The following is a 72,089-nucleotide window of genomic DNA, read 5'->3' as shown; positions in this document are numbered from 1 at the left end:
CAAACCTCCAATTCAGCAACGCCCACGTGATATGTCCTATCTGTCCATCTTTCTGCCCAACAATCTGCTCCACACTCCCCTCCGACCTATCACCCTCTCCCCACCTGCATTTACCCATCACCTTCCCAGCTCTCTTCCCCCATGCCCCACCATCAACTAACCCCCAGTTTATCTTTCAGTTCCCATCCCCCCGCCCCACATTCCTGATGATGTCCTGATGGCCGAAATGCTGACTCTCCTGCTTCTCGGATGTTGCCTGACCTGCTGTGCTTTTCCAGCGCCACACTTTTCCTCTCTGATTGCCAGCTTCTGCAGCCCTCACTTGCTCCTTCACTGTCTTTTAGCTGAGGCATTTGTGGGGCCTCCCTTTATCTTACCCCTGTTCCAGACAGCTGCCCCTGAGCTTGCATATTGCCTCGTCTGTCTCAGCTAGAGAGCTCACTGACTCTTAGTTTAAATATGAATTCCCCATCTCATGACCCAATTTCAGAGGGTTTTAGTCCAGGGTGTCTAATGTGAATGTTTACTCCACCTTACATCTACCCGCCCTGTATTCCACCTTACTTCTGTACTCTGATTATCTCATTTTTGACGGCTGTTCCTTTAAATGCGAGTATCTGCTGCCAATCCGATATTGAATGTTTTTGGCAAGTACCGTCAAAATTTGCCTTCCTCCAATTTAGTACAACTTGCAAAACAATCTCATGGCCAAACGAACCACAGCACATTCACCCATCTCTTAGGTCAACAGGGGTAAATGCAAAGTGCAAATACAATTTGATTCCATTTGCATATCGCTTTGCTTCGGACCCATTTGATGACTACATTCTCGTGGATGCTTCCAGACTGTCCTCGTGGCGAGACATTTATTCAGCATCCAACAATTCAATGTGCGTATGTTTAATTAAATAAACTCTGCTCTTTTTTTAATGAGGTAAACAGGGTTTTGTGTCCAATGCTACTGTCAGAAACGGGTACTTCACCTGAAGAACTACTTTTATGTTGATCTCTCCACTGAAGCATATCCTTCCCTCATAAGATCAGCGATAATGTGCACTTTACTCAAAGGGACAACTCAGCTGACATTGTTCCCAGCGCAGCACTACAGCAGCAGCCGGCCCGAGAATCTAATTCTTTTCTCCTGTGTGAAGCTGTTTCAGTGTCAACTGTTGCTGCAGATACCAAATAATCTATCTCTGTCTATCCCTCTCTCTCGACACACACATGTACATCAATCTGTCTGTCCCGCTCTCTCTCCCCCCAACCCCGGAACACCCCCCACCACAGACAATCTCTACCAGACAGTAAGAGCTGCTCTATCTCTCGACAGATAGAGAAAAAACATCAGAATTAATTTGACATATTCTTCTGCAGATTTTTAGTCCCTGAGGGGTTTACTGTCTCTACCCCAGAGTGTCAGACACATTGCAATGTCTCTCAATCCCCTCCCAGAGAGCTGCCTGTCCTGTTGAGACATTCATGTCAGAACTTCAACTTCGTTGGATCTCAGTGAACATTGTCATGTTAACTCTAGCACAGAACAGCTTGATCATTCCTCCTTTCCTTTTAAACAGTTTAAGCATTTGTATGCTTTCTAAAGGTTAGCTGTGCAGTTTGAAAACATTAAACAATGACCCTCAGTAGCCTCGAAGAACTGGTCTGACCGTGGGGATATTTGCTGAGGTTCCCTCTGGGATTTTCCTGATGTCAGTGTGACTGCCAGCTGTAACGCACTCTCTCTCCCCCGCGCTCTTTCACTCTGTCTTTATCCTGTCTCGTCCATCCTGCCCCACACACCACACATTACTCTGACATTATAGCAAGTTTTTAAGGAAAGTTTCACATTCAGGGTTTTAATTTCCTCTTTTTGGAGTTCTGTGCGTCAGATACTTAACATGCTTGTGTCAAATCCCAAGGCCCTGTTTATTTTCACCACAGGCTTCAAGCTTGCATTAAAATGACAGAGCCACAATCAATCTCAGTTAGCCAGAGACCTTTAAAAATCGAGGGCATCCCAGAGGAAATCAAACCTCAGGCTAAAAAATAGACACAACTCACACGGGCCCCATGGGGTGCAGCCTGTCGAATAGGCCTCAGGCTGATGTCCGCCACTCCCCTCTGAAGGAAAGGTCTATGCAAGGGAAAGATTTCTTGTCCTGTCGTAGTTTCAAAATAGGAATTCCTGCAAGGGGTGGACGGATAGAGTGGGAGAGAAAATGGTTATTGGAACTGGAGAGGCGGCTTGGTTTTCAAACACATTATACAGCAAGAGGTTATTCCTTCACACAAAACATTTCTCAGCAAACCCGAGTACGATCAAATTGGGAAAAAGTTCAGGGATTTCAATTATAGACCCACCTGGCAGCATTAAAGCTATTGGTTTATTGAAACGCTCGTTGCTTCGATCGCATTGCCGCAGGCTGTCAGAGCACAGCATGATCTCACAGGCAGAAACCTGTCAGCAGCAAGATTAGTTCCATATTTCTGATGGGGGCTGCTTAAATGTTCAGTATTTGTTGCAACTACAGGCATTGACATAACTGCTACTTCACAATCTCAAATGTCTCTCCCTCCCACCCACCCTGTCTGTCTTTCTCCTGCCTCTCTCCCATTTACAAGTCTCTCTCTCACTCTCAATGTGGACATTCACACGTTATTACTCTGACATTATAACAAGTCTTTAAGAGACAGTTTGACATTTAGGATTTTACTTTCCTCTTTGGGAAGTTCTGTCATTCAGACACTCGCTGTGGGTGGGGACGTGGGAGTTAAAAGCTTTGTGTCAAATCTGAAGACCTTGGTTACTTTAACCCCAGGCTTCAAACCTGTTTTAAAATGATAGGCCCATAATCTGACAGGACCCAATTAACCAGAGGACTATTAAAAAAACTAGGGTCCAACAGATGAAACCAGTCTTTGGGAAAATAAAGGGACACAACTGAAGTGGGGCCCCACGGAGTGCGGTCTGTGGAATAGGCCTCAGGATTGTGTTCTCCTCTTGGAGGATGCCCTTTTCAATGTTCACCTTGCCCAAACTCTCTCACTCTCTCTTTGGATTTTCCAAGCGAATAATAATTTCCTGGGATAAAAGAAACGGGATCAATTAAAAGTCAGGGATTTTTTTTTTAGAGATGGCAGAGCAAGATCCCAGGGATTGTCTCTCTCACCAACATCAAACATAAAATATGTCAGCCGAAAGTTGATTTTCAGGCCAGACGTTTTTGAAAGCTTTCCAAACCTGGGAGTTGGCTGATGAGAAATCTCACTGCGTGCAAAGATGGCATGATGACAATTGATGCACAGCAAGGTCCCATATAGAGCAATGTAGCAGTAGCATAAATCATGGTTCCTTTCCACTCTGCAATGCTGGTCAAGTCTTGATTATTTGCTGTAATGCCAAAAACTAAAATTCGTGCTGTTTCACAATCTCAAATAGCTCTCATGGAGCTGCGGCTTGCTCAGGTCTTAGATCGTAGAACACAGAGAAGAAGAGAACTAAGAACAACGCAGCACAGCGACAGGCCCTTCGGCCCTCCAAGCCTGTGACAAATCATTTTGTCCTTACTTTCTACAACTGTCTTCACTTACAGGATTCCTATTCCTCTCTTCCCTTCCTAGACATGTCTTCGTCCAGGTGTTTCTTGAAAGCTGCTGTCGTGTCTGTTTCCACCACTTCCTCTGGCAGCACAATGCAGGCACTCAGCAGCCTTTCTGTGAAAAACTTGTCACTCACATATCTTTTAAACTTCTCCCTTCCTCCCTCTCTCGCACCCTGAACCTGTGGTCCCTGTACCCCTTCAACCCTGGGAAAAAAGCCTCATACTGTCCACTCTGTCCACGCCATTGACAATCTTATAAACCTCGATCAGCTCCCTCAACCTCCTGCATTCTATTGAGAACAGCCCCAGTCTATCCAACCTTTCTTCACAGCTAAACTTCCCCACACCAGACAACATCCGGGTAAACCTTTTTTGTACCATCTCCAAAGCATCCACATCCTTCTGGTGACCAGAACTGCACAGAGTATCGCAAGTGTGGCCTCATTAAAGTTCTATGATGCTCCAGCGTAACTCATCTATCCATATCCTCAATGCCCCTTCCAGTGAAGGCAAGCATGCCATAGGCATTTTTCACTCCCTTAAAAGCCTGAGCTGCCACCTTTAATGATCTGTAAACCTGCACACCCACAGCGCTCTGCAAGTTAATACTCCTAAGGGTTCTACCATTCACTATTAAATCTACACTTGACCTTTGAAAATGGATCACCTCCCTTTTGTTGGGCGGCACGATGTCACAGTAGTTAGCACTGCTGCCTGACAGCGCCAGAGACCAGGGTTCAATTCCCGCCTCAGGCGACAGACTGTGTGGAGTTTGAACGTTCTCCCCGTGCTAAATTGCCCGTCGTGTTATCTAAGGGGTAAATGTAGGGGTATGGGTGGGTTGCGCTTCGGCGGGGCGGTGTGGACTTGTTGGGCCAAATGGCCTGTTTCCACACTATATGTAATCTCAACTCCAACTGCTGTATCCTCTGACAATCTTCCTCACTATCTGAAATTCCAACAATATTTGTATAATATGCAAACCTATTAAATAACCAACCACATTTTCCTCCAAATCGACCATAAACAGCAGAGCTCCCAGCACTGATCCCTGCAGAACATCAATAATCACAAGTCTCCATTCCTTAAACCATTCATTCACTGCCCCCTCTGTCTTCCTACTACTCCAGTTCTGTATACATCTTGCCATCTCATCCCTGATAGCAAGCTTTTGTACCAGTCTGTCATGAGGAGGACTGAAATCAATATCGTCCACTTTTGTCTCACCAACCATCTTTGTCATGTCCTCAATAAACTGAATTCATCAGCCTGGGCCAGGAGAAGGCTTTTGACAGAATATCACACACACCTCCATGTGGGACCTACTCTCCAAAATTGGCTTTGGGGAGGGAGTCTGCAATTGGATCCGACTGCACCACAACAACATCGTTCGCGCAGTCTCAATCAACGGGTGGCATCTGGAAGCTTCCCCGTCAGATCCAGGTTTAGGCAGGGCTGCCCACTTTCACCGGCCTTGTTTGTGTGTTGTATAGTGCCCTTTGCTGAGTCCATCAGGATGGACGTGACCCAGACAAGAGAGACTATTCCAGCAGTAGATGCCTACTGGTCAACGCCTCCCTGTACACGGATTTTGACGCCGTTTTCTGCTGGGACCCGCTGTCAGTGCACAGACTCATGACCATCTGGGATCAGTTCCAACTGACTTTGGGAACCAAGGGAAATTGAGGCAAGAGTGAGGCCATGTTCTGTGGGAACTCGGCTGACTGATCCTTCATTCCCTAAACAGTCAGGACACATTGCCCAAAGGTGCTGGGAAAATAGCTCAGAGGGGTTGGGGTGTGCATAAAATCTAGGGATGAGTGCACGGCCAAAGTGAAGCAGACACTGGTCTTTTAGGAGTTCTACTCCCGTCCCATTTATGAGTAAAAACCTGGTTACCAGGTGTGATGCACTCTCTGTTCTTGGACATGGCGCTGATCTGGCCCATCCCCAAAACTGCACTGTTTCAGTCACCCGAGGCAACTTACACTTCATCCGGCAGCCTAAGATAGACTGTGTCTGCAGGGAGTCCAAGTACAAAACCGTAGATAAGGGGGGATGAACATACCCAACACCGCCCTCACCCTGATGGCCCCGCTTTGTGTGCGGCTGCATCAGGCTGTGTGCACAGAAATAGCAAGTGTCACTCTGTATTGATGGTTCTATCTGTCCCCGATGCTGGGAAGGATGGGACTGGCCTCGTAGCCTTGCAACGCTCCAAATAGAGTCACAGAGACATGGAGCTGTTCAGTGCAGAAATAGACCCTTCGGTCCAACTCACCATTAAGACCAAGTATCCTCAATTAATACAGTCCCATTTGCTTGCATTTCACCCATATCCCCCCTAACTCTAGCTAAGCTTCTTCGCTATCCACTGCACCACAATTTTAGTGAAATCTGCCACTAAGGTACTGTGCCTCCTATGTTCACATCCAAGTAATTTATGTAACTGAGAAAACACAGTTGGCCCAGCACCGATCCTTGTGGGACACCACTGTTTATAAGCCTCCAGAACGATCCACTAACACCCACTAAAGAGAGAGGTAGGGTGTGGGGGTCGGGGAAAGAGAAACAGAGACAGGAACAGAAAGACAGATACAAAGCCACACAAAGGTGATGGTAACAGTGTCTCAAACACGAGAGCCCCTTGTTTCTAACTGCAGGATGTGTTCTTATTATCATTCCAACGGTTGTCCTCTGGTGGGTGTGGAGAGGGGTGAAGTGTTTCGAATTGGGGAAAGTGTTCAGGAGCGTGTGAGGGCGGCTGCGTGTGAATTGGTGCAGAATCAAGCTTTGGGTTTTCGGAAGTGGTCACAACGTGGCGATGGCACAATGGATGGGGCAGGCGCCAAGCGAATGTAGTATGCGAACATACCCAACATCGCCCTCAACATGATGTCCCCCCACCCCTTTGTGTGTTGTTGCATCAAGCTGTGCATAGACCCTCGGTGCACAAACACCAAATGTCACTCCGTACTGAGGTTCTACCAGTTCCCGGTGTTGTGAAGGATGGGACTGGCCTCGTTGCCATGCAGTGCTCCAAGTAGAATCAAGGCGTCATGGAGCTGATCAGTACCCTTCGGTCCCACTCGTCTATTTAGACCAAATATCCTCAATTAGTCCAGTTCCGTTTGCTCGCATTTCCCCCATTTCCTTCCAAACGCTTCCTATTGAAATATCCATCCTCGTGCCTTTTAAATGTAACAGTACACACATCCACCACTTCCTCTGGCAGCGCATTTCATACAAACACCACCATCTGCATGAACAATTTCCCCCTTAGATCTCTCCCAAATATTTTCCCTCTCCTTAAACCTATGCCCTCCAGTTCTGGAATCCCCCACACAGGGGAAAATTCTATAGCTCTTCACCCTCTCCGTGCCCCTCTCAATCTTAAAAATTTCTGTAACTTCACCCCTCAGCCTCTGATGCTCCAGGGGAAATAGCCCCAGTCGATTCAGCCTCTCCCAATAGCTCAAACCCTCCAACACTGGCAACATCCTTATAAATCTTTTCAGAACCCTTTCAAATTTCACAGCATCGTTCCTTCATCAGGAAGACCAGAAGTGAACACAGCATTCTAAACGTGGCCTAACCAATGTCCTGTGCAGCCAAAACATGACCTTCCAACTCCTATACTCAATGTTCTGACCAAGACAGGAAAGTATACAAAATGCCTTCTTCACTATGCTGTCTACCTGCAACTCCACTATCAAGGAACTATGAACCTGCACTCCAAAGTCCCTTTGTTCAGCAACACTCCAAGGGACCATTCCATAAAGTGTACAAGCCGTGCCCTAATTTGCCTTCCCAAAATGCAGCACTTCACATTTATCTAAATTAAAATCCATCTCCCACTCCTCAGCCCAGAGGCCCATCTGATCAAGATCCTGTTGTACTCTGAGGTAAGCATCTTCGCTGTCGACTGCACGTCCAACTTTAACCATCTTCCATTTAGGAACTATGCCACTTATCTTCGCATCCAAGTCATTTATGTAACTGATTGAACACTGTGGACCCAGCACCGATCCTTGTGCGACACCACTGGTCGTAGGCCTCCAGACAGAAAAATAACCATCCACCAACACCCTCTGTCTCCTCCCTTTGAGCCAATTCTACAGTGAAATGGCTAGTTCTCCCGATATTCCACATGATCTTACTTTGCTAAACAGTTTACCATGAGGAACCTTTTCAAGTGCCTCACTGAATTCCATATAGATCATGTCCAATGCTCTTCTTTCATAGAGTCATGTAGATGTATAGCATGGAAACAGACCCTTCGGTCCAACCGTCCATGCCGACCAGATATCCCAACCTAATCTAGTCCCACCTGCTAGCACCCAACCCATATCCCTGCAAACCCTTTCTAGTCATGTACCAACCCAGATGCCTTTTAAATTCTGTAATTGTACCAGCATCCACCACTTACTCTGGACTCTCATTCCATACACACACCACCCTCTGCGAGAAAAAGTTGCCCCTTCGGTCACTTTTATACCTTCCTTCTCGCATTTCCTATCCTCTCTAGTTCTGGTCTCTCCCACCCCAGGGAAAAGACCTTGTCTATATATCCTATCCATTCTGCTCATGATTATATAAAGTTCGACAAGGTCACCCCCCAGCCTCTGACACTCCAGGGAAAACCGCCCCAGCCGATTCAGCCTCTCCCTGTAGCTCAAATCCTCCAACGCTGGCAACATCCTTGTAAATCTTTTCTGAATGCTTTCAAGTTTCCGAACATCCTTCCAATAGGAGGGAGACCAGAATTGCACATAATATTCCAAAAGCGGCCTAACCAAAGTCCTGAACAGCCGCAATATGTTCTCGTAACTCCAATACTACATGCTTTGGCCAATGAAGGAAAGCATGCCAAATGCCTTCCTATCAATCATCTTCAACAATTCTTCAAAACATCAAGTCAATGTTGACACGAATTCCCATGCACAAAACCATATTGCCTATCCCGAATCATTCCTTGCTTTTCCAAATACATGGAAATGCTTTACATCAGGATTCACTCCAACAACCGTCCCACCCCTGATGTCAGACTCACCGGTCTATAGTTCCTTGGGTTTTCCTTCCCATCTTTCCCATCCATGTTAACCAAACCCCAGTCTTCCGGCACCTCACCTGTTGCTATCGATGATATGAATATCTCAGTAACTGGCCTAGAAATTACTTCCCTAGCTTCCCACGTGCGTCCTTGTCTATGTGTGCGTATATGGGAGTGCGTGTGTGTGTGTATAGTGCAATGGTGGACATCTGTAGTGTGCCATGAACACAAGTTCCCGGTTGAGGCCCTCACTGTGGGTACTGAACTAAGCTGGCAGCCTCTGCTCGGCTCCTATTCGCTGCTGCCTGTCCCGAAGTCTGCATTGGAGGATGGTCATCCAAATGTCTGAGGTCGAATGTCCTGGACCGCTGAAGTATTCCCCATTGGGAGGGAACACTCCTGTCTGTGTAATTAAACAAACACTACTTTTTTTTAAATGAGGAAAATAGGGTTTTGTGTCCAATTCTACTGTCGGAATCGAGTACTTCATCTGAAGAAATACTTTGATACTGATCTCTCCACTGGAAGCATAACCTTCCCTCACAAAATCAGCGATAATGTGCACTTTACTCAAAGATGAAAATGTGTTGCTGGAAAAGCGCAGCAGGTCAGGCAGCATCCAGGGAACAGGAGAATCGACGTTTCGGGCATAAGCCCTTCTTCAGGAAAGCCCTTCCTGAAGAAGGGCTTATGCCCGAAACGTCGATTCTCCTGTTCCCTGGATGCTGCCTGACCTGCTGCGCTTTTCCAGCAACACATTTTCAGCTCTGACCTCCAGCATCTGCAGACCTCTCTTTCTCCACTTTGCTCAAAGACACAACCGAGCTGACATCTGTCAAGTGGACAACCTAACAGTTAAGCCTTGCCTCCCCACTGCTCCTGATAATGTGACAGTCTGTAGTTTGGTTCACTTGCATTTAAATCAAAGGTTTTAACGGTTTCATCATTTGTAAAACATTTGAGTTTCAATCATGAGCAAATGCGCAACAGGATCTGAGCATGGAATCCATGGGAAGGTAAAGATTGTTGTTAATTAAATGAAGACGAGCGTAAAGCTGATGTTGGGTGGAAGAGGTATCTTGTAGTACAGTGGTAGTGTCCCTACACATGATCCAGAGCTGTGCATTAACATCTCAGAACAGGTTGAATTTTTCAAAAAAAGTTATTTTTTAAAAGTATATATATATAAAGCAGACGTTAAGCCCTGCGCCTGGTGCTTAGGAACACTTTTGTATTCAGTAATTCAGGATTAACAAAATAATGCAGTAAGCGAAAACAATATGAAATTAAACTGGCATGAGACCTAAACAAGTGTTTGAAATAGGTTTCCAGAGACAAAGCAAAAGGTAATCAGAAAAGACAGTTATGCTCCGACAACTGGCAGAGGCAGGAAAACTTGCCATTGTGACGCTGTGGAAAACAGTGAAAAAAGATGATATTTTGGGTCTGTCTTCAGAGAGGAACATTCACTCCACTTCTCAATAATACAACAGAAGCAATGTCCTAGTGAAAATGAGCAGATCCATGAATTGGTCATTAGTGAACAGAAGTCGTACTGAAAATTAATACAATCCCAACCTTCGAAATACTCAGAATATTGGTTGCAGTGATCATGATCGTTCGCTGCCACTCTAGTACATATTTGTATTTTCTGATCAGCTTTCGCTTTATCTGTAGAAAGCTTTGTCAAACACTTTCATCTCTCTCACTGGTTTAATTTCATGTTGTTTTCTCTCTTAATTCATTTTTTTTTAGTCCTACTGTCCTGAATTTAAAAAGTTGTTCTGAATCCCCAGGCCTGGGGTTTAACATCAGCATGTTTTAAAGAAACCTGTTCATTCCCACTGAACTACATGATGCCCCTCGCACCCAACGTCAGCTTTCCGCACCGCTTCCTTTAATTAACAACAATCTTTACTTTCCCCTGTATTCAATGATGAAATCGTGTTGAGCTTTTGCTCATGATTGGAACTCAAATTTGTTACAAACGATGAAATATTTAAAATCTTTGATTTAAATGGAAGCAAACTAAACTTCAGAGTATACAGACTGACGCATTATCAGGAGCAGTGGTGAGGCAATGCTTCACTGTCAGGTTGTCCACTTGCCAGATGTCAGCTTGTTTAAGTAAATTGCACATTGCCCCCATCTTATGATGGAAGAGTAGGTTTCAGTGGAGAGTTCAATATAAAAGTATTTCTTCAGATGAAGTACTTGCTTCTGACAGTATTTATTGCATGCAATACTTTTGTAGAGTGTATTTAATTAAACACACACATTGAATTGTTGGTTGCTGAATAAATGTCTCACCGTGAGGAGAGTTTGAAAACAACCACCAGAGTATTGGCATTAAATTGGTTTGAAGCAAAGGATCTTGCAAATGTTATCAAATTGTTTTTACACTTTACATTCTATCCCTGTTAACCTGGATGGACTTGCTATGGTTTGTTTGGCCAAGAGAATGTTTTGCAAGATGTAAATGTCTGAATGAAAAGAAGGAGTGGCCCAACAGGGACAGTGACATAAATTGAGGGCTGAAGGGCAGACTCTTTAACTGGTTCAGAGAAGAGGTGATTCAGGTTGGTGAATCTTTTTTATGCCTCTCTCTGTTTGTCTTCATTTGGTTCAGTCTCTCTCTCTCCCTCTGTAACTCACTGTCTCCCACTTTCTCATCTCAGTGTCTCTCTTCTTCTGTCTCTTTCTCTCTCCCTGATTCTCCCTCTATCGCACTCGCTCTTTTTCTCTTCCACTGTCTGTGTCATTATTCTTTTCTTTCTCACTGTCTTGTCTCCCTCAACAACTCTCTCGCTCAATAACTCTCCCTGATCCTTTTTCTTGCTCGTTCCCTCCACTCATGTCCATCTCTCTCACACACACACCCTCCTTGTGTCTGTGTGTGTCTCCTCTGTTTCTGAATTCCTGTCTCTCTGACTTTTTCTCTCTCTGTCCTTTACAGTGTCTTTGTATCTCGTCTCACTCTCTCAAACTGGCACTCTCTCACTCTCGATCTCTCTCTGTCCATCTTTCTCAATCTTTCCCTATGTCTCTCTTACAGTCTCTCTCTCTTTCGTTCTTTCTGTCTCTATCTCTCTCTCTCTCTCTCTGTCACTGTCTCTCCCTCTCTCTCTTTCTGTCACAGTACCTCTCCCTCTCTCGGTCTAACCGACGCACACTCTCATTCTGCCTGTCTTTCTTTCTCCCCCCCCCCCCACTGTATCTCTCTCTCCCACTATCTCTCTCTGTCTCCCACTTTCTCTCTTTCTGTGCATCTCACTGTATCTGACAACCCCCTCTATAACACTGTCTTGCTTTCTCAGTCACAGTATCTCTCTTTCACAGACATGTTGCCTCTCTTTCTCTCACTGACTTTTTCTGTTCCACTTTCTTGCTCCCTCATGTCTTTCTCTCTATCTCTATCTCTCCTCGTGCATCTCGCTGTTTCTATTATGTCTCTGACTTGCTCTTTCTCTCACTCTCTATCTCTTTCGATCGCTGTCCTTCATGGTCTCTTTCTCTCTCCCTGTCACGCGCACACACATTCTCTGTCACTCTGTCTTTCATTCTCTGTAACTCTCCCTTTCTCTCTCAATGTCTCCTCTATTCCTGTTTCCTATTGTCTGTCTCATTCTCCTTCTATCCCAGTCTCCTTTCTTTATACATCTCCCTACCTCTCTCACTGTCTTTCCCTCTCATTATTTCTGTCTCAGCACCTCTGTCCCTTTGAGCCTTCCTCTCCAACTGTCTCCCACTCTCTCTCTTTCAGTGTATCTCACTGTTTTCCTCACTCCCCCGCAGTGTCTCTTGTTCACACACAGTCACTTTCTTTCTCACTGACTGTTTATTTTCCTCTTTTTGATCTTCCCCCCTCCATGTCTCTGTCTCCATCGATCTCTCTCTCTTTGTGTATCTCTCTGTTTCTACTGTCTCTGACTCTCCCTCATTCACTGTCTGTCCGTTTCCTTCACAGTGTTTTTCTCTCGCACCATCTCTCTGTCACTTTCGATCTCTCACTGCCGTTCTCTCTCTGTCCTTCTTTCTTGTTCTTCCCCGTGTATGTCTCTCTGTCTCCCTGCTGCCTCACTCTCCATCTCTTTGTCGTTCTTTCCCTCTCTGCCTCTCACTCTCTGTCGTTTTCTCTCTGTCACTGTCACCTCTGTCTGTCCTCCTTTCTCACTCTATCCCACTCTGCACGTCTGATTGTCTCTCTCTGTCTCTTACTCTCTGTGTTACTCCTTGCCTCTGTCTCTCCATCTCTCTCTCTCACACACCCACAAACCGTCTTTGTGTCTCATTTTCTGTGCGTCTCCTTCTCTCACTGTTTCTCTATGCGTCTGTTTTTCTCTCTCACACTGTTTTTTGTCAGCTTGTCTCTCTCTGTCTGAAACATGTAGTTGAAGTCAGAACGGTATATGTACAAATATCAGATTTCACAAGGTAATGATTGGACTAGGTTCCCTACAGTGTGGAAACAAGCACTTCGGCCCAACAAGTCCACACCGACACTCTGAAGAGTAACACACCCACATACGTTTCCTACATTTACTCTGACTAATGCATCTAACACGATGGGCAATTTAGTATGGCCAATTCACATTACCTGCATATCTTTGAATTGTGAGAGGAAACCGGAGCACCCGGAGGAACGTGCAAACTCCACACAGACAGTCGCCCGAGGCTCGAATGGAACTTGGGTCCCTGGCGCTGAGGCAGCAGTGCTAACCACTGAAACACTGTGCCGCCCCCGGTCCTGCTTTATCCGATGAATTCTAATTCTTCAATAACAATATTATTTGAATGGATGGTAAATGATATTTTCCAGCTATACTGTGGGTTGGTTGGTACATACCTGCGTGATCCATACCAACATCACACAGGTCAAGGAACAACAGCTCAGTGCTAGTGTAATGGAGCCTGAAATTTGTTCATTCTTATGTATCATTGAGGGGGTGATTATCTGATAATTGTATTCCAGGAGGCATAAACCTAAGCTTGATTTGCAGTTTGGAAGTATCTGTGCTCAGAGACAGTACGGTGGCTGCAGGGGAGTGCAGTTTTCGAACCTCCGAGTTCGCAGTGGAAAAACCTCACCTTTCACACGCTGATGTATTCACTGGCTAGAACAACCACCATTATCCATCCCTAACTGTCTTTGAAATGAATATGGTGAACCGCGAATCACTGGCAGCAACTGTGGGAAGCAACCAGATTTAATGCTTTGAGTCTGTTTCCCCTTCATCACAACTGATAGCAGCAGAGAATAAGGAGTATTTAGAGTGTGGTGTGGGGGAAGGTTATAGTTGAGCGGATAGGTGGAGAAGGAGCAGAGAGAAAGAGAGAGAGAGAGAGAGCTGTGTGTGATAACATGCGCCTTGAAGAGGGATTGGTTCTGTTTTGTTTCTCTTCAAAGAGATGTGTTCTCAAGAAGAAGCAGAGTACGTAACTTTTTTTTTGTTATGGGTCTCGGCCAGAACCCCTCAAAATGTTTTAAGAAGGTAGCCGAGACTCTAACTTCTTCCTATTTTAAAGGCAGATGTAAAGTGGATATTCCCGGTTTAATGCAATTGGTCAAACCATGCGGCTTTAAGTAGATCAGAAGTTAATTAAACACTACAATTGAAACACGAACTAAAGAAAGCGAAATTTAAAATAAACTAACTATGGAATACATTAACAGACCCGATACAGTAACTACTAATATGTAACTGTTCCAATACAACCTTGATTGTTTTCCGTGTTTTCTAACTGTGGGGTAAGATTGAAGTGTCTTTTGCTTAAATGCGAGTAGATTGACCAATCGAACCACATCTGCAATGCAACACCAAACACTCAGGTTAGGGTCTAGGCTATGTCCTTGATAGTTTTTAGAGCGTTTGGACTGTTCCGTAATATATGAAATGGGCGGGCAGATCAGAAGCTGAATATGTGATAATAAAAGCTAAGAATAGGAGAGAATGGGCGATGAGAGAAAGGGTGACGTTCCCATCAGCGCTGCTCCACCTTCCGATATGATCCTGGCTGACCCTTTATCACAAAGTCCCATACCTGTTTTTTTTTTTTCGCAGACCCACTGACACTTTTAGATTCTGGAAATCTACATGTTTCTTTCTTTAAAAAAAAATACACAATGAATTTGCCTCCAGAGCCCTTTGTGGAGAACGTCTCCAGATGGTCACCATTGCCTGAGTGAAGACATTTCTCAGCATCCCAGTCGGAAATGGTGTCCCGTCTGTATCCTGAGACCCTGGCCCCTTTCTGTGGACTCCCAGGCCAGAGGAAACATCATCATTGCATCCTGAGTCCTTTAATAACTCGATACACATCAGCGAGGCATTTCACCTTCATGCATTATCCAGGCGGGCATAAATCTACCAAGTTAGAAAACCACCCAACCCAACAGAACGATCCTTCCTGCAGCTAATCGCAGCACCACCCGCCCCATCTCTAACATTGACACAACGCCTCCCTGTGAGGCAACTGACCCCCTGAAGTCAAAATCCTAAACCCTCAATAACCACCAAATGCTGCAAGCTTTTCTCGTCATTTTCAGACTGACTTTCGACCCTTGACACTCTTTACTCTCAACCATCCCCATCGATCTCTAACCCATCAGCGATCCAATTCCTCAAACCCAGCTTCCACCTGACGTGCCTTTCTAGCCCCGCATCATATGCCACCAGAACACTTCACGCACACATTGTATATACCCCTGCTCTCTGTGTCTCTGAAAATACGAGGAAGCAGAAAAGGTGAGACAGAACGGGGCATGATTCAGACTTCCACCACAGTCTTGTACAGTGATAATAAGCTCTGATTGAAAATATATTCTGCAGAATGATTGATTCAGAGATCTGTGCCTGAAATGAAGAGCTTCTTCAGGACATACGAATTAAAGTTATTGCCATTTCAGTCAAGTTTTGGTTTAACAGATTGTACTTTGGAATTAAAAGCACAACTTCTAAATTTGAGGACAGCTTCGAAGTATGCAACAGTAAATTATGTGAACTTTTTAAACAAAATGTGGAAAATGGACAAACAATTATCAAATTAAGTTCAATACACATAATTCTGTGATTGCATGTTTTGTTGCATGGCATGGAGATCCAGCCCTTTTCAGTTCTGAAAATGTCAAACCAGACTCAAAACATTAACTTTGTTTCTCACTCCATAGATTTTGTCAGACGTTTTGAGTTTCTGCAGAATTTATTTGGGGCTGTCCTACATCGCTTAGTCCAACTACATTCTACTCTCCATTTCAGAACATTCTGCTTTCCTGCTTACCCAACGAAATGGAGAATCAACCACTTTGCCATGTTTTATTCCACCTGCTAAATATCTGCCTCCCGCGAAATTCTCTCCGTGCCTTTGAAAGCAGTTTGTGTCCTCTTCCCAATTTATATTGCAAACAATATTGTGGGTGGCACGGTGGCACAGTGGTGAGCACTGCTGCCTCACAGCGCCGGACACCCGGGTTCAATTGTGGGCAGCACGGTGGCACAGTGGTTAGCACTGCTGCCTCACAGCGCTGGAGACCAGGGTTCAATTCCCGCCTCAGGCGACTGACTGTGTGGAGTTTGCAAATTCTCCCCGTGTCTGTGTGGGTTTCCTCCGGGTGCTCCGGTTTCCTCCCACAGTCACAAAGATGTGCAAATCAGGTGAATTGGCAATGCTAAATGTTAGGTAAGGGGTAAATGTAGGGGTATGGGTGGGTTGCGCTTCGGCGGGTCGGTATGGACTTGTTGGGCTGAAGGGCCTGTTTCCACACTGTAGTGTAATCTAATAATCAATCTCTCCGTAGATTTGACTGAAAAAGGCTCTCTTCATTCATTATGTCACCGCTATAGCTGATAGACAGATAAATGTTCCATGTTCAATCGCTGCGGCATTCCACGCATTGAAACTTGCCAATTTAGAAGTTATCTGTTCATCCCAACTCCCTATTTCATATTAGTTCGCTAGCTCTCTATTTCCGCAGTTATGCAACTCCATCAGTGTGAGCTCGTGTCTTTCATCTCTCACAATTTTGAACATTTTTAGATACCTAAACACAATACTATCCTGCTTCCTACGAGTTCTAATCTGTAGTTAAATCCTCAAAATCGTTTGAACTAATGCAATTTCCTTTCAGAAAACGATGTTGATCGACCTTGCTTATCGTGTAATATTTAAAGGTGCTGTTATTCTTTATTTTCCATATCGCATATGGTTCCCTTGAAAGTCCGACATTCTCGACCACTGCCTGTTCCTGAGGTATGGTCACCCCTATGGTTAACCATGACATACCGTCTGTGTCCACTGAGAGAGAGGAAACCCATGGGACTCAGGCATTTTGTGACCTTACTTAATATTTGTGCTGTAATGGATTCCACCAGGGGAAGCCACAGGTGAGGATCTGACGGAGTTGAGATTAGCCATTGTTATCCCATTGTTTAAGGAAGGGCACAGTGATTTGTATAGAAAGTACAAGCCTGTGAGCCTCACATTGGTTGTAGAGAAACGATGGGAAAAGATTCTCAGAGACAATATCTGTAGGCATTTAGAAGCAAATGGACTTCTGAGGGATAGACTCAACATATATATGTGGGGAATGTCACACTTCACGAAATTGATCGTTTTTTTTCGGGGGTGAGAAAGATAATAGACAAGGGAATAAAAGCTGATGCTGTCGACATGGACTTCAGTAAAAGCTTTGATAAGGTCCCTCAAGGCAGATTGGTACAAAAGGTAAAGTCACACTGTCTCAGGGGTGAAATGGTAAGATAGAAACAGACATTGCTTCGTCGTAGAAGAACGAGGGTTTTTGTGGATGATTCACAATTTATTTCAAAATGGTGCGTTCTGACAAGTGGAATTCCACAGGATTCAGTGGTTTGATATCTGTCATTTGTGATCTACATAACTGATTTGGAGGAAAACATGGCTGGGCAAATAAGTAAGTTTATGGACGACAAGGATTGGTGGTTTTGTGGACAGTGAGGATGACCATCGGAGGAGATAGCAGGATATAAATGAGTCACTGCATGGGCAGAAAAATGGCAGGTGGAGTTGAGCTCGAAAGAAAGTCAGTTGATGCATTAAGGAAGGTCAAGTACAGATGAAAATTATATAGTGAATGGAAGAATCATTAGGAGAGTTAGTATGGAGAGAGATCTGGGTTTCTGGATCCGCAGATCATGGAAGGCAGCAGCGTAGGTAGATAGGTAATTAAAGAAATGCGTTTCGCATGCTTGGCTTCATTGAAATTGCAGAAAATGTAAGGGTGGAGAGACTATGCTTCAGCTTTACCGAACTCTATTTAAGGCCTTACTCAGCATATTGTTCACAGTTCTGTTCGCCACACTACCAGAAGAATGTCAATGCCATAGAGAGTGTACAGAAAAGGCTTACCATCATGTTGCCTGGTATGGGGGACATTTTGGCTATGGCGAAAGGATGTCGAGAATACTGAAATGCAAGTTAAGAGACTAGACAGGACTGAGGTTCAAACATAGGAGATGGAGCAATTCTGGAAAGTCTGAAATTAAATACGTCCCCTGGACTGGATGGTATTTATCTTCGGATTTCCTGGGAAACAAGGAGGAGATTTTTGACACTTTGGCTTTTTTCGTTATGTTGATATTGGCTACGGGAATATTGCCAGAAGACTGAAGGATAGCAAATGTTCTCGCCTTGTTCAAAAGGTGAGTAGAGACAACTCTGATAATTATAGACCGGTGAACCTTACCTTGGTTATGAGTGAAGTGTTGGGACAGGGTATAAGCGACAGGATTTATGATCATCTGGAGAAGAATCCATTGATTAGGGATAGTCAACACGATTTTGCGCAGGGGAGGCCCATTCCGCACAATCGTTATTGAGTTCTATAAGATGGTGACCAACGAGTTGGTTGAGGGGAAAAGAGATTATGCGGTGTACATGGATTTCAGTAAGGCTTTTGATAAGGTTCCCCATGGTAGGTTATTCCACAAAGTAAGAAGGCATGGGATTCAGAATGATTTCGTGGTTTAGATCAGAGATTGGCTCGCTAAAAGAAGACAGAGGGAGGCGGTTGGCGGGAAATGTGTATAGTGGGATTCATTTAGTAATGCTGTAATGCAAGGCTCTGTTTTAGGGCCACTCTGTTTGTTACTTTTATACATAATATGGATGAGGGCGGACAAGCATATGATAGCAAATTTGCGGGTGACATTATGGTCGGTGGAGTTGTGGATAGTGCTCATGCATGTTACAAGGTACAGAGGGAGAAAGATAATCTGCAGAGCTGGGCTGCGGTGCCAAGTGTAGGTTAACGCGTAAAAGTAACGCGCACTTTGGAGGGGGCAACAGGAATAAAGGTTACTCGGCGAATGGTAAGATTCTTGCTAGTGTAGATGAGCAGAGAGATCTCGATGTCCATGTACAGAGATCCGTAAAAATAGCTATCCAGATTAAGAAATTTCTTTATAAGGCATACGGCTGTGTTATCTTTTATTGGCAGATGGATTGAGTTTCGGAGCCACGAGGTAATATAGCAGCTGTACAAAACTGTGGTGTGGCCACATTTCGAATATTGCGTACAATTCTGCTCACAGAATTGGAAGAAAAATGTTTAAGCTTTGGAGAGGGTTCAGTCATGATTTACGTGAATGTTGCCTGGTTTTTAGATTAGATTAGATTACATTATGAATGGAAGGTATTATGAGGAAAGGTTGAGGCACTTGAGGCTGTTTTGGTCAGAGAGAAGGTTGAGAGGTGACTTAATTGAGACATAAGAGATAATCAGAGAGGGAGACAGGGTGGAGACTGACAGCCTTTATTCCTCAAATGGCTAGCAGGACTGGACATCTTTAAATTGTGGGGCTGTAGATATAGGACGAATGATGGAGGTAGTGTTTTTCCTGAGAGAGTAGAAAGGCTGTGGAACGCACGAATTGCAACAGCAGCTGACATGCCGGGGTTCAGGGCATTTAAATGGTCATTTGGGAAACGTACGGATGAATTTGTTATTGTGTAATGTAGATGTGCTTTACTTTTGTTCCAGAGGTCGGTGCAACGAGGGCCGAAGTGTCCGTGCTGTGCTGTAATTTTCTATGTGTTATGTTCATTATCACGGAGACTGGGTTTGCTTTTTGGGGTGACCTGTCAGATAATAGGACATGAATGGCATGGATCGAATAGTGAGTAGGAGACCTTTTTCCCAGGGTGGAGGAGTCAGTTACTTTGGGAAACGTGCGTAGCGGGCGTGCATTTTAAAAGAGGCAAGCATTTCACACAAAGTGATGAGTGCCGAGAGCGCTCTCTGAAAGAGTTGTTGGAAGCAGACACAATGGCAGTATTCAAGACATACCTGGTCGAAAACATGAATAGGAATGGAGGTTGAGGTCATGGTTCCTCTAAGTGAAGACAATTCATTGGTGACGGGCAATATGTGTCAACAGGCTTGTAGGGCCGATAGGCCTGTTGCTGTGCGATAACAGTCGTTACTCTTTGTTGTATTTTAGTCAATGACATCATGTTTCCTGACTTGCATAAATCTTCCAATTTTCTATTCTTCTCCTTTTTGTGAATTGCCCTACTTGCAGATTTCCATCAGCGAAAACAATTCCTGAACCGCAATGATATTGCCACTATTGTACCCATTATCACTGCAGTAACTATATTTAAAACGTTCAGATGGAATCAGTCAGATCCAAGTGAATGTCAGACTTTAATCTCATTTGCTTTCTGAGTAATTGTTCCTTCAGTGATCAAAGTAATTCCCTCCCTTTACTTCTTGATTCTGAATCTTTTTGTTTTGTTGTTTTTAACATGAAACTGGATATTTGTTCAAACTCCCTGCTACTTTCGTCTTTTCCATTATCCATGGGCAAATCTCACCATCGAAACAATCAATATTTCAGCTAGCTTCTTCCTTTAAATAAGTATTAAAGTCCTTGCTTTCACTTTAATTTTTTATTTGTCATTAACATTCAAATTCTTGTTCTCTTCATCAATATTTGTCATTTGTCAGTTCCTATTTTTTTAATCTCCTAATCGGTGTTTGCACAGACGATGATCAATTTCTTTAGACTAGACGGGAATTTGATATTTAGCCATAAATGGTACATTCTTCTCTTACAATCTACACCATTGAATAGTTCCTTGATAAGAATACCTAAATATTACCTTAACTGTATCCCACTGTTTATCCAGTCTCTTACCTCACCTTTTTTTCCATCTCCCACTGAGGTAAACGCTGTCATCACCTTCTTGTGCTTGATCTTCTTTCAGTTTCAGGCACGAGCTTGATATCCATGATTTTCTATTTTACATTGCATATGAAATTCCGGAAAGCTGTGACCACTTTTGTTGAACGAATCGTTTACTGGCTTATTACTGATGATCCTATCTCGTTTCATACATACCAGGACGAAAATAGCTTGTTCACCAGTTGATCCTATAACGTATTCTTCGAAAAACTCTTATAATTACACCCCATGAATACAACCACAAGGTTGTATTTGTCAATTTGTTTCATCCAATCAACGTGAAATTTAAAATTGTAATGACTTATTCGATACCTTTCTTACAAAATCCCACTATTCCTTGGTTTGTGCTCTCCATCTACGCTCTTAAGAAACACAGGAATAAGACCCACCAGTGACTTATTTTCCTTTCTCATGACCACACATAGTCATCCAGAGAACCATTTCTAACTATTTCACTGATATCCGATGGTTTTAAACATGAAACAATGCAGCAAAAAAACTAGCCCTTCGGACCACCATGGTTGCGCCTACCATGATGCTTTTCTAATTTAATCTCATCTGCTTTCTCATGTTCTGTGACCCTTCATATCCTGCCTGTTCATGTGTCTGTCTAAATTTCTCTTAACTTCGACATTGCATCTACTTCTAGCACCTCAACTGGCAGCATTTTCCAGGCATGTGCAAGCCTCTGTGTAAAAAAAAAACAGAAATGCTTGCCTCTCGTTTCAACTTTCCCTTTTCACATTGAAGCTTATCAAACGAGCTGGCCAAATTCCCTCTGCCTTGTTCGTTTACTTCTTAAACATGAAGGATTCTTGAAAACTCAGTTGAATGGTCCCTTCCGCGACCATTTTGGAACCACTCCTCTGAAACAACTTTCATGTCATACCCATTGTTCTGTGACTTTTTAAATCAACGTTTTAAAAATGCTGCACACATTCAATTTCGGAATTCTATCATTAATTCTATCTTTTTACTGAGGACATACGAGTTTTTTCAGTTTGATTTTTTTCCTGTATCTTTCCATTTTGATTGCATTGGTTCAATTTCTTCCATCCCATTCAACTCGCGATTTACATGTCGTCTTCAGTTTTTTTTTTGCATTGTCTAAAGAGACAGAAGATAACGATATAAAATATGTCCACCTGTTCTTTATTTCCTGTTGCTAATCCTACAGTTTTACCTTCTGAGGACTCATTGCTCAATGTCAGGTTGAATGCAATGTAATCATTACGACATGAGCTGTTGACTGATTAAACCTGTGGACCGTGAGTAAAATAACTTTCATCACAAGAAGGCAATTTATGGAAAAGTATGATTTCATTTTACCGTGTTCTTTCCAATAATTGGTTTTAAATTTGAAACGTCATTAAGTTGATCAATCTAGTGCTGGAAGATTCCAATCCACTGACGATGCCTCATGAAAGTGAATTACATTAAACTTTCAGCATTGGATGAATTGTTGGAATTTTATTGTTTGTATTATTTCTACAATTTATTTTGTTCCTTCTCAGAATAAGGAAACAGCTAACTTGAAAATTACCCACTCCCTGTCTAAAGCCCACTGGTTTTGCCTATTAGGTTGTCCATCATGAACTTGTGGCTCTTTCTGGGCAGTGTGGCGGTATCTATTCTGGCTGCAGCCTCAACATGCACATTTGATTCGAAATTGGATGAAGACTGGAAAAATTGGAAATCACAACATGGGAACCAGTACACCAAGGTAAAAGGAGAGTCTGTAATGTTAAACTCACTCAGAATAGGAATGGTCTGCACACAATTGGCAGAGATTGAGAATATGTAGCTGCAGTCAATGAGAGGTATCTGCTAAGTGAAGTGACATTGAGAAAATATTGATCTTGAAATTCAATGGGTATTCTCCAAGTTTCTAACTTCATTCGAGAACTGACCAAACACAAAGTGAATCAGCAGCGACTTGGTGTATCTTAATTTACTACGATCCCACTGCAGTCCTGTTGGATTTACTACAAAGACCACAAACCTGTCTCTAGAAGATTAAGATTCATTCTTGGTGTTGAAGAGGCAATTGTAAGTGGGCATTGGAGACAGAGTGATGGGAAAGCCGTCTGATCATCCCAAGCGGCCCATTCAATGAAGCATCTCTTTGCCGACACCGATTTTACTATGCTGGCAGCTTAAGGCAGGTCTCTCACACAACAGGTTAAGAAGGTATATACATGCACAGTAATTGCCCATGTATTGGCCTCGGTTTTTTTCGCAAGTACATGGCTAATTGAATTCCCTGCCTGCCACTGGCTTTACCTTACTTCAGACAGGGGCAGGTGGAAGTACAGAGAACATATCCATTGTCAACGTCATTCATGACGGTCGATTAAACCCTCCTCTTGTTCAGTTATTTTATTCTTAATTCACTTTCAGCATGAATCTCTCTGACTGGCAGCTCGACAGGTTTTGCTATGGGTGCGTTATTTGGAGTGGGGTGCGGAGAACCTGATTAATAATTTTCAGATCTGGGTGGGAGGATGGACCCTGACAGCAAAATGTTATTTCAGGTTTCACAAGCGGATTTTAATGCTTCTGTATAATTTTATAAATGAAAGATGCTGCAGCCTGATTATATTAATCTCTTTATTCAGGATGAGGCGAGTTACAGGAGAATGATATGGGAGGACAATATGAGATACATCGCACAACACAACATCGAACACTCATTGGGAAAACGCACATCTAAAGTGGGAATGAACAAATTTGGAGCTCTGGTGTGTACAGGATGTATCGTCTGGGATCTATTTGATGCTGGTCATTGTGAAATTGTTAAGCTCTATAATTGTGAAGTTATATTCAGCTACAGGAGCAGCAATTGGACATTTGGTCCTGCAAGCTGACTCACTCATTCAGTACACTCAATGACTGATCTCACTTTACTCCAAATTATTGATTCCTTCCTTCTCATTCCAGGTTTTCATAACCCGCAACTCCTCTGGAAATCAAAAACATCTCTCTCAAATTTGTATATATTCAATGACTCAAGTCTCCATTTCTCTCTGCGGAAGAGAACTCTAATGACTAACAATCCCCTGATTCGATCATTTCTGCTCACTTGCACGATCAGATACTGTACAACTAAATTGCATTAAACAACACTGGCTGGCTTGAGCTCCCTCTATGGACGGCAGTTACACTATGGATACACCGCTGTGTTGTTGAGTCTTCACAGATGCTGTCCATTATGACGTCTGGAAGCAGGAGTTGCATTCTGTACTGTGGAAGCTGCTCCCTTCGGTAACAATATTCTTCTTGAGTCTGCTGGATCTCTGGCTCCGCCCTACCTATCGCTGACTAAACTATCCCACAGCCGTTAAACTAACCTGCATTCCAAGCAAATTGAAGTACATGATCCTGTTCTCTGTATTATTGCTCCTCAGGACAGTTGGTCATTTCCCCTATTCTTGGCCTCTCAAAAAAATGTGACTAATGCCATCAGCATTACTCCAGCATTCCATGAATTGAAAATAAATTAATGGAATTGAATTGGATTGAATTGAACTGAGCTGAACTGAAATGAACTGAACTGAACTGAATTGAATTGAATTGAATTGAATCGAATTGAAATTAATGTGACGTGTACTGAGGCACAGTGAAAAGCTTTGACTTGCGAACAATACAGGCAGATCACAGAGTTAAGTCGCAGAGATAAGTAAATAATAGCGACAATGACGACGTCAGGCCTTGGTTCTGTACTCACCTTTCCCATCAATAAAATCATCCTCTCACCATTAGCCCTGTCAATCTCCCTCGAATCTTATTTGTTTCAGTCTGATCTGCACTCATTCTCCTGAACTTTATTGTGGGGTGGGCCCAGTCTGTCAAAATGTTTCTCTTATGATAACCCTCTTCTTCGTAGGAATAGTTTTAATTAACCTGCTTCAAATTTTCTTCCAAATATTCCTCCGTAACGAGTGAAATCAATGCTCATCACAGTGCCTTCTGTGTTTGTCCAATCGCAACAAGACTTCCCCTCTTTGATACTGTCTTTGCTCTGCATTAAAGACAAATATTTCTTTTGCCTCTTTAATAACTTGCTGGACGTTAATGTTAATAAGTGACCAAAGAGACAAAACTTTTTTTTTACCACAGGAAAGTCGATATATTGTGTGCACTTCAATTTTAAAAGACATGTCATGCAGTGCCACATCAGCTGTTGCTGAACAAAATAACAGCTTATGGTTTAGTGCGTAACATATTGGCATTGGTAGAGGATTTGTTCGCTGAAAAAGAAACAGAGAATGGGATGGTGGAAACTGAAGACAGAAATAATCCTATTTTTCTTCTGGGATGGAGGGGAACAAATGCACCAAAGATTGTCTAGCGAGTAAAGACTAATCAGGTTGGGACTTTACTGAATGGGGTTTATAAGAATGACAGTTGATCCCTTTGAAATTTATATGTTCTTACTGGGTTTGACAGGGTGAGTGCACAGATGATGTTGACGCGAATGAGAGAGGTTCGGAATTGTCATCATCGAATCACAATAACAGCGTTTTGAAATCGAGATGTGGAGGAATTCCTTCTCTCTGAGGCCTGAATGTCTTTGCAGGAAGATAGGATAGTGAAGAAAGCGTTTGTTTTGCTCCCCTATATTTGTCATGTTATTGAATACAGGTGTTGGGATGTCATGTAGTTGTTTTGAGGACATTGTTTAGGCCACTGTTGGTGTATTGCGTGCAAGTCTGGTGTCAATCCACTCGGAAAGATGTTGTGAAACTTGAAAGGATTCAGAAAAGATTTACAAGTATTTTGGCTGGACTGGAGGATTTGAGCGATAGGGAGAGGCTGAACAAGTTGAAGTTGTGTTCTCTGCAGCGTAAGAGGGTAAGGAGTGACCTTATGCACGTTTGCAAAATTATGAGGTGCATGCATAGGATAATTAGACAAAGTAGTTATTTTCCCTGGGATCGGGAATCCAGAACTAGAGGGCAGAGGTTGAGGGTGAGAGGGAAATGATATAAAAGAGACATAAGGGGCAACCTTTTCACACAGTGGGTGGTACGTGGATGGATCAAGCTTCCAGACCATGTGGTGGAGGCTGGCACATTTGCAACATTTGAAGGGCATTTGCAAAGTGTATATGAATAGGAAGGGTTTGGAGTGATACGGGTTGGGTGCTGGCAGGTGTGACTTGATTGGGTTGGGATATCTGGTCAGCATGGACAGGTTGGACCTAAGCGTCTATTTCCATACTGTACATCTCTATGACACTAGGCCTCTCTGTATGCCTAATCTGAGAGAGATTCTTAAGCGGTAGGGGAATCAAGGGTTACACTGAAAATGAAGCAACGGGAACATGGGAAATTTTGGGTCAATCATAATGGAATGATGGAGCAAGGTGGAGGGGGCCATAGTCTACTCATGTTGCTATTTCCTGTGTTCTTATGGGTGAGGAAACAATTGCGCAAACTGAATAAGACAGCCTGTCAGCGGCATTGAGAGGAGTCCTTAGGTAAGGATAAACACCCCAGTGGGTGGTGACACCAATGAACATGCAGTACAGGTGGAGAGCCTGGAAAATGGAATGGAATATTTGCAGATAGCAGGGTGTGAGGAGACGTAGTTCAACGTAACTGTGGGAGTCAGTAGATGGTCTAGCCCTTAAATGGAAACATTAACATCAAGAAAGGAAAGGAAGATTTTCAGAGATTCAAGTTGAAGTTGGGACAAGGGTGGAAATTCGAAGTAAAATTGATTACTATTTCTAATTCTGGGTGAGAGTAGGAAGCAACAATCAATGGACCAGAGATAGAACTTTGACAGGGGTCAGAGTCGGACTGGAACAAGGCGTACTCCATAAAGCCTGCAAAAAGGCAGCCGCAACTCGGACTTTTGCATGTACCTAGGGCCCAGCTTATTACTCAGAGGATGGTACATATTCAATCCCCTTTCAAACCGACATGTACCCCTCCCTACCCATCAAAAAGAGACACCAGATGATTCAATACCAGTCTGCAATCTCAGTTTGATATGCAGACATCCACAGTTCCGGATGATAAGTTATGTGATGATGGATAGCATCAAATCTGGTCCTTCTTGAACCATTCCAATCCAGTATCTTCATGAAAATAAACAATCTGAGTTTCGCATCTAAATCTAATGGTCCAAGGGCCATGAGGCCAACTCAAGTCCAACGTGTTATCCGGAAATCAGGTCCGGCCGGTGATGAAATTTGAAATCCTCCTGATTGGGAAGGTTAATCCCAAACCACCAATAAATCCCACCAATCTGAGGTGACTTAACCTATCCTTCCATGATGAAATTGACACGTCAGGTTTTAATGATCAGAGACGACTATCGAACTGTTTCTTGCAAAATGAAACATATATAAAGCCCCTGCCATTTTGGTAATTGAACGATCGAACAGAGATATTTGAGCTGCTCGAAGTTTCTCACACTGCTTTATATTGGATTGGGACGAAATGGATGGCCACTTATTTGCCTGCTACTCATTTATTCAGTCAAAGATTAAACACGAGGAGCGAGTGCCCTCATTGCTTTCCCCGCACTTCATGCTAAAGTCAGCGAATATGTAGAATGTAGCTCTCTTACGTTATTGACACTTCTCCTACATAATCACCACTAAAAGTCAATCATTTCACCAATGTGTTTGAATTTTCAGACCAATGAAGAGTTCAATAAGCTCATGAATGGACTTCTCCGAATCGAAGCTGTCAACATGACTGAAATTGAAACTGATGAAAGAGATGAAAGTAGTGAATCTGAAGAAAGTCACATTGAATTGAGAACTGCAACTGTTGACTGGCGTAGAGAAGGATTAGTTACTCCAGTGAAAAACCAGGTAAAAATCAGAAAAAGCTCTCAAGTTTATTAAATGTAGACATTAACTTCTCAACAGGATTGGACGTTATGATCAGCTTGTAGGAATTGTTAGGAAAGACTACGTTTCAGTAGATCATTTTTAATCTAAATTGCTTCTCCTGCTTTCTTGTTGCATTTGTTTCCTGGTATTGGTATGGTCAGGCAAGGGAGCATGGTATATGTATCAATTGTAATGTTCGTGCTTTTACTCATAATATCTAGAGAATGTTTACTTCAAAATCAAATTCAATGGTTAGATTAAATTGTAAAATTGAAGTCTACAGGTACAATTCCGATGTAAATTGGCACAACTCAACAATGTTAATGTTGCAAGCTGCAGTGCCAAGCTTCCTTGTGATACCATGTCCAGTGTTATTCAAAGAATATTCGATCATATGCTCGACACACCAACTTTTTAAACCACATTCACAGTTCACTTCTGTAGGGCCTTGTACCTCTCTCAATCATTCTTTCAAACTGGACAAGGCTGATCGACAGGTGAGCAGAGCCTGCTGGTAAGTATATGAAGTATTGTGTATAAATAATAGTTGTAAAAGATCGGATTATACTGTAATTCACTAAATGTCAGTTGCATTGAATGTTTGGGAGGGATACCGCCACGAGGCTCAGTGAGATTTCTCACTATCGTTATCATAGCCATCTGATTAGCTACGTCAATGCAGCTATAACATCCCGCATATCCGCTCCGAGTCTAATCTTCCCACATATTCTTCCCGGAACAATTCAATAGATTCCTGATTAGCGCCCGATATCCTGGGAGCTGAGCCATCATGAAAAAGCTGCTGTGAACCCACATGAGCACGAGCATGGTAACCTTGCCTTGCTCAGATAGGAATACTTTCGAACATGCCAGAGAATGGTACAGAAAAACAACCAACATTGCCATAAAAATGCTATGAGTCAGAATCGCTGTGACCACCCACCGTCCCCCTCCGACACACTCTATCCCAGCCCCAGCACCCCCTCCTACCCAGATTCATGCTGTTACTGACGTCTTCCTCATCTTCAAAACCAACATCACATCGGCTTTGCCACTTCACTTCCTCGGAATACCTCCCGCATGCACCAACACCAACAGCCATGCAAAACTTAAATCTCTCACTCAATCCTTCCCTTTCTGTCCTTCCAGGAGATGAGAGAACACTGGAGGGCAGAAAGGTCTTGGATTGGTGGAGAGGTGTCTGACACCAGAAAACATGATACACTCACATTCCACTGAGCGAGTAAATACCACTCATCACTCCTTTGTTAGCGCTCTGTCAGTCTCATTAATTCTTCAGTGTGTCTTTGCATTGGCCCCAGAAACTTCTGTCTCTCGTGTTCTGTCGGTTCCGTCAGCATCTACTCTCGCTCCGCAGGGAAAGAAGACACCTCCTCGTTCTCTGAGCATGAAAGTATTGCGGCCTCAGAGGAAATATCAGTCAGGCTGCGTCCAGCACACACCCTCAGCTCCCTGGGAATGTGAGCTATTGAGGGTGTGGGAGCACTATTTGGTAAGCCCCTCACTGTGTCATTTCCCACAGCACTCGGAGGGCTGCCAGCGACCCGGTACGGGCAGAAGAGACCGTGGTGTCGGCAAACATCGACATTTACCAGGGAACAGCAGATGCAGCAGACAGAGATGTACACTTGAAAGACGACAGGGATGCAGATACACTGTGGGGACCCAGATATCCCAATCAATGAATCATCTAACCTCCAAGGACAGTTTGGCAGTTGCCATGGAGAAGCACACCCAGCACCCTCAGCGTCTGCTGGCCATGGCCACAAAGCTGTACCCCATCGCCCACTGCTCCACAGGCCTGTAGTCGAGGTGCCACTTTCTAATCACAAGTAATAGGGACAGTGCCCTGCTGGAGGAGGAAGCACACACAGGTCACTCCGAAGACCCAGACTCAAGATATCATAGAAGTGGCTGAGCCTCCACCTGCAAACTGCCGCCCAGTCCTGCTCAGCATTGTCAGAGCTCCCTCACCCCCACCAGACAGAAATGCTGCGAGGCTGACTGAACAAACCACTGCAGGGCTAACAGGCAGCAACAAGGAGTCCGATCCTTCCTGCCCAACACAGTAACCGGTATTCATTAAATCTGAGACAATGAAGGAAAGGGAGGTTTAGTGGCAAGCGTGACAAACCTCGTACGTTATTTGATCCTTTTCGATAAGTGGTATCAGCTTGACCTTCCACTTGGCTGTTTCTCTCTCGGTGGAGAGAAGGCTTAATATAACTGCAGCACCATGATGCCGAACGACATGGTTACATAGGATCAATAGGTGGACTGAGAGCCTGGTGTCGCATGTGGAAGGAAGAGGAACAAGGTTTGCCGAGATAAGGCTGTGCTGCTAACACCGTCACACCTCATCCAACACCTTTATGGAATCCCTTCCCATCCAAGATTCATTTTATTCACCATTGCATATAGTGTTACCACCCATCCTCGCTCACAACTGCAATCTCCCAGACTTCTCAACGCACAGCCCTCAGAGGTGAAGAATTGCAAACTCTTCTTCCTGTGACAACAGTTCCCAATCCCCGAACGGTCACTTTGTAGCCAAAGGACTGTTGAAACCAAGTCTCTGGATTGCATACGCAAAGACAACTCCCCACCGCACCCCCGCTCCCCCCCCCCCCCCCCCCGCCCCCGCACCAGACTATGGTCGATCCCTGGACTGTGGACCAGAAAATGCCAGATGCCAAAGTTCATGGGCAAGGCCCATACAACAGGAGCCTGTGCATCTTGCCCTGAGATGCTATTTGGTCTGATCGAACACCATGGTCGTTTATAACCAATCGGAAACAGCGTTCATCCTGTCCCTCTCTGAGAGCCATGCCATGTTCCCTCGATAGCCAATGCATTTTGTGAATTTGTCAAGAGGGGAAATTGAATAATGAGACAAGTTTTGCGAGTAAGGAGACTTTACATCATCAAATAATCCTCTTCCATGTCAATGCTTCAAGTTGTTAGTCACTGCTGTAGAAATAAGATCAGTCCTCCTGGGAATAACCCTAAGGACGCTGCTTGGCCCAAACACTGTCCCCGCCAGGCACTAAGCTCCAGTGTGGACCAGCTAGCGGAAAATTCTCCGGCATCTTCAAACTCTCTCTTTTACAAGCTGAAGTCCCAACCTGCTTCAAGAAGTCCACCATCATCTTCGTAAGTGAGGAAACAAAACTCATGCATTGTTCCTTAATGACGACCGACCAGTGGCCTGAGCACAATAATCATGAAGTGCTTCGAGAAGCTGGTGAGGGTCCACATCAACTCCATTCTCCCAGCCTGCCTATATCACTTAACATTTGCCTTTTAAAGTAACAGGTCCACAGTGGATGAAATATCTCTCGCCCTGCACCCCTTGAACATCTGGACAAGGACACTTTTGTCAGACTCCTGCTCATTGACTACACCTCTGCCTTCAACACTCTTATCCTCTCTACATTGAACTCAAAACCCTGTGACATTGGTCATGATTTTATCCTCTTCAACTGGATCCGCAGCTGTCTGTCCCACAGATACCAATCATTGAAGATAGGCAACTGCACCTTCTCCCGAATAACCTTCACCACTTGCGTCCCCCAAATAATGAGTGTTCAACCAGTTACTGTACTCCCTTTACACCCACGAATCCCGAACGAACACGATCTATACATTCACTGACGACAGCACTGTAACAGGAGGGAAATTTGACAACGATGAATGAAAAGACAGAAGGGAGATAGAGAGATCATTGACGTGGTGCAATGAGAATAGCTTCTCTCTCTCTCTCAATTTTGGTAAAATTAAATAGCACATAATTGACATCAGATGGAAAGGAGAACAACACGCTTCAATCTACATCAATGGGAATGAGGTTGAGAGAATGGAAAATGTCAAATTTCCTAGACTGACCATAATGGACAATCTTTCCGGGAAATACCATGTGTTTGTGCCGTTGGAAAATATACAACAACGCCTCTTCTTCCTCAGAGAGCTCAGGAATTTTGGCATGTGCATACGGACCCTCACTAACTTCGACAGTTGCACCTTTGAGCGCATACTGTCTGGGTCCAGAAGGCCATGTATGGCAACTGCGAAGCTCAGGATCATAACAAACTACGAAAGGTTGTGTGCGCAGCCCAGGCCATTATGGAATCGAATACTCTATTAATGAACTCCACTTACACATCTCGCTGCCACGAAATTGCAGGCAACATCACCAAGGACCTAACTCACCCGCGTAATGTACTCCTTACATGCATTCCGTCAGGTAGAAGACACTGAAGCTTGAACACATCCACCAGCAGGTGCAGGAACAGCTTTTCCCCAGCTGTTATTAGACGGTTATGAGACTCTGTTGTTCAAATCATACTGATCTTGCTGACATTGAATTTGCCTTGTGCCCACTCTCTGCAATGTACCATTTTCCAAGTCTTTTTTGATCTCTTCATCCTCGCATACTTCATCCTCGCATCCTCGTGCCTATATTGCTCATAAACAAAGGGTTTCATTGTTGTTCGCGACACGTGACAATAAATAAATCAAATCAAATCCGAACCTAGGCACACCGATATTCACAGATTCTGTGTAATTCTGAGAAACTTGAACAAACATTTAGACTAAGAACATTAGTGTGAGACTGTGTTCCATATGAATGTAGATGCAAACTGGATATCGTTTATAGATCAATTTGATTTAATGTGGTTATGTTTCTGTCAACACTAGGGTCAATGTCATTCTGACTGGGCTTTCAGTGCAACTGGTGCCATAGAAGGACAGTGGGCAAAAAGGCATGGAAAACTGGTTTCTCTCAGTGAACAGAATCTGATTGATTGTAGAACCGGACCTATTATTTGCTCTGGTTCAAACGCATTGACAGCCTTTCATCAAGTGATTCAACTTCAAGGCATCAACTCTGCTGAAACTTACCCTTACATAGGAAAGGTAAATTCCCAATACTTCTCGTAAGGTTGTGATGGAGTCGGGATTCAATCTCATTTCGTTTTATTTTATTTCTTCTCTCCTGTCTGCATTCGCTTGTAAGTTTTCTTGGGTTTTTAATTTAATTACCTCTTGGTGAAGAGCAGCGAAATCTGTGAGTGTGTCGAGCAGCATGGACTCACAACGGAGATAGCCGAGAGAGTTTAGGTTCCTTTTGGCTCCTGACCTGACGCTAATTCATGGCTGCTCAGGCGGTGATGAGTCTAGGTCCCTGGCAGTGTGCATATCCAGTACAGTTTCGTGCAGGCAGCAGATGAGCTCTGTTTTTGTTCATGACAATATCTGTATCTATCATAGATTCACAAAATTAGCTGTGGAGGTGAGTTTGGGATTTTGGCAGCTTGAGCATCCAGCACAGATTCATGGAGGTAGGGTACAAGTGGGTCAGTTTTCTGTCAGTGCCTGTATCCAGCAGAGGTTCTTGGAGGCAAAGCGGAGGTGAGTTTTGTTTCCTATCAGTATATGTATCCAGCTCTGATGCATGGAGGTAGAAATGGTGAGTTTGGTTTCCTGTCATTACTGCATCCATCATAGATTAATTGAGGCAGAGTGAAGATGAGCTTGGGTTCTGTCAGTATCGCTATCCAGCGCAGATTCATGGAGAGAGGGGAAAGGTTTTTTTCGGGTTCCTGTCATGATCTGTATCAAGCACAGATTCATGGAGATTGGGAGAAGGTGAGTTTGGGTTCCTGTCAGTGCACGTCGCCATCACAGATTCATGGAGACAGCAATGGAGCTTCGGCCCAGTACAAGATCCGGCAGGAACTGCAGTGACTGCATGAGTAAGCGATATTTAAAGCAGCCTCGTGGTAACAACAGAATCGTGTTTGGACCAATGTCATGCCCAGCAGCATCAGTGGCATCTACTTTGCTGAAGTCCATCAAGACCTCTTTGTGACCAAGGCATCAGCGGAGTCAAGATGCTACCAAAGATTGGGCGACATTCATTCCGACGGTGAGAGAGAACGGGACACATGCCTGACCAGCATGTTCATGATGGAGCACTTAGCAAGGACTATATAATCTTACAGCACTCCCAATCATCTCAACCTTATCTTGGAATGCTCTCCTACATCTTGACACAACACCTCGTACCCTCAGACAATCGGTCTGAGGAGTTAAGAGTACTTCCATTTCTGTGAATTAATGTTCACCATTCCCACAGTTCAAAGATGTGGTGTTTAGGGGATTGTCTATGTTAAGCTAACCATAGTGCGCACGGAATTATAGGTTAGGTATGCAAGCCATGGAAGACGCAGGATTACTAGGAAAAGGTAGGGCCGAATGGGCACTTTCTACACTCTGAGGATTCTCTGATACTGTGAGTTAGTTTGTGGATGTGACGTTCAGCTGAATCAACGGAACATTCAGCATGTTCTGTCCTTCAGACGGGTACGTGCACCATCCACGAGAACAGTTAACGTACTAACACTGCGAAGGACAGATCTGAAGAGTCAGGAATAAAGATAATTATTTTAGTCTGTCTGCTTCTCCCATATGCCCCATCGGGCTGGTCAGTCACTCTAATATAAGTTGCAATTTTACATGAAAAGGAACAACTTACGTTTGGAGTGTGAGCTATAAGAAGTTATAAACGTTTGATGAGAAATCTTCGAATTATGTGCTCAAGTCATTGGTAGGTCTGTGTGTAAATATGGTCCTTTGTTAAGAGAGGTGTTTACTCTTTAGGAATGTAATTTACCTTGCAACTTGCTGGGTTGACATTTGGCATATTGTGTGTAATTAAGAAACTTGGCTTGAATCTATACTCAGGAGACTTTTTTGCGTAAGTGGCTTTACGGTTGATGTTGTTCCTCCAGAAGCCGTTGTTGTCTTTCTACACGTCACAAGTGCCCCGAGTATTGGATTTGATTGGGATCAGCCTCTTGCTTGCAAATCCCAGCTCTTTGTCTCAGTGCCACACAGTTTCAGCTTGTTCTTCAGTTCATTCTTCAAATCCTTACCCCAGCTCTTCCACACGCTCATGTCTGGACTTATTGTAGATGACTTGTGCGTTATTATCCAGGACAGCTGTTGCTTTTGTTTTGGGTTTGTGTCAACATTATTTACTTGTTCCTGTGGTAATCTGAGGCCACGCAGAGTTTAAGTTCATTGTCTGCCCATCCACTCTGCTCTCCAAAATCCAGCGTTTCATTGGCCAAATAGACAACTGAATGAAAGAAACACTCTCTTCATGTGACAGGCGTACGTGATCTGGTGACTGGGCATCACTCTAAACTAAACCTATTCTCTGGCTATGTTTTATGGAGGTGATGGCCTCTCACTCACTGGCTGGCGAGTCAACATGAACAGAGTCTCCTCTTTTCATGAAGCCCCAGTGTACGTATTGTCACTCGGGCATGAAGCTGGACAAGAGAAGGGCTCTGCACAAATGATAGCCCCAAGGAGTGGTCATTACCAGCCAGAGGCCAGTGGCCCTGCTCAACAGGAATGCAGTAACATTCAGTACAACAACACTCTGAGGGCTGGTATTGAGCTTGGGTAACAGACCAACAGTAAGTGATTGAGTGAGGAGGGGAGGTGACGATCACAACACAGCTTTGTGTCGGGGTGTGTTTGGCTCGGGTGGGGTGTGGTGCAGTAAGGTCACATATCAGCAGGTGTATTCTTCCTCAACTGGTACTTGATATTTCCCGACCCCTAAATCTACAAACAACGCTGAACACATTTGCATATCGTTGTCCTCTCCTCTCATGTTGAGCACCTTCCTCATCCCTGAATGAATTATATTGGCATTGGGATCAGAACTGCTCAGTATTATAAATTGCCAATTTGGCAGCCTCAGTTTGGAGTCCAGCATGAATACTCGGCTTGTGATTCATTAAACCTTTAGTCCCTAATTTACAGTCCACAGTTGGGGAAACGAAATGATCTCAAGAGTTACAGTGTGAATGACACCCCTTTCCATCATGAAAATCTGGAGTGAATGGGAATTGGAAGAAAAGGTTCCTTTAGTTGTCATTATATCGAGCATACTGGAAGGTGTTTGCAGTTATTTGATATCTTTCTGCTCAGGACATGTCGATCGGAGTTCCTCAGTGTAGCCTTCTTGGTACAGCCATCTTCAGCTGCTTCGTCACTGGCCTTCTATCCAAAAGGTACACAGAGGGAAAATCTACACGATTGTCAGCACCATTTGAATTCATCACATTTTGATGAAATCTGTGTCCAATGCGGCAAAGTGTGGACAATATCTCCACTTGCGAAGATAAATGACAAATAACATTCTCACCAGACAAGTGCCAGACAATGACATAATCCAACATGGGAGAGAATTTAACCATTACTGAATCGCACACTATCAACATCTCTGAAGCCTTTCCATCAACTAAACAAAAGCCAAGGATATGGTGAAATACTTGCACTTCCCTGGATGACTGCAGCTCCGACAACAAAGAAAGAAACAGTTATTTTATTGGTTGTCTGCTATAGACATTGGACAGATTGGGCAGTAGATCTTGGAAACGAGCAGATATAACAGAATTGCTGATAAGGGTGATTTGAAATTCCCCAATATTAATTGGAACATCCGTGGTGCAGATTATCTGGATGGAAATGATTTTGTTAGGTGTTTCCAGGAAGTATTCCTGACGCAAGAAGTAGATATGCCGACTGGGGAGGCCATATTGGATTTGGTGCGAGGCAATTCGCAGGCCAGGTGTCAGATATGTCGGTGGCAGAGCATTTTGGTGACAGAGAGCATAAATGCCTCAAATTTGCGGTCGTCAGGGAGAGGAATAGGAACTGACTGGATGAGAGGGATATTTTTCTGGGGACGGGATGTTTTACTGCTCTTAGACAGGACCTGTGGAGTGTAAATTAAGAATAATTGCTTTACGGAAATGCACAACAGAAATGTGGAGCATCTTTTTGCTGTTTTGAATAACTTTGTCCCAATGAGACCGGTGTGGAATTGGAAAGGAAAGGAGCCCTGGATGATAAGAGCAGAAGAGCGGGATCTGGCGCAAATTTTGAAGATTCCAGGGTCGAAAGGAAAGAACTCAAACATGGATTGAGGAAAGCTGGTTGGGGCACGAAAAAGCCTTGGCGAAAGGATTTGGAAAAATCCAAATGTTTTGCTCGCGTACATTAGGAATAAGAGAATGATCTGAGAGAGCGTAAGCTGGATCCAAGCCAGTGGATAAACTTCAACACTGAGCGTGGCGAGATAGAGAAGGAGCAAAATGAGTTTTTTGCTATTGTATTCATGAGAGAGAGGGAGCTTGATGTTAGAGAGAATACTGGGGAAGAGCTTAATAGGCTTGAGCAGATTCATATTAAGAATGTGGATATGGTGGAAATTCTGGAAAGCATGAGTATTATTCAATCTCGAGGGCCGGATCAGATATATTCACATTTCCTACGAGAAGTTAGGAATGAGATTGCTGCACCTCTGGCAATAATCTTTGAATCCAACCTCTCCATGGTAGTTCTTCATGTTTGGAGGGAGGCATATATTGTACTTCTCTTCAGGGAAGTAAATAGGGAAAAAAACCTGGAAATTATTGTCTCGGTTGGTTTACGTCTGTGGTCAGCAAGGTACTGAAAAATGTTCGCAGATATAGGATTTTGGATTGTTTGGATAAATATTTGTGATTAAGGGTTGTTGTTTTTTTTATAATTGGGTTGGATAAAGAAGTGGAAAGTCACTAGAGACGTTTACCCAGGAAAAAGGCTGTCAGGAGAGGTCATTTGTTTATGGTCACTGGAGAAAGTAAAGGGAAGATATCAAAGGTTGGTTATTTCCGCAAAGAGTTTTTGATGCGTGGACTGCACTGCTAGCTTTGGTCGTAAAGTTAGAGACATTAAGAAGATTTATGCGGCTGCTGGTCAAGCACATGCACGGCAGCAATTTGAGAGGTGTGTATTTAGGTTGATCTTAGATTAAGATAAATGTTTGGCACAACATTGAGGTCCGAAGGGCCTGCACTGTGCTGCACTGTTCAATGTTCTATGTTTGACACTGAGTAGATTTGACACCATCCAGGACATTCACTACATTTGTCTGGCATCAAATCCACAAATATTAATTCCCTCCAATATCATCACAAAGTGATAGCAGTCTATACAATCCACGAGCTACAGTTGTGAAGTTGACCGATGGACTGTAGACAGAACCTTCCAAACCGAAGACCACTTCTGCTAAGGACCGTAGTAGGTACAGTTAACACCACTCCCTGAAACATCCCCTCAAATCACTCACCATTCCTGCTCAGAAATTTATTGTCATTCCATCACCGACTTTGGGTCAAACGCCTTGAACTCCCTCTCGGATAGAATAGTACCGATCAAAATTTCTGCAAATGTTCTGGAAGGCAGCTGATCACACCTTCTCCAAGCCAAGTTTGAATGAACGCTGGCACAGAATGCCACAACTACATTTTAATCAATTTTGGAATTAAATCTTGGTGTTTGTGGCAATTCCTCCTGCTACACACACACACACACCCATTTCGATATCACTCCCAGTATCAATCTCACCCCAGAGTTAGCGTCATGTTCTGCCCTGTGTCCTGAAACTGAAGTAACTGCAACATTGGTGAGAAGTAATTGAAAATTATTGACCATTAGAGAGTAGCAAAGTCACCACATTTATAATTTTCCAATTTTCGTTTAAACACGGGCATCGAGACCATACTTTAGACAATCAATATACTATATCGTTTCCAACATGCAAGAATTTACAGAAAGGCCGAGGGGTGCAGGTGTATAATTCCTTGGAAGTGGAGCCGAGTATAGATAGGATGGTGAAGGAGGAATTTGGCACAGTTACCTTTATTGTTCAAAACATTGGTACAGGTATTGGGACGTCATATAGCAGCTGTACAGGACATTTGCGAGGCTAATTTTTTAAAACTGCACACACGTTTGGTTGCTCTGTTAAAGGGAGGATGTTGTTAACTTTCACAAGGTGCAGAAAATATTGACAAGGATGTTGCTGGGATTGGGTTTCAGTTATCGGGAGAGACTGAATAGGCTGGGGCTTTTCTCCAAGCGGAGGAACAGATGCTGAGGGGTGACATTATCAAGGTTTATAAAATCATGAAATACATGAAGCGGGGAAGAGCAAAATGTTTTAGCCATGGGATCAGAGTCCAAACCTGGAGAGCAGAGCCTTAAGATGAATGGGGAAATATTTGAATAGGTATTGAGACTAATACGAATTAGCTGTAATCCAATGACTCTAATGGTGTAATTATTGACGGTTTGGGAAACGTTTATCTGCATGTGAAGAATTTAATTCACTAATGTATGATCACAAGTTTCAGATGAGTCGACCGAAAACTGAGAAGAAGAAGCTCAACTCGTTCTCATGTAGTTTCGGTATGAGCTAACGAGATGGTGAGCCTGATAGGGATATTGAGTTGTCACGACAAAGTACTTTTTTTTTCTCACATTTCAAGTCATTTGTAATACCATTGCTTCGTCTCAGTGTAGAATGTTTCGAATTCATTGAGCAATAAATATTAAGTTTGAGTCAAGAAAACCCTAAAAATGATCTGAGTTGTAACTGTCTCGCGCCGAGGATCATGTATGTATGGAATGACCTGCCTGAAGAAGTGGTGGAGGTTGGTACAATTACAAAATTATAAAGGTATGGCGATGGGTATATGGATTGGAAATGTTCAGGGCCAAGTGGTCGAAAATGGGACGACAATACGTCAGGATATGTGACCGGCGTGGACGAGTTGGAACAGACGGTTTGTTTCGTGCGAAGTCGCGCAAAATGTGCCTTTTTCTAAACAAATAGTGAACAAATATCGCACAGGTTTGGGAACATAAATTGGCAGCCAAAGTCGGAATGCAGAAAAGTATCAAGCAAAGAAAATATAGTTTTGTTATGAGCTTAATGAGTATTCATTTTGAACATTTTATTTAAAATATAGCATGGACGCTACTGCAAATTTCAGCCAGATAAAATTGCTGCTAAAATCACTAACCACAAATGGGTTTCGGGAGGCGAGGCAGCATTGGAACAAGCAGTGAGAGAGATAGGACCGATGTCTGTTGTGATTAATGCAAGTCTGAAATCCTTTCAACATTATAAAGGAGGTAAGTCGCAGAGCACTGGACGATGTCTTTGAATCAGATTATCGACTGTTCAAGAAAAGGTATTAGAAATCATACATCTACAGACATATTTACTGTCACTATTTTGGTATTAATATTACTGCAAAGTTCACCATGGACCATGACCCTTACCCTTGTTCCTGCCTACACTCCCCCCGTGTTACATGCCGTCCAGCTCTGTCAGATATCATCGAGTTAAAGCTAGACCATGCTACAAGTTGAGCTCATGAATGGTAATGAGAAATGGACCTGCTCCCATTCAGAGTAATGCAAATAGCTAAAAACGTTGTGCTATAGCTAAGAGAACTGATAGTGAGGTGTAACTGTCCTGATGTGCTGCTGAGTGCCTTCACAAGTCAGCGTTTTATGAATTGTAAACTGAAGACGCTACACTCACTGTATCTGGATTAAGAGGAAGGGCGAGACCTTCGACTTGAAATCTCTTCGCGTCCTGCTGAGAGTCCTTCACTCTCTGCTCCACCTCTTCTCTCAGCAGCTGTTTCTATTTTGTTCTTGATCTCCTCTCGTGTGGCAACGCGATATGACTTGCAAAGACGGTGGTCTGAACAGGGAGGTGGACGCCTGCACAGCTTCCTTGTGATGATGACACAGGTCGTCTCCATGTGCAGGACTATTCCCTATTGACTTCATCAACATTTCAAATCACAAATCACTTCTACTCTACAACTCACAATTGGAGACAAACTGGAAAATACTGATTGCAGAGTGGAGCTGCTTCATCACTCCAGGTGTAGGATTTTGTAAGTTAACAGAATCTGTTAACACACATGGCAGCAAACAGATGTTTCACACGGTCAGATACCATGGTCAGTGTGTTCTGCAAATGTCTGGTAAATTATTTCTACATCGAAAGTAATCTCAGCAAGATACTATGTCAATCATCGATATACAAACAACATCAAAAATAACACAAAATGGAAGAATGTAATCAAGGTCGGACCTTCAATTGGAAAACAGAAAGTCTGTGATTGGGTGGAACAAGGACATTAAATAAGAAAATGGATGGTGGTCCAGTGCCAGCAGGAATGGAATGGAGACAATTGAAGAAAGTAAAGAAATGCATGCAGTAAGTTTCAGGGCCTGAGGGAGTGTCATTTAAAAAAAAGACCTCGGGGCCCGCGTGCACAGTTCCATGATTTTGGAGTCACACGGAGACAGGGTAGTGAAAGCAGCATTCGTCAGTGCATTGAGTATATGCTTTGGGATGTCATGTTCCAGTTGCACAGAACATTGGTAAGGCCAGTTTTAGAAATTTATGTTAAAGTCAGAACTTTCTGCGATAAGAAAGATTTTGTTAAATTTGAAAGGATCCAGAAAATATTTACAAGGACTTAGCAAGGGTTGAAGTATTTGAGGGTTTGAGTGAAGCTGCATTGAGTCCAGCTTAGAGTTTTGCTGGAGAAGCACAGCAGGTCAGGCAGCATTTGAAGAGGACGAAAATCAAGTTTTGGGCAAAAGTCCTTCCTGATAAAGTCGATTTTCCTGCTCCTCAGATGCTGCCTGACCTGCTGTGCATTTCCAGCATAAGTCTAATCTGGACTCTGATCTCCAGCATCTGCAGTCCTCACTTTCGCCCGAGGCTGAGAAGGCTGCAGCCTTGTTCGCTGGTACGACAGAGACTGAAGGGTGAGTTTGTGTAGGCTCATAAACAATAATGGGTATGGGACGAATAAAGAGAAGGAGAGTCCAAAACTAGAGACCATACGTTTAAGGTGAGAAGGGAAAGATGTAAAAGTTATCTGAGGAGCAATGTTTTCATACAGAACATGGTACGTGTATGGAATGAAATACCAGAGGAAGTGGTGGAGAGTGATACAAATACAACATTAGAAAGGCATCTGGATGGGTACATGAACAGGAATGGTTTACAGGGATATTGGCCAAGTGTTGGAAAATAGGACTAGATTAGTTGAGGATATGTGCTCAGCATGGACGATTTCGATCGAAGGATCAAGCATTTCTCCGCTATAAAACTCTATGACTCTGAAGAATGTGCCGAGAGGAAGTGAGAATGGGAGAGGCGATGTCATTGGGAAACATTGATTAAAGTCAACAGATGTAATGGTGCGGAGTGAGGACGATCAATTTGAAGACAGTTAGTAAAAACAGACATGTCAGTGTTCATTAATCAAAGCTGAATTAAGACGAATTAATTATTTCACAGATAAACCATTTAATATGTGTCTCCTTACAGGAGTTTACTATGATGAAAATTGCAATGGATATGTAACCGATGAAGTGCTGGTGGTTGGTTTTGGAATTGAGGATGGAATGAACTATTGGCTGGTTAAAAACAGGTCCGTACTCTATGAAGTAATAAACACCTGATCATAGACGGAGAAGGGACAGTGACATGGAATGAATTTTCTGTCTCTGTGCTGCAAACTGTGTGTCTGTTCAGCGAGCACGTAACACTGTGTTTATCTGGAAGTGAATGCTTAATGGTTGTGCTGTCTGAGATGATATTAAAAAAACGTCTGAGGCAGGTATCCCATTACCAAGTAACGCTGCACTTACAAGTGAACAGTTCGTGACTGAAGGATTGCTTCATACAGAGGTAGGCATCAGAGTGTCATTATCCCTGAATCACAACCATTTTTTAAACTTACCAGTACAAATTACAAACATACGGTTAAAATTTACAGCTATACACAACAAAAGACAATTTACTGGGGAAATGGGCGGCAAAATCAGATCCCAAACACAACTGTACAACCTGTTCACTCCCCTCACACTCTCCCTCAGCCCAGCCCCTCCCTCACTCTCCCCTCCCACACCCTCAATAATCTTCATGTACTGCTGATGTCCAACAATAAAGTAAAGGCTGCCAGCAATCATTTTCAGAGCTTGTTTGTTCCAAAGGAACGTATTTGTCTTTGTGTCGAATTAATTGTTTTGTCTGCAATGAAATATATTGTCAAACCACGTTGTAGACAAATGCACAGAAAACTTGAAGAGTCTGTGTTTTTTGACACCAGCACAGTTACTGAATAAATACAATGGGGTTGTTGAGGACAATAAGGCTTAATTGAACAGAGTCTAAGCAGAAAAACTCCCGGAAACAGGTTAAGCTGGCCAGACTGTAGACTGGGAGTGTCCCGATGAGATTCAGTTCAGACAAATGCGAATATGTAATTTCATCTATTGATTGGTACTGAACAGAAAAACTGGTAAACGGATTATTTTAAGTATGGCAAAGCAATACTGGTGGTAAATCGTCAATCACAAAAAGAGGTCACACACAGATGTGTGAAATAGACGAATACTAGTTTATTTCTGACGATATCATGGGCAGGAGAAATTTCTAGGAATGGTACAGCATGGACACACTGCACAGATAATTCCAGGTTTTTCTATCCCGTGTTGTAGATACAAATAGTGTGCATAGTGTTACATCCGTGTTCCAGTCGAGCATTGTTAATTCCAAGACAATATGAATTAAATTGTATTGAATGGAAAAATAAATGTAATTGTAACAGGGGTGTCCGTTCCTCGTCTAGTGCAGGTGCTCATCTCCAGTATCCTCGTTTCAATGCTTATGCAGGGTGGTGTGCAATCTTCAGTCGAATCACGTGTCACTCAGTCTAGGTAGGCTTTGTAAGTTCAGTACTTGAGGAGACTGGGGATGTCCTTGCATCACTTCGATAGAGATGATGCTATTGTGAGCGAGGAATACAGTTGTCAGATCATCTAAGGAGTGTATTCATTGAATCTGGAAGCTGTTTAGAAAATGGCTTGTTTTGCTGTTTTGTTACTTAGCTGATTGTGGTCAAGTTGAGGCATTTTGCGTATGTTGTGTTTAAGGAGAAAGTGAGGTCTGCAGATGCTGGAGATCAAAGTTGAAACTTGATTGCTGGAACAGCACAGCAGGTCAGGCAGCATCCAGGGAACAGGAGATTCGACGTTTCGGGCACAGGCCCTTCTTCAGGAATAGTTGATAACCTACATGGCTTCTGCAAACAAGTAGTGGGCAGGCAGAGTAGTTTTTTTTTTCTCTGACAATTCCTCCTTTTTTGTTATTGTCTGATAACTGGGTTTGAGGTGAAGGATGTGCGTCGCAAGAACCAGGGGGTTATCTGACGCGGTCGGGCTAGCATCAGTTGGGTAGTATTTGGAGTCCCAGTCCAAAGCTACCCATTCCGTGTCAGTTGCAAAGTTATTGTTCGAGTGGACCTTCATTGATCATGGTAAGGGGACGGGGGTAGCACCTTGAAGCACAAACGCTGGCGATTTAAACACATTTTTATAGCCATGCAAGAAGTGCGACATCGACGATGATAGTAATGACGAATATGAATCCCTGTAGCAAGGCTGTGCCTCAGGAAAACTGCCACAGTTGTTACCCAGTTCCATAGGTCCCATTTTGGTTTTTAGTTGAGCCGTACTGCGGTAGCGCATTGGATATGCCAGGCTGGCTTACTGATGTCCTCACTGGGGTTAGGTATGTAAGTGCAGCAATCGGAAACGATGAGGGTGCATGCCCCCACTTTCTCGAACAGCAGATAATCCTGGATCATCCAGTTTTGCAGGGTCACATTGGGGATGCCAACAGTTTTGGCATTCAGCTGGTCGTTGGTTACCTCCTCCAAGGTGGAGGCCAGCTGATGAGTTTTTATTTAGAACGAGTGGTTGCATATTTGGGTGAAAGGATAGAGAGAACCAGGTCAAGATTGGTGAGGCTTCGCTTCCTGTGATATGGTGGCGTCGTAGAGGGACAGACTGGAAATGATATGCAAATGGCACTGCACCACATATGCAACATAACAGCTCCTGGGTCAGGATAATGATGGGTAGGCTTTGTGGCCAAAAATAGTGTAGGTACCATTATGGATTCTCAAGTGGTCGGTCTGGAAGTCTCTCTAGGTTTTCGTGCAGGTGGTGTTTTGGCTAGTAATATTGAGGACGTGAAGGATCAATAAACTGTCTTCTGCTGCGGACCAACTTGCTGCGGGGTGAGGAGCAACTAGTTCGTGCACTGGCGCCAGCCGGCATTCCATCTGATTGGATGGCTGTTTTGGAGGCTGATAGATTACAGGGGTGTGCGCTGTCTGAAGGGGTGAAATCCTGCAAAGTGCGCGGGAGAACTTCCGAGAACTGAGCATTTCTAGTCCTACAAAGAACGGGGCAGTACTGTATCTGATCATACAAACTGAGACAGGCCAAGTGCGGAGCATCAGAGTGGAGAAGCAGTTAGGCAATAGCGATAACAACTTAATAATTTTCGATATTCAGTTCAAAGTATATAAACATCACTCAATGATTAATATTGCATCTGGAAAATGAACGATGTTATGGGTCTAAAATCTAAATTGAAGCACGTTGATAAGAAACAATGCATGAGAAATGGGATAATATCGTTGAAATATAGGTGGATAGTGTGCATGCTTACTGCAGCCCATCAGAAATAAATTTGAGGCATCAAAATGGTAGGAATCTGGATGACTAAGTATACTGATGAGAAAATAAGGAAGAAAATGAATGACATGTTATGCATGCCACGATAATAATAGCTGTCAGAATCAGGAAGAGAATCTTAAACGCAACAGAGAGGATAATACTTGAATATGGATTCGCAAATGATAAGGTGGTTTGTGGAATAGTGAGTAATGAGGATGACACTGATCATCTTCGAATGAATATTCGTATGTTGGCAGAATCGGCAGACACCTGGCAGATAAATTGCAATAAATAGGTACAGGTGACGATGCTTTTTGATAGACAGAACAGAGAGACAATACAGACTGAATGATACAACTTCGCTGGACGTATAGTAGCAGAGAGACTTCAGGGTTAATGTGCTTGCATTTCAGACGGTTGCCAGGGAAGTTGAAACATCATAGAATATCATGAAATCGCTACAATTTGGAAACAGGGTTTTCAGCCCCACTCGTCCGCAATGACCCTCGGAACACAAATCCCCCCATACCCATTCCCATTACTCCATTATCTTATATTTACTCCTGAGTAATGCACCTAATCTAAACATCCCTGAACACTTTAGCATGGCTAATTCACCTAATCTTTAGATTGTGAGAGGAAACCGGGGTACATGGAGGGAACCCACGTTGACAGGAGGGGAATGTGCCAACTCCACACAGACAGTCGCCCAAGGCTGGAATCGAACCTGGGTACCTGGTGCTGTGAGGCACTGTGAAACAGTTATTGAAAAAGGAATAGAATACTATGATTTTTACACAGAGGCGTGGAAGATAAAAGCAATGCAGCGGTGCCAGACCTAGAAACACTATCTGGAAGACGCATTTGGAGTTTTATATTCAGCTGTGGGCAGTTTCAGTATGGAACATTTTAATGCCCAGGAGAGAGTGAAAGGGAGTTTTACAAGAATTATGGAGGAATTCTGAATCCAATGAAAGGATAGTGTGATTAGTCATTTTCTCCTTAAGCAAAGAACATTAAAAAGTGACCTATTTGGAATGCTTCAACCTACGACAAATTTTGACAGTGTAAAGAGTGATATCGTTTTCCAATTATAATTAGTAACTTGCTGATAACAATATGAAGTCTGTCAGCAAGAGCCAGTTGATGAGAAACATACAACATAGAACATCGAAGAATACAGCGCAGTACAGGCCCTTTGGCCCTCGATGTTGCGCCGATCCAACCCCACCTCGCCTACACTAGCCCACTATCCTCCATATGCCTATCCAATGCCCGCTTAAATGCCCATAAAGAGGGAGAGTTCACCACTGCTACTGGCAGGGCATTCCATGAACCCACGACTCGCTGAGTAAAGAACCTACCCCTAACATCTATCCTATACCTACCACCCCTCAATTTAAAGCTATGCCTCCTCGTAATAGCAAAGCTATGCCTCCTCGTTTTTACACAATGAGTTATCAGAATTTGGAATGCACTACCTGGGAAAGTGGTGGAGATAAATTGCACCAGGGAGCATCAGGTGAACTTGAATGACCGTAAATGTTACAAAATATATAGGGTTATATGGCGATCAGAAATGCACTGTCCGGCAGGGTAGTTGAGAATGCAAATCACAAAACCTTTTAAAAAGTATTTCAGATGAAGACTTGAAATGTCACAAAGTTCACAATTATCGGCCTTGTGCATGAAAGTGGGGCAAGTGTCGACTTACACATTTTGTTTTGAGAATGAAGTTTTGTGTAGCCCAAGGGCTACATTTGTAGTCAGTATTTCTTGACAGTTTAGTAGATTTGGGTGGAAGGACCTCGTCTGACCTACTTACTTCTGTAATACCATGACAGTTATTGTGAGGGTGATTGAGGTAGAAACCCTTTAAACATTTAAGAAGCATTTAGATGTGACTTGAGATACCAAGGTAAACAATATCCACTTGGAAAAATGGTAAGTTAATACCAGATAGTAGAGATGGCTTTGTTAAGAGCAGGTCGTGTCTGACAACTTAATTGAGTTTTCAGCTGAAGCAATGGCGGCAATGGACAGGGATAAAATTGGTGGAATATGGGATGAGAATACTTCAGTATTTGCTCTCGACTGGTGCAACCTCATTGTTTCAAGAGGCTTTTTCTACACCGTGCACACCCACGAGATGTCAACCAACCAGGAAACAATCAGAGAACCGCTCTATAAAACCTATTTCTGTCAAAGCTAATTTTCGTAATCGTCCATAGTGCTGGGACAGCTGCAAACAACCGTCCACTTGGAGACCCTGAAGACTTCAGGATTCAAAATCGAGTTCAATAATATCAAAGTGCTAATGCTCCATTCCTTGGTAGAACAACACTACGCACCCTATCATGAAATGGGTTACAGTCATTGGTACCAACTCATTGCTACCAACTCAGAGAGCTTATTGTAACCAGTACAGCTTGTCTTCTTGCCTGGCTTAACATCAAAATTGCCTTGGCCGACCTGTCGTTTGATTTCGCTCTCTCTCTCTCTCTCGGCTCCCTCACTATTTATCTGATCGCTCATTTTCCCACCCACCAGGCCCGCATCCGACGACGCATCAGCAGCAGAAATTCCTCATTTTCCAAGCTGCTTCCAGTTCTGAAGAAGCATCACTGCACTCAAAAAGTTAACTCTGTTGTCTCTCTAGAGGTGTTGACATACCTAAAGTGTTTCTTCAGCATTTTGCTCTAACTCCATATGCCAAAGGCAAGTGTCTTTGGCTGAGACCCCCTTAAACTTTGAATAACATTTGAATCCCTCTCTCAGATTTAATATTAACAACTTATCCAACATTCTATAGTCCATAGTGCTGGTACATCTGCAAAGCCTTCCTCTTGGAGACTCACGTCTTCAGGATTCAAAATCAAGTTCAGTAATCTCCAACGCCATGGATTTCAATGTAGATATGAAATTCAATGCAGATAAATGACTCACTTTGGGAATTCACTTTGGGAAGAATAACAGGAAGGCAGAATACTGGTTCAATGGAAATATTCCTGGTAGTATGGATGTGCAAAAGGATCTTGGTGTCCAAATACATAGATCTCTGAAAATTGCCACCCAGGTTGATAGCGCTGTTAAGAGGCATACTGTGTGTTAGATTGTTAGAGGGATTGAGTTCCAGAGCCATGATGTAATGCTGCAACTTTACAAAATGCTATTGTGGCCTCATTTGGAACATTGTGTACAGTTTTGGTCGCCCCATTCCAGAAAGTACATGGAGGCATTGAAAAAGGTGCAGAGGAGATTTGCCAGGATGTTGCTTGGGCTGGAGGGAAGGTTTTATGAGAGAAGGCTGAGGAACTTGGTTCTGTTCTCTTTCGAGAGAAGAAGGCTAAGAGTGGATTTAAAAGAGACATACAAGATGCTCAGAGGATGAGATAGGATGGACAGTGACAGTCTTTTTCTTAGGATGATAGTGTCAGCTTTTTCGAGGGGCCATAGCTGCAAATTGAAGGGGGATATATTGAAGACAGACGCAGACGCAGGTATTGACTCAGAATGTGATTAGGGCATGGAATTCCCGGCCTGCCAATGCAGCAAACTCAGTGACATTAGGTGCATTTAAACAGTTCTTGGATAAGCATGTGGATGATGATGGGATAGTGTAGGGGGATTGGCTTAGATTTGCTTACAGGTTGATGCAACATCGAGGGCCAAAATCCCTGTTCTACACTGTATTTTTCTATGTTCTATATTCTATTCCCTTCCATTTGTGGAATTGAGTTGCGAACACCTCCCACCTTTTGTTTGTAAATGCATTTTCTAATGTCTCCCCAGAATTATCTGGTGCGAAATCTCAGACCATGCTCCCTAGTTCTAGAATCACCAACATGTGGAGATGTTCTATCTCTAAATTCCCAGTCTTTTCCGTATTATATCTTGAAACTTTACAGCACATCTATCACAACATAACTTTTCAAATTCGCAGGGAAAGGATAAAATTTCGATATGCTTTCCTGAAATAGCTTGATCCCTGAAGTTTAAGAAACATCGTCATAAGTCTATGTTATACTCCTTCCGAGATATCTGAACGTCACAACATTGAGGAAGTATTCAGATGTGCACTTACAATGCCAAGACTGTCGGCCAATAGATGAGAGCACGGGATTTGAATAGTTAGATGGCTAGTTTTGACTGATACGTGTATATTGTACTCCCTGCAAGTTCGATATGTCCTTCCCAAGGTGTGCTGACCACATCTAATCACTGTACTCCAAGCGGCAACTACCCAGGGTTTTGTTTATGCAGCACAGAAGGAGACATTTCTGCTGACGAGACGAGTAGAGACAACCAGGTTCGACCTCATTGGGATTATTGAAAAATGGTGACAGGATGATCCGGACTGGCAGTTAAATATATAAGGATATTCAACATTCTGAAAGGATAGACAAGAAGAAACAAGGGGGAGTTGCTTTATTGATGAAGGATATGATCAAGGTTGTATTGAGATTTGATATTGACATGAGGGACAAAAATGGTTGATCTGTCTGCATGGACATAAAAAAAAGCAAGGTACTCCTACACCTTGATAGGAATAATTTACAGAATCCTGAAGAGTACGTATGAAGTAAGGCAGGACATAAATCAGGCTTGTGAGAAAGGCGCAATGGCCGTTATGAGCGACTTAAATAGAGGTATTGATTGGATTAATTAACGTGGTTAGGGGAGCCTCGAAGGCCTGTTCAGAGTGTAAGGTGCTATTTCTGAAAGCAACATGTCACGGAGCCAACGAGAGAATTGGCACTTTTTGATTTGATATTATGAAACGATGAAATATTGGTAAATGAACTTGTCGTTTACAATCCACTTGGAGGGAGTGACCTCGTCATACTCGAGTGAAGACAGACTTCTATATGAGAGTTTTAGTGTTGGTAAAAGGCAGTTATGCAGGTCTAAGGCAGGAGTTGGTCGGAGTAGCTTGGGGAAAAAATGAAGCTCTGGAAGAGCTGAAGGACAGTGGCAAATGCTGAGGGAGGTGCTAAATATAATCGCAATTGAAGTACATGAATTGTAAAATAGTTCAAAATCATCCAGGAAGTCAATGAGAGCATAAACACTAAACATTTCATGCTGTGAAGGTTAGTGAAGCTCTGGAGCAGTGGGAGTATTCTAAACGTCAGCAAAGATTCACTCAGAGCAGAATCAATCGAGCTAAGAGAAGCTAAGTTAGCAGAAAACATAAGCACTGATACCAAAAGCCTCTATAAGCGTATAAACAGGAAGTGAATAGTGGAAGCAAATATTGGACCTTCAGATATCATTACTAATGATCAACTCAGAAATGAGTTTCCTCGCTTGAGGAAGGATGTGGTGGTATTGGATGCCGTTCAGAGGAGGTTCATCCGGTTATTTCCCAGGAATGGAAGGGCTGTGAAACGATGAGGGTTTAAATATCTCGGGCTTGTACTCCATCAGTTCAGAATAAATTGAGCCGATTTGATTGGGGTATTTAAAATACTAAAGGGCATTTATAAGCTGGATATGTTGATCAGATTTTCCGCCTTGTGATAGAGTCTCGAAAATGAGGTCATAGAGATAGCTTTAGAAGAGGCACCTTCAACACTGAGATGTGGAGAAACTAATTTTTCAGGGGTTTGTTAATATGGAACTTACTGCCCCAGAGTTAAGTGGAGACAGAATCAATCACCAGATTCAAGAAAGAAATAGTTGTGTTTCTGATTAAATGTGTCACAAAGGGCTATTGGCATTTGGTAGGATAGTGGAGGTGAGGTCAGGATAAGATCAGCCTTGAAAATATTAAATGGAGAGCGAGCAGAGGAATGGCAGGGGAATGAATTCCATACTCCCGCTTCTAACTACAATGTTCCTTTGTTCGTATTGCAGTTAAGCCAACTGACAATCATTCACTGTATGTACCCAGCTTCGTTTGCAATTGATGAGCTGGACATGAAACTAAAGTATTTAGTTTCAGAGAATAACTCATAACCAGCAGGGGGTTATTCTCCTGCTAAGCAGTTAAAAATGCATCAGCTTTGAATACTTTTCCAGGTGGTGAGATTTGACTTTCATCAAGGGTGTAAACCTCTCCCAGAGGTCGAAGAGCTTCTGGTGTTGCATTGGCTTCGAATATTCACCTGTCATAATTAATTTACTTAACCTGTCTAGAATTGATATAGGTTTGCCCTGGTTCTCTCCTTTCCCTCTGTGCCTTGAGGCATTCACTGACAAGGAATTATATTTTGCACTGTTTCCAGCACCGAAAAACTCTTCTGAGAGAGAAGGATATAATTTATGTGCTTCACCTGTTAACCTACTTTGCATCAGGTTATATTTGCAGTCATTGGATTTCAAATGACGTAGACATACCATTTTTTTTCTCAAATTGCAATGATTTCCCACAAGGCCCTCACTATTCTGGGAATCAACATACAAATTAAATATTTTGTCAATTTGTGTGAAAGTCCATTCAACTAATAAGCCCAGAAGTGAAGGATTGGGGGTAGAGATTTGAAGACTCTGCTGACAGGACACCAGGCCCGAACAGCCACGATCGTCCACAATCCTCAGTAAAGTACTGTAGCGTTACCCCTCAGAGGGAGAAACTTTGAAAATGAAAGTCCCGTTATTCCAGAAAATTGTCATTGAGTTGCACATTGAGTGCACAAATTGTCTCAATTCACTGATCAATTGGACTTCGTTCGACACAGAGAGCAGACCAGATGCCTGTTACCGCAAAGAATTATTTAAAGACCTGTAGCTGCACCTAAGTCTTCATGGGCCGTCAAAATATAAGTATTAAAATGAAAACACGAACTCCTCGATAAAGACCAGCGTATGTATGCGAGGCAGGAATTGCTCATGTGCGTCAGTGACTGTCTGTGGGAGAGAGTGAGTGGGTCTTTCTGCATGTGTGATAGTGCACGCATGTGACGACATTTGTGTGTGAGAGCGAGACAGAATGAGAGAGACTGCGTGTGTGACTTTGAGTTAGTGTATTTGATGCAATGAGAATGTTTGAAAAAGTTTGTGTGAGAGTATGTGTGAAAACATGTGCATATGTGTGTGTGTGAGACAGTGGTTCTGAGAAAGAGGGCTTGCATTTTTGTGTGTCTGAAATGAGATTATCTTCTTCAAATGCAAAATAAATAACTACTCACTATCACGTATAAAGTCTTTGCAGTCAATTAAACAAGTATTGCCAACTTTCTCTGAGGATTTAGCACAGTCCTTCTATTTTGCTAATTAGAACCTGGACCAGTACAAACATGGATTAGCACATGAATCAATCCAATTTGTCTTCTGCAGTTACTGTACAGATAAATATAAGGCTATCTGGTCCAGCATAAGTTTACCGTTCACCATGTATACCAAATCATGATGATGAACCAGCAACCCAACTGCAAGCAAAAATAGGCCAAATCAGAACACAGGAAACAATTCAAGAGAATAACGGAAGTTATAGATAGTGGCGTGGTGGGGAAATTGTAGAGAGTAGTGTTTCAACGTGAGAGAGCCCTTATGCTACCATATTGTCAACGTTGTTGCTTTGAATGGTGCTGCATAAGAAGTCTGTGATCAGAACAGGTGGGTGACCTCGTTAAGAAGGCATATGGTATACTTGCCTTTGTTAATAAGAGCGCGAAAGTGATGCTGCAGCTGTATTCAACGGTAGCTATGTCACAGATGATGTAATGTATGCAGGAGTGAAATACACGTTATTATGAAGTGGAGGTTGTCCCCCTAACTCCGAACTAAAACATTCGTAATGTTTGGAACAATTTTCCTGTAGAATCCACTCAATTGTAAAACTCGAAGTACTTCCTTCTTTGAGGATGGTTTTGGGAATTCCTCGATGGCCTTCACCTTCATGTTCCTCAGTGTTATCACCCACTTCCGTTGCTGTGCCCAAAGAATGCCATTTCCACCTTCACAATTCCTCGTTTTGCAAGTTTATGATCAACGTCCCCTGCCATAGTTTTTCAAAGAACTCTACCAAATTTTCCATGTGATATTTCCACGAATGGCTAAATATCACTAAGTCAGCACAATTGGTCAACTCTACAACAGGTCTGTTCACAATACTTTGAAAAGTAGCTGTTGCAGTTTTAATTTCAAAGGGCATTACTTTAAATTAACATAGCCCGTTTGGGATCACAAAAGCAGAATCATCTTTTGTTCTCTCTGACTTTGACCCTAATCACAAAAGAAGTCTAACTTTGTGATGTCATGTCCAGATTTCTCCACACAAATCGTCAGTTTGGGAATTGATTGTGAGTCAGATTTAGTCATAGCGTTGATCTACAGATAGTCATTCCAGAATAGTTCAGTAACTTCAAATTTCGTAAGCAGGTTTGGCAAACTGCATTTGCTTTAATTCATCTGAATGAACTTCCACTTCCTTCTGAAGCTGCGTTTATTTCAAAAGATTGAACCAGTATGGATGTTGTTTTATCCCTTTGTCAGCCTCATCGACTATGGCCATATTCCTCCCTCTTCCATTTCTGTATAGATGCCCATAGCACGGTAACAAAAATCATTCAATATAGTTCTCTTCTCCTGGGACAGATAGAGCTCTACCCTATCCAATTCCCTAAGGACTTCTTCATCCTTCAACCTTTTTCTGTGGCACATCAAAATCCAAATCATCACGACTTGATTACTCACATTGAGTGCAGGAAACAATACCTGCTTCCCTGATTCCTTTTCCCTACCATCGTAAATACCACCATGCTCAAACAATATTCTTGAAAGTCTCTTTTCGTTTTTGTGTATCTTTACCAGATAATTCATCTGAGCTAAATTCTTCTCAATCTGATAGGGATAATTAAATCTTGCTCTGAAAGAATCTCCTACCACTGCTAACAGCACAAATTATTTATCTTCATCGTCAAACATACGGATTTTAGATTTGTTCTCTGCTTCGTGCTTCATTCGGTGCTGTGCCACCGTCCAATGTTGTCTCGCAAATTCATCGACTCTGTTGAATCTTTCTCTCACCTCAGAAATGTAATCCAACCTTAAGCTATCTGACTTCGGACCTGCCAACTTTTCCATAATTAATTTTAAATGCCCTCTTGCTTCTGTCTGAATGCCAATTCGAGTGGTGTAAACGGAGTCTCTTCATGTGAAGCATCCCTAACAGTAAATCATATAAATAGGATCATTTGCGTAATCCTGGCAGTAAGTGCTCAAGTGAGCTTTAGGGCCTGCTGCCATCTTTACAATACTCCCTGAGATTCAGGATGGTGCACACTTGACGTAAAGTGACTGATGCCTGAACTGTCCATAACCTCCTTGAATAATTCGGCAGTAAAGTTGAACCTTTAGTGTGACTGAATCTTCCTATGTAAAGCAAGCAGCTCCGCCACAATCTTTATGCCCTGACATTTCATCATGGAATTGTCCCTGGAAACCTAGTAGACACACCCATTACAATTAGGAAATATTGGTTCCCGCATTTGTTTTTAGTTTGTGGACGTGCATAATATATTATAACCCGTCTAAAGATTATTGACATGTGGGAATTGACATCAAAGGCTATGATTTTATTTCTACCTATGGCTTTCTTGGTACATAATGAAGGTACAGAAAAATTCAACGGCGTCTTTGCACAATCCAAAACAATAAAATGCTTCTATTTCTGGGCCTGAATCTTCTTTAATCCTAGATGACTAACGACATTTAATTCGCAATACTTCCTCTCTTCATTCTATCAGCAACAAAATCTGGACATACTCAGTGGGTACTGTCAGGTACCTTCATCTTAAAGAAAGAAGACAATTTGGCATTTGTGGCATATAACGGACTATACCAATCTAAAGACATACCATCTTGCATGAAAATTGATTCAGTCACAATTTAAAGACTTGCCAAGGAAGTTGTTTCTGGATTACTCGGTTGTCTGGTGTGCATGGACGACCTGATGATCATTAATCACACAAGCAAAGAACATTTTCAACATCTATCAGAATTGCTTGATTGACCTGTCGAGGCAGGTGTGTAAATTTGCAAGTCACTTTCCTGGGCCATATCAATTTGTTGAACATTCCTTCTCTTTCTTCGGATTATATTCCCTTACTCCTTACCCCCTCCCTCAGACTATCTTCTGCATCTAAGCTGACTTAGGAGTCAACAGTTCTGAGGAAGCGTCAGTCGACACGAAATGTAAGACGTGATTTCTCTCCACAAATGCTGCCAGATCTGCTGAGCCTTTCCAGCAATATCTGTGCTTCTTGTTTCTGATTCACAGCATCCACAGTTTTTTAAATCGATGTTTATTCCATAATACCATTGTCATCAATATTACTGATGCCTGCTTCATATCCCAGACTTATAAAGTACATTAAGCCTCCTCTTTGATATGAATATATTTACAATCAGCCTGCCTTCACAATTTGTGTGGATGGGTGGAATTATTTCGCAATTTCACAAACCTATATTTAAACTCTGTCTCCAGGCCTGTCAAGTTCTGTTCATTCCAGCAATTTGTCCTCTGCGTCAGCAATTTTCACAACTGTGCAAGACAATTGCAACCACACAAAACACTCTCCATATGCACACACAGAAACAGACACTCAATTGAAAACCTGAATCTACTTCAATGACATCAACTCATTCAGTATCTCTACCTCATGCAGCATGCTGCCTCAGTGGTGAGCATTGCTGCCTCACAGCTCAAGGGACCAGACTCTATTCCAGCCTCGGGAGACTGTCTGTGTGGTGTTTGCACATTCTCCCTGTGTTTGTATAGGATTCCTCTATGTGCTCCAATCTCCTACCACAACACAAAGATGTGCAGATCAGATTAATTTCCAATAGTGTTCAGGGATGTGTAGGTGAGGTGCTTTAGGGGAAATGTAGATAAATGGGGTCGGGAAATGGGTTTGAGTGGAATACCCTCCAGACGGTCGTTTTGGGCCAAATGACCTGTTTCCACAGTGCAGGGATTCGACGGAGGTTCGAGGCAATAAAACATTTCAAATGAACTTCAGTTCCAAGAAGCACATTTTGCAAACAATACAGCCTATTCGACTTTTGAAATAAGTACAATTAACACAAATGACCCCAACACATCATATTGTAAGTTGAATGCCCAGTCCGTCAATCTAATATATATTGAGTAATATCATCCAAAAAACAGACATTCTCCAACAAGTGCATGAGGTTCAACTCCAGACTATCCCCCAATCTGTAATGATTCACCGAACAGGAGAGGTTCTTCAATGATACAAACTATTCAACAAAGAAACTGAAATTGAACCACCTTCACATCTACCTGACATGATTCTGTGATGCATAAATTCCAAAAATGGGTTAATGTTCAACAGACATATGGCCGTCAACGAACCCAGTCCTCCGAACAGCTTGTGCAAATCCAGACGTTATAAATAGTGCAGGCATGTCATCTAATGCAGAGATCAAACGTCCAATTGCTTTAGACCTGACAGCAGAAACCTGAATCAATCCCATTGTCTAAAGTGTTGTTCAGGGTGACTTGCATACTGACCAAGTCTGCACCAGTGCATTGTTGGGGAAAGATGACAATTACTTGACAAAGAACGTGACAAGATCAGTTGGTCCAATTGTTTCACATTAGTAACATGATAGGAGGTCTCAGCAAAACTGATGTGACGTACCATCCTCTCAACTCTGCACAATTTCTGCAGAACTTGCTAAAAGGAACAAATTCTGTTCCATTTGACTCATATGGATGAGCGAGATCAGGAAATGCACATACTATGGCTAACTACCCCTGACCTGGAGTAAGCTATTGAATAATCACAACATCTAAGAATCCAAATACATCTGAAATCAATCGCAGCGAGCGGGAAATCTCAGGACTGTCAAAGCAGGAATCATACAAGATTGTTATGCTTGATAGGGATTACAATTATCACACCTTGCCAATTCAGGTGTTCCTCAGCCCAATGTGCTCAGTCCAAACATACCAAGTGATGCATTACATCTTAATAAATGTGGAATTATCATATTTGTCCATCTCGACCAATGATGTTCAAAGGTTGTACGATATTAGTGACATCTCAGAACCCAAATCAACCATGTCCGCGTGCTTAATGAGCTGCACAACTTCCAGATTAGAAGTTATCATTTTCAAATAAATTTCACACCACAAAAGTGTCAGAAAATAATTAATTCCAACTAAGCCAATAATGGTCTATATACTATTGATAATATTCATCCCACTATGTCATCCCACTATGTTGATTCTGACAGATAACTGTGACCGAGAAATACATTGATTTTCATGTTTATATGTGTAGGTGATACGTATACATTATCACACACGAGAAATGAATAATTTAATTCTCAATGAGTAATTCAAAACCTATTATTCTTTACAATCATCTACACACATGTCTGGCTTCCGAAGCTGCTTCAAAGACCATTTCAGAATCAACCGGATTGTTTATATCTCTTCAATTACATGTAGACCACGCCCGGTAAGACAGGCAAATTTCCTTCGAAGAAGTATGTTCGTAAACTAGATGTTATTTTCAGCTGTTTAAATGGTTACATTATATCCATCAAACCAGTTTAATCATAATCAAATCTAAACCTAATTGAAGATTTTATTGAATTCAATTTGACGCTTTCCAAACTTACTTCAGATTTCCTTTTTCATTTTGGATGAAGTATTAGATGGGATAAATACCATTTGTACCCGAAAGTGTCAACACAAGTGCATAAGGTGGTAAAGAAGGCAAATGCTATGTTTTTTGATATCGGTATGATCCTTCATTGCGATAGTTGGCCAGTCATATTGTAAGCATGTAAGATTTGAGCCACATTGGAGAACTGCGTGCTGTTCTGTTTGCAAATATAGGAAAAGATATGAAGTATTTGTAAAGCGTGCAAAATAGGTTTGCCTGGATAGTTCATGGATCGGAATCCATTAGTTATCAGTAGAAGAGGGATGTACTTGGAATAATGACCTCGAGAGGGTTTATAGGCCAAGGGAAAACCTGATAGAATTGCAAAATGGTGGGATGAATTAATAGGTTCGATCGCCAGAGCCTTTATCCCGGGGTGGAAATGTCACATAATAGGATGCATAGCTTGACGTTAGTGGGGGCGGGGGTCGGGGGGGTGGGGGGAGGGGGAAGAGTTTAAGGGGGATTTGCAACAAAAGATCTTTTAACACAGCACGTGAACAGGGCCTGGAATATGCTGCCAGGGTAAATGTTAGAAATGGATACGATAGGGACACCAAAGAATCATTCAGATAGATGCATGAAAAGCCAACGAATTGACAACTGGACCATGTGCAGACAAATGGTGTATGTTTATTACGACGACATGGACAGCACGCACACAGTGGGCTGAAGGGCTTTCATGTGTTTTTGTATATTAGAATCACTGTAGTGTGGAAACAGGCCATTTGGCCAAACAACGCACACCAACCCTCCAAAGAGAAACCCACCCAGACCCATTTCCCTTCATTTAATCCTGACTAATGCACCTAACACTACGGGTAATTTAGCATGGACAATTCATCTGGTCTGCCCATCTTTTGGATTTCGGGAGGAAACCCTTGCAGGCTCAGGAAGAATGTGTAAACTCCACACAAATAGTCTCCCGAGACGGGATTTGAACTTAGCTGCCTGGCACTGTGACGTAGCAATGCTAACTCCTGACCCATCATGCCAGCCCAAGTTCGAAACTTTATTTTCTCCTGTGGAATAGGCCATGAATCTGTTGTTTGGTTTCGGAACTTACAAATTTTGGGGGGGGGGGGAATGAAATGACGAAAACTTTGATGAAACGGAGCTCTGTGTTGACTAAGGAGGAATTTTTGCCAAGTGACTACATGGTATTTGTAGAAAACCAAAGGTTATGAAAAATGTGTTTTTGAAACTGGATTTTTGGATTGTCAAGTCTCATAAGGCACACTGTATGCATACTTCAAATCTGATGTGCATTAATGATACAGATGTAATGATATATACAATGCTATTTTCTCGATAAGAAGAATCTTATGAGACACGTTCCTCTGTGACACAGATGATCACTGGACGCATCAAATTTCACTTCACACTTTAGTAGTTCCACGAAATAATCTTGCAAATTTGATCTATTCCAGAGAATATTACTTTGTCCAGATATTTTTGTTGTGTTTTCATCCCTCACCACACATAATCACCAGCAACATTCTTCCTACCAGAGCCTTGTGCCCTTTTCTTGCCTTTGTTCTATTAGTTTCTTCGTGCCTCCATTTCCACATTTAAAAAAGTGACATCTCAATCATTTTCCAGTTCTAATGGGGATTCATCAAGCTGAAATGCAACTTGATATATTTTATTCACAACATCACTGAAACGTAGTGTGCTGTTCCGAGATGCTGGCCAGTGTGCTGGACACTTTTGCAAGATGTTGTAATGTAAACTGTGTGATATGTATTACATGTTGAATAAATTATGTCCTATATTAAATATGAAGTATGATACATAACATCCGTGTGATCTTGGGTTTCTGTAATTTCAACGAGTAATGTTGTGGTTTTCCACATTCCTGAAAAAATAATTGACTTGTAACGATTTTTATTCTTTTGCAATCATTAATGATGTAAGGAGTGCTGTACCTTTAAGATAGTTGAAAGCTTGCAAGGACTTAGAGAGGCACAGAGTCCAGAACAATATTACAATGTAACGCTTGGTCAGAACAGCTAGCACTGGCTGAGTTGCTGTGAGTCAAAAGCAAAAGCAAATTCAACCAGTCAGTTTACATTATGCCCCAAGACAACAAATTCTAATCAAATTTGTTTTTGGTATTTTGACAATATTAAAACCATGAAGTGATCCGATGTTTTGGGATATGAAACCAGAAAAAACACTTGATCAGTTGAGAGAGAATTGCCAAAATACTAATAAATGTAGGCCGCTCATCAGAACTCTCTGAGAGTTACCTGTCTGGAGAAGGAGATTGCACGGTAAAAAAAGATCGACACCGACCCAGAAAGCAAACCTACAGAGGAAGATGCAAAGAGAAGACACAACAGCTGGCTGTTTTTTGAAATTTGAATTTTTCAGCAAATCCTAATCAGGTGTTTTATCAGACCAGTATTGTAGAGGGGAAGGTAATCGATGGGGTTAGATAAATGAGTTCTAATCAGTTGTTAGTTTATATTCCCTATAGACTTGAAACAAAGATGCTAATTTTTACTTTAAATACTAACTTTTGGGATAGTTCTTTGCATCTCAAATTTTCATATTACCGCATGGGGTAATTTTTTTCTGTCTTGCTCGTTTAAGTTAGCGGGCTGGGACGGGGGTTACCTCGTGTCATAAGACACATAATCATCGAACCACCCACTAAATAATAAGGCCTTTGGACCATCGAGGCTACTCTGCCAAAACTACGGTCTGTCAACTCTTCCCACTTTTGAGCATGTGATCCATAGACTTGAATGATATGGTTTATCTGATGCTCATTCAAGAATCGTTTTTCTAAGGATTGTACAGTTGGTAGGCTGCTCTATTAGGATGAATATTTCCCGACCATTCTCGTTAATGCACCTTTTATCTCTCAAATCCTTTGCATTTCATTGTACCACTCATAGATTTTATTTATATTTGTCTTAAATTGTTTGGCAAACCATGAAAGTACACCATAGGTCTTTCTCGATAAGAATATATTTTATTTTGTTTTCAGTCTGCATGAAATTTGTCTTGATGATTTTGATTTCTGGGCCATTGTGACAATTGTTGGTCAAGTAGTAACAAAGCCATACTGGTTGAACCTTAAGCAGAATGAGAACTGAATCCCTCCGGTAATGATTGCTCATTCTGTTGGGGCAGGATTAAACTAAGATGGGTGGGGAGGTATCCCGAGGGATGGGTAATCAGGGGGAGATACAGAGTAAGATTCAGAAATGACAGTCCGGAAATACATTAGGAGGTACTAATAAGTAGATAGCCAGTCACGGTGAAGCGAAATTGAAATTGTTAAGATTGAATGATGCATATTTTCAAGCAAGGGGTCTGACGAAGAAGGATGGAGGATTTGATTTCACAAGTTAAGAGTCAGGGATTGAAGTCATTAATGTCACTGAAGACAAGCAGAAGAATAGGTAGGTCAATTTTCCAGAATGTAAAGTCTTCAACCGATACAGAGAATCAATAAAAATCGGAGGGCAAGTCATTATATTGATCAGTGAGCAATTTCCACGAGTACAGAATGTGGGCGGCACGGTGGCACAGTGGTTAGCACTGCTGCCTCACAGCGCCAGAGACCCGGGTTCAATTGCCGCCTCAGGCGACTGTCTGTGTGGAGTTTGCACGTGCTCCCCGTGTCTGCGTGGGTTTCCTCCGGGTGCTCTGGCTTCCTCCCACAGTCCAAAGATGTGCAGGTTAGGTGAATTGGCCATGCTAAATTGCCCGTAGTGTTAGGTAAGGGGTAAATGTAAGGGTATGGGTGGGTTGCGCTTCGGCAGGGCGGTGCGGACTTGTTGGGCCGAAGGACCTGTTTCCAGACGGTAAGTAATCTTATCTAAAAAAAAAGCATGAGGAATTTCCTCAAGTGAAGTTATCCAATTAAAAGTAAATAAAAACAAACCAAAAAGGAGCAATTACATCACTATGGAATGTAGTATATGCCCTCTATTATCCGGGAAAAATGAGGATATATGTGGGTAAATTTCCAGGAATTGTAAAATTCATATGGAGCTCGTTTGGTGATTTCAACTTTCCGATTATTAATTGGAATAATGATAACGTGAATGGATTAGAGGCAGGAGAATGCTTAAAGTATATCTAATAGTTCACAAATCCACTATAATCAAGGTGAAAATGAAAACTGCAAATGCTGGAGATTAGAGACTCCGTTTTAATAAGATTTGTATGGAAAACAAAAGACGAGAATCGGCCTGGAATCGAAGTTCTAAATGAGGGGAAGGCCGCTTTAAATAACGTCACGTGAGGTTTGGCCAGAGAGGACTGGAAGAAGACTTTTTCTCGATATGTCTGAAAGTATTAGAAAGTTTGCACATTCAAGAATGAAGTGAGGAGAGTACAGGACAGGTTGTTAAATTAAATAAAAATCGTGAAACCCTCAAAATCAGTGATTTCTCCGCATCCTTATCGTCAGTACTGTTCGCTGAAAACAGCAGAACTTATAAAGGAGTACAGAATGAACAAGGGAAAACTTAACAATAAGATAAGAGTAAAAACACAGACATGAAAGAACAATGTTGAGAAAATAAAGGTAGGTCAATGAACTTTATTCGAACTTTCAGGATACAAACAAAACCAGAGAAAACACAGATTACATTCAGGACAACAGTGATAATTCGTTTCTGAAACCAGATGATGGCGGTAGTGGTGTCAATGGATGCTTTGTATCAATTTCATGAGTGAGACGAGCGATATGGGAGAGAAATCAAAGAGAAAAACGCGGGTAGCAAAAGCCAAGTGATAGCTGTAGGGGATTTTAAATTGGGGGATAGATAGTATCCATTGTAAGGAAGATCACAGGTCTCATACGGTGTGTTGCCTCCCCTAGTTCGGCTGAGGGACATCGCTGACCGGCCTGAAAGGAGATTGAGAGGGAGGAGGATGATCCAGTTGCTGTGGTCCACTTTGGGACAAACAACATAGGCATGCATAGGAGAGACTAGCTGATTGGTGATTATCAAACCCTCGGAAAGTAATTTAGAAACAGATACTCAAGGTTTATAATCTTTGGGTTACTACCTGAGCCACTTGCAAATTTGCTTAGTAATAAGAAAATTAGTAAGTAAACACATGGCTTTTGGAGTGGCGTGGGAAGAGTGGTTCCATTTCGTGGGACGTTGGCATCATGAGAGAATCTGACATAATGGGATGGTCAACGTCTGAACCGATGTAGAACAAGTGTTGCAGCGAAAATGACAAATAGGGTGTTCATTTGGAATTCACACGAGTGCATTTTTGGGAAGGATGGGAGGGGCAAACGACAGGGAAGCAGCATATTTGCATGCGTGCAGAGTTTAACTACACAGTGTTTAACTACGCTGAGTTTAACTGTGAAAGAAGTTGAAAGGAAGGACAAATCCGGAGATATTATTAATAGAGATATTACAATTCAAAAAGGGGTATAAAAACTACCAGAAAGGCACTTTGCCTGAATGCTGTTGGCATTTGAAACAAGGTATGTGAGTTAATGGCACAAATCATTGAGAACGAATACGATTTAGTAGCCAATACAGAGACATGGTTGACGATTATCACAACTGGGAGTTTAAGACCCAGGTGTATCAGACGATTCAGAATGACAGAACAGAACGTCAGGAATGTAATGTAGCTCTCATATTTAAGGATCAGGGCGATGGTGAGCGATGATGTAGGTTCTACGGAGAATAAGATTGAATTCATTTGGGCGGAGATTAGAAATTCTAAAAAGTCACTGATAGGCATGGTTTGTCGGCCACAAAATAATAGCATCACAGTGGTGTGCACAACGAACAATGAAGTACCATTTGCCAGTAAAAATAGTATGGCAATTAGTATGGGATTTTTAATCTACATGTCGATTGATTGAACCAGGTCAATCAAGGTAGCCTTGAGGAGGAGTTCATTGAATGTATCCGCAATAGTTTTCTTCAACAGTATATAACGGGACCAACAATGGAATAAGCTACCTGAGGTCTGGTCCTCTGCAATGAGACAGGAATAATTCACGATCTCCTCGTAAGAGATCCTCTTGGTTGGTAAGATCGCAGTATGGTTGAATTTAGAATACAGGTGGAAACTCAGAAGATAAAATCCCATATCAGGGTCACGTACTAAAACAAAGGAGACTACAATAAGTCGAGGGAGGAGATGGCTGAAGTAGACTGGAAGCAAAGACTTTAATGTAGGTCAGTTGACGAACAGTGGAGGACTTTCAACACAATTCTTCAAATTGCTCAGCAAAAGTATTCACCAGCGAAAAGGAAGGACTGTCGGAAAAGTGGTAATCTGCCATGGATGCCAAAGGAAATAAGGGAGGCTATCAAATTGAAAGGGAAGGCATACAAAGTGGCAGAGACCTACCTGAATCTAGAAGATGGGGAAAACACTAAAGGTCAACAAAAAGCCACAAAAAAAGTTATAACGGAAAGTAGGATAGATTATGAGAGTAAACTAGCTTAGAATGTAAAGACTGATAGCAAAGGTTTGAAGAATATAAAATGAAAAGTTGTGGCTCAGGTAAACATTGGTCCTTTAGAAGACAAGAAGAGTGATTTAATAACGGGATATGAGGAAATGTGTGAAACATTGAAAGTTTTTTTTTATGTCAGTCATCACAGCGGAGGACACGAATAACATGTCAGTAATTGTCAAGGAGACTAATGTAGGTTAGGACTTACAAATGATCATTATCACAAAATAAGTAGAGTTGGTGAAGCTAATGGAGCGAAACGTTACACAACTCTACTGGTCCGAATGAAATGCATCTTAGGGTATGAAAAGAGATAGCGACAGAAATATCAAGTGCACTTTTGGTAATTTTCCAAAATTCGCTGGACTCAAGGGCAGGTCCGGAAGATTGGAGAACAACAAATGTGACAATATTTTTTTTTTAAAAAAGGAGGTAGACAAAAGATGGGGAATTATAGGGAGGTTATCTTAACTTCAGCAGTGGGGATAATACATGAATCTATTATCAAGGAAGAATTAGCAAATCACCTAGATAGAAATTACTCTATTGGACAGATGCAGCATAGGTTCATGAAAGGCAGATCATCCTTAACTAATTTACTGAAATTCTATGAAGACATTCCAAGCACTGTGGACAATGGGGACTCAGTAGATGTAGTTTATCCAGATTTCCAAAAAAAATTCGACAAGGTGCCTCACAAAAGACTGCTGGATAAGATAAGGTTGTGTGGCGTTATGGGCAATCTATTAGCATGAACAGAGGATTGGTTAACTAACAGGAAGCAGAATGTGGATAAATGAGCATTGTTGGTTTCTGATCAGTGACTAGTATTGCATCTCAGGAATTAGTGTTGCGACCACAATTATTCACACTTTGTAAGGATAGTTTGGAATTTGGGACCATGTGTAGTGTGTCAAAGTTTGCAGATGACATTAATATGAGTGGTAGAGCAACATGTGCAGAAGACTGTGATGGTTTAAAACAAAGATGGTTTAAATTATTGGACAAAATTCTGGCAGAAAGAATGCATGTTAATAAACGTGATGACATCCAATTTAGGAGGAATAACATTTAAAAAGATTATTATTTGAATGGTAAAATTTGCAACAAGCTGCTGCGCACAGGGACCTCAGTGGAATTGCACAAAATATACAGAAGGTTGGTATTCAAGTACAGTAGGTAATTCAGAATTTTGTCCTTCGTTGCAAATGGGATTGTATGTCACAGGGTGCTGTTGAGGCCACATGTGGCATACTGTGTTCACTTTTGGTCTCCTTACTTGAGAAAGGATGTACGAGCACTGGAGAGGGAGCAGAGGAGATTCATTAGGTTGATTCTGGAGTTGAAGGGATTGACCTATGACGTGAGGCTGAGGTGACTGGGTATATATTAATTGCAGTTTAGAAGAATGATGGGGGATCTTAAAGAAACATATCAAAGAATGAAGTGAATAGATAGTATCAAATTAGAGAGAATGTTTCCACTGGCAAGTGAGACCGGAACAAGAAGGCATACCCTCAACGGTAGGGGGCGCAAATTTGGGACTAAAGTTTTGCAGAAGAGAGTGGTGGAGCTGGGCGGAAGTGAAGTCGGTGCGCAGAGCTGGTCGGGAAGCAGAGAGTGGCGGGAGCAGGGCGGAAGTGAAGTCGGTGCGCAGAGCTGGTCGGGAAGCAGAGAGCGGCGGGAGCTGGGCGAAAGTGAGGTCGGTGCGCAGAGCTGGACGGGAAGGTAAGTGATTGTTAGTTAAGAATTTACCTCGACGCCAACGGTCTTTTTGCAGCAGAGAGCGGTGGGATCTGGGCGGATAGTGAAGTGGAGCACAGAGCTGGTCGCAAAGGTAAGTGATTGTTATTTGAGTGGAGAAGGAACCTAAGACACTACACGTGTATTGTCTCCCACCCTCCCTCCTCCTCTAACCTAAAAAAAAAGGACTCAGTCGGCTGAACAGGTAAGCTACTTAGTGTTGTTGTTTTGGAGACTAAGTGTATAGATATGGCAGCGCAGGCAGTGGAATGTTCCTGATGAAGGATGTTTGAGGTAGGGGTGACCACCAATACTCCTGCCGACTTCATCTGCAGGAAGTTGGATGAACTGAGAATTATTCGAGAGGTTGAGAGCGTGAAAGAAGCTACGGTGACATAGTTAGGCCAGAGAACAGAGGTAGCTGGGTAACAGTTAGAGGTGGGAAAGGGAGGAAGCAGGCAGTGCAGGGATCCCCTGTAGTCGTTCCACTCAACAATAAGTATACCGCTTTGGATACTGTTGGGGGGAACGGCTCAGATGAGCAAGCTGCAGTGACTGGGTCTCTGGCACGAGGTCCGGCTCTGAGGCTCAGAAGGGAAAGGGGGAGAGGAGAGCGCTAGTTATAGGAGACTCTATAGTTAAGGGGACAGACAGGCGGTTCTGTGGACATGGGCGAGACTCTCGGTTGGTTTGTTGCCTCCCTGGTGCCAGGGTCCGAGACGTCTCAAACCATGTGTTCAGAATCCTTAAGGGGAAAGGTGTGCAGACAGAAGTCGTGATGCACATTCCTACCAACGACACAGGTAGGAAAAGGGGTGTGGAGGTCATTCAAGAGCTTGGTGTTAGGCTGGAAGCTAAACGCTAGGACGGACAGAGTCGTCATCTCTGGGTTGTTGCCGGTGCCACGTAACAGTGAGGCAAGGAATAGGGAGAGAGTGCAGTTGAACACGGAACTGCAAGGATGGTGTAGGAGGGAGGGTTTCAGGTATTTGGACAATTGGATTGCATTCTGGGGAAGGTGGGACCTGTACAAGCAGTGGGGGTTGCACCTGAACCAGAAGGGCACCAGTATCCTGGGAGGTAGATTTGCTAGCACTCTTCGGAGGGGGGGCGTTAAACTAATTTGACAGGGGGATGGGATCCGGACTTGTAGTCCAGGAAATCGGTTAGCTGTTTTTCAGGATGTCCAAGAATGTACGGTGGCTGTGGAGAAGGTAGCACTGACAGGGAATACTTGCGGACACAGAGATGAGTTCAAGTGTGTATACTTGAAGGAGTAAGGAGTATCAGAAATAAGGTGGGTGAACTTAAGGCGCGAATCGGTACCTGGGACTACGATGTTGTGGCCATCACGGAAACGTGGATAGAAGAGGGACAGGACTGGTTGTTGGAGGTTCCTGGTTACAGATGTTTCAGTAAGATTAGGGAGGGTGGTAAAACAGGAGCGGGGGGTGGCATTGCTAATTAGAAATGGTGTAACGGCTGCAGAAAGGCAGTTCGAGAGGGACCTGCCTTTGAAGGTAGCATGGGCTGAAGTCAGAAATAGGAAAGGCGCAGTTACCTTGTTGCGTGTTTACTATAGCCCCCCCCAATAGCAGAGATGTGGAGAAACAGATTGGGAAATAGATTTTGGAAAGGTGCAGAAGTGACAGGGTAGTAGTCATGGACGATTTCAACTTTCCAAATATTGATTGGAAGCTCTTTAGGTGAAGTAGATTGGACGGGGCGGTGTTTGTGCAGTGTGTCCAGGAAGCTTTTCTAACTCAGTATGTAGATTGTCCGACCGGAGGGGAGGCCATATTGGATTTGGTACTCGGTAACGAACCGGGACAAGTGATGTGCTTGTTATTGGGTGAGCATTGTGGTGATGGTGACCACAATTCTGTGACTTTCACCTTGGTTATGGAGAGAGATAGGTGCGTGCAACACGGTAGGTTTTACAATTGGGGGAAGGCTAAATACGACGCTGCAAGACAGGATCTGAGGAACATAAATTGGGAGCATAGGCTGTCAGGGAAGGATGTCGTTGAAATGTGGAACTTTTTCAAGGAACAGATACGACGTGTCCTTGATATGTATGTACATATCAGGCAGGAAAGAGATGGCCATGTGAGGGAACCTTGGTTGACGAGGGAGCATGAATGTTTAGTAAAGAGGACGAAGGAGGCTTACATAAGGTTGAGGAAACAAGGTTCAGACAGAGCGTTGGAGGGATACAGGATAGCCAGGAGGGAGCTGAAGAAAGGGATTAGGAGAGCTAAGAGAGGGCATGAAAAATTTTGGTGGGTAGGATCAAGGATAACCCCAAGGCATTTTATGCGTATGTGAGAAACCTGAGAATGACGAGAACGACGGTATGTCCGATCAAGGACAGCACTGGGAGACTGTGTATTGAGCCGGAAGAGATAGGAGAGGTCTTGAGTGAGTATTTTTCTTCAGTATTTACTGAAGGCACCGTATTGTTAAAGAGGAGAGTATGAAACGGAGTGGTAAGCTCGAGAAGATACTTGTTAGGAAGGACGATGTGTTGGGCATTTTGACAAACGTGAGGATATTCAAGCCCCCTGGGCCTGACGGGATATCTGGGAAGCAAGAGAGGAAATTGCAGAGCCGTTGGCAATGATTTTTTCGTCTTCACTGTCAACGGTGGTGGTACCAGGGGACTGGAGAGTGGCGAATGTTGTGTCCTTGTTCAAAAAAAGGGAATAGGGATAACCCCGGGAATTACAGGTCAGTTAGTCTTACTTCGGTAGTAGGCAAAATAATGGAAAGGGTACTGAGGGATATTATTTGAGTATCTGGAAAGACACTGCTTGATTAGGGACAGCCAGCACGGATTTGTGAGGGGTAGGTCTTGCCTTATAAGTCTTATTGAATTCTTTGAGGAGATGACCAAGCATGTGGATCAGGGTAGAGCAGTGAATGTAGTGTACATGGATTTTAGTAAGGCATTTGATAAGGTTCCCCATGGTAGACTTATGTGGAAAGTCAGGAGGCATGGGATAGAGGGAAATTTGGCCAGTTGGATAGAAAACTGGCTATCTGGTCGAAGTCAGAGAGTGGTGGTAGATGGTAAATATTCAGCCTGGAGCCCAGTTACAAGTGGAGTTCAGCAGGGATCAGTTCTGGGTCCTCTGCCGTTTGTAATTTTTATTAATGACTTGGAAGAGGGAGTCGAAGGGTGGGTCAGTAAATTTGCAGACAACACGAAGCTTGGTGGAGTTGTGGATAGTGAGGAGGGCTGTTGTCGGCTGCAAATGGACGTAGTTATGATGCAGAGCTGGGCTGAGGAGTGGCAGATGGAGTTCAACACTGTCAAGTGTGAGGTTGTCCATTTTGGAAGGACAACTAAGAATTCGGAATACAGGGTGAATGGTAGGGTTCTTAGTAAGGTGGAGGAGCAGAGGGATCTTGGGATCTATGTTCATAGCTCTTGGAAAGTTGCCACTCAGGTGGATAGAGCTTGTAAGAAGGCCGATGGTGTAATAGATTTCATTAGCAGAGGGGTTGAATTCAAGAATCGAGAGGTGATGTTGCAGCTGTACAGGACCTTGGTAAGGCCACAGTTGGAGTACTGTGTGCAGTTCTGGTCGCCTCACTTTAGGAAAGATGTGGAAGCTTTGGAAAGGGTGCAGAGGAGATTTACCAGAATGTTGCCTGGAATGGAGAATAGGTCGTACGATAGGTTGAGAGTACTCGGCCTTTTCTCATTAGAACGGCGAAGGATGAGGGGTGACTTGACAGAGGTTTATAAGATGATCAGGGGAATAGATAGAGTAGACAGTCATAGACTTTGTTCCCCGGGTACAACAGAGTATTACAAGGGGACATAAATTTAAGGTGAAGGCTGGAAGGTATAGGGAGGATGCCAGGGGTAGGTTCTTTACCCAGAGAGTGGTGGGGGCATGGAATGCGCTGCCTGTGGGAGTGGCAGAGTCAGAATCATTGGTGATCTTTAAGCGGCAATTGGATAGGTATATGGATAGGTGCTGAAGCTGGGGCAAATGTTCAGCACAACATCGTGGGCCGAAGGGCTTGTTCTTTGCTGTATTAGTCTATGTTCTATGAATTGAGAAGGAACTTCTTCATTCAGAGGGTAGTGAATGTATAGAATTCCTTGCCCAATTAAATGGTTGAGGCTTCCTCACTGAATGTCTTAAACGGAAGATAAATAACCTTATGGACAGTAAAAGAATTAAGAGGTATTAATTAAGAATTAAGAGAAGGTAGGTAAGTGGGTCTGATGCAATGAGTAGATTACACATGATCTTATTGAATGGCGGAGCAGGCTCGAAGGGCCAAGTGGACTATGTCTGCTCGTTGTTCTTACTTTCTTTCTGTGGTTTATACTGGATCTGAAAATGGGAATGACCTCTGAGTGAAAGATCTTCTCGGATGTCGTAATTATATCATGATAGCATTTAATATTCAGTTTGGGAGTGAGCAATTTGCATCAGAATCAACTGTGTTTAACGTTTATAAAGACAATTACAATGAAATGACTGTCAGAACAGCGAAGGTAAAACTGGGCAGATAAATTAACAGGAAAGGTAACAACTGAGGGCCAATAATGAAGGAGTGCTGCACTGTTGGAGCGTTATATCTAAGGAATCGCCATACTGTTGGAGGGTCAGTATTCAGGGACTGCTGCGTTGTTGGAATGATCAATACTAAGGGAGTGCTGTACTATCGAATGCTCAGTACAGTACTGTCTCAAGCCAGTAGAAAATGCAGTGCCGCAATATCAGGGGTTAGTATTGAATAAGTGAAGCACTGTTGGAATGTCCCTTTCCATTTTTTGTCCAACTCTGCTCCACAGGTTCCAGATTGAATTTGCTCGCACTGCTTTTTCAGGGAGGATGTTCGAGACCCCAACCCCTTAATCACCCCTGCCTCCCTCACACACTCAGATAGGACGTTTCAGGCCTGAACACCTCTATTGACACTGTCTTACCAACACTCTCAGGCATCATGTTCAGACCCCACATCCTCGATCAAATCTGCTTTCCCCACATTGTCAGGCAGCATGTCCAGACGCTAAACCCTCGATTGACCCAGTCTTACCCATACTCTCACGCAGTGTGTTGTGGACCCTAAACCTATTATTCCCTCAGGCAGCGCGTTCATAACCTAAATCCTTGAGAAGCACTCTCAGTCACTGTGTTCAATATCTTAATCCTTCAATTGACAACACTTAAAATGCATTTGAACAAATACATGGATAGGAAAGGTTTACAAAGATATGGGCAATGTCCAGGGAAATAAGGTTATCATGGATGGACAATTTGGTCAGCACAGACCAGTTTGGGCAGAAGGACCTGTCTCAGTGCTGCACAACTCTATGAACTTGCATCCCCCACATTTTCAGGCACTATGTTCCTGATCCTAACCCCTACATTGACCTTACCTTCATCATAATCTCAGGCACATTGTTCCTGTCCCTAACTCCTCAATTCACCCTGCCTCCCCCACACTCAGGTGAAACGTTCCAGGCCCCAAAACCTCGATTGATCCTGTCTGGCCCACACAAAATGAAGTTTCTTTCCTGAGACTTGGTGTGTGGCACTAGACTGGATTGATTTGTTTTTAACACCTTAACTGCCATTCGCTTTAAATCTGTTGCTCAATGCTCTGACAGTCAGACACATTTTAGTGATCAGTCAAGTTCAGAAGAAGCTGAGGGGAGAGAACAAGGAGAGAATCAGAGCATCAGAGATGGAAGGCAGAAGGAATTCTGTGATTTTGCTCTTCACCATATCGAGGAGTTTCAACGACCTGCGTTTAATCTATCATTTACATTTCTCATATGTCTTTCAAGTATTTAATCTTGTCGATTACCTGCCGATTCCATATGACTTCATTACAGTTGGTTTCATGCCGTAAAGCCGAAGTTGTTGCACAAAGACATGATTGTTTAGGTTCACAACGAAGACCAGTCATGCAATAAAATAAGTGCTAATATGAATTCCTCGCATTATGACTAAACAAAACTCCTCAGT

At 42.9% G+C, this 72,089-nt stretch overlaps 1 protein-coding gene across 1 annotated transcript; it reads left to right on the top strand.

The window, feature by feature from the left end:
• Positions 1–22,467: 22,467 nt before the first annotated feature.
• Positions 22,468–42,165, top strand: LOC148142447 (procathepsin L-like). Its single transcript, XM_087976583.1, has 6 exons — positions 22,468–22,599; positions 23,495–23,617; positions 27,529–27,708; positions 32,449–32,667; positions 39,633–39,798; positions 42,032–42,165. The coding sequence occupies exons 1-6, from the start codon at positions 22,468–22,470 to the stop codon at positions 42,163–42,165; spliced, it is 954 nt and encodes a 317-aa protein (XP_087832709.1).
• Positions 42,166–72,089: the final 29,924 nt, after the last annotated feature.

This window comes from Chiloscyllium plagiosum, unplaced genomic scaffold, assembly GCF_037043375.1.
Source record: "Chiloscyllium plagiosum isolate Xiang-an unplaced genomic scaffold, Cpla_swu_hap1 HiC_scaffold_29, whole genome shotgun sequence".
NCBI lineage: Eukaryota > Metazoa > Chordata > Chondrichthyes > Orectolobiformes > Hemiscylliidae > Chiloscyllium > Chiloscyllium plagiosum.
This window is presented reverse-complemented; position numbering and strand designations above follow the sequence as displayed.

Coding starts and splice junctions, on each gene's coding strand:
- LOC148142447 (XM_087976583.1), top strand. CDS start 22,468: ATGAACTTGTGGCTCTTTCTGGGCAGTGTGGCGGTATCTATTCTGGCT. Junction 22,600..23,494: donor ATGGGAACCAGTACACCAAG/GTAAAAGGAGAG, acceptor CTCTTTATTCAG/GATGAGGCGAGTTACAGGAG. Junction 39,799..42,031: donor CTTTCAACATTATAAAGGAG/GTAAGTCGCAGA, acceptor GTCTCCTTACAG/GAGTTTACTATGATGAAAAT.